General features: G+C 44.1%; 1 pseudogene; it reads right to left on the reverse strand.

Annotated features, from left to right (window-relative positions):
• Nucleotides 1-25116: 25116 nt before the first annotated feature.
• On the reverse strand, nucleotides 25117-44004 carry LOC113627796 (cyclin-dependent kinase 1-like; annotated as a pseudogene).
• Nucleotides 44005-72089: the final 28085 nt, after the last annotated feature.

Below are 72089 nucleotides of genomic sequence, written 5' to 3' on the forward strand. Positions count from 1 at the left end.
ACATTCTTATTTCCAAAATCTCCTAGAGTACTTTTATTTTTAATAGCAACTTAACTTTGCATTATAATTACTTCTGAGTGTAGATGTGTCTGCCTCCCCAATTATACTGTGCTCCTATAGGGCGGGGACTCTGTTCTGTGTCTGACTCATGGTAGGTACTTAGTAAACATTGTCTGAATCCATTGTGGGGAGTTGACACCCACTCCCATTCCCACTTCTGCCTCCATGCTTACCTGAACTCTGACCTTCTCTTGAGAATTAACTGGAAGTGCTGAGGGTAAATTCAGGTAGTAGCTGAGGGCTTGGATTCATGGCATCAACTCTATTCTTGGGATCCCTCGTTGTTGGTTGCTTGCTTAACTGCATCTAACTTGATATGGGGAGTATCTGCTCCAGCTTCTGGATAGCATCTGTTCTGGCTATCCATTGCCATGTAACAAACTACCCCAAAACCTAGTGGCATAAAATAATTGCTCACAGACTCTGTCAGGAATTTGAACAGGGCACAGTAAAGATGGTTTGTTTCTGTTCCACAGCGTTGGGAGACTCAGAAGCTGGGGGTGACTCAACATCTGGGTTTAGAATTATCTGAAGGTTTCCTCACTCTCATGTCTAACAGTTGATGCTGACTGTTGGCTGGGACCTTTGCTGGGGCTGTTGCCAGAACACCTACACATGGTTTCTCCATGTAGCTTGGGCTTCCTCACAGCATGGTGGCTGGGTTCCAACGGTGAGCTTCCCAAATGAAAACGCCAGGTAGAAGTTGTATTGCCTTAGTTCTAACTCAACTTGGAAAGTTATGCAGCATCACTTTCACCATATCTTGTTCTTTGTGGCAATCACAAAGTCCCTTCCTGTATCAAGAGGAGAAAAAATAGATTCTAGTTCTTGATAGGGTGTTGTTGTTGGTGATGGCAAGGTTCTGGGAAGAGCACATGGGATTGGAAATATAGTTGCAGCCATTCCAGAAAATGCACTCTGCCTATTGCACTCATCCAGAGGACTGAGGAGTGAGGATTCCTGGATTCACTGAGGGCTTCTGGCAGGGTAATGCTATCAGCCACATTCCCCTCATTTCACAGGAGCCCAAGAAGAGTCAGGAGCTTTGGCAAGATCCCTGGCATCATTCCCCTTATATCCTGACAAGCAGAATGGGGTGGTGAAAATCTCCCTTGACCGTGAGTTAAAAGGCCTGTGATCTGATTGTCATGTGATTTGAATAGGCGACTTGATCCATTTAAGTCACAGTTTACCCTACCTGACAGGTGAGAAGTTGTTCAGAAGTAGATCAGTTTTTTTAATCCTTTATAGTAGGAAATTCTTTTCTTCTTAAATTTGTATTATTTTCAAACAAAAGTTCAGGTGAAACCCAATATATGAACTGGATAAATGTCATTGAAAGGAGTGTGTTATACATGCCCACTTGCCCCCTTCCCCGTGGGGATTCTCCATGGAATCTCAGTGCTCCTCAGAGCACATTTGGAAAATCCTTGAGCTATGATTCTGGTCACGACGTGTGGGGTTTTTTCCCACACCAATTAATTCTTCAAAACCAGCTGGGTGTCTTACAATTTAACTCAGTTCTGACACTATCTACCTGGAGGTAGCATCAGACTCCGCAGGTTAAGGGCTCAGCCCCACAAGACTGCCCTGTACTTCAGATGCCGGTTGCCAGCCTGGGTTGTTACTTGTGCTTCTTCTGTCCAACTGGCTATAAATCAGAGGTTCTCATGAGCCCCTCCTTGCGTTCAATTAATTTGCTAGAGCTGCTCACAGAACTCAGGAAGCTAGTTTACTCACTAGATTACCAGTTTATTACAAAGAATATTAAAGAATACGAATCAACATCCAGCTGAAGAGATACATAAGATGAGGTCCTGAACAAAGGACTTTCTGTCCTCAAGAGGATTGGGGTCCAGCTCAGTGGTGCATGGAAGGGTTCTGGCACCCCAGCTTGGAAACACTCTGAACCCCATCCTTTTGGGTTTTTTAGTACAGGTTTCATTACATAGGCATGATTGATTAAATCACTGGCCATCGACAACTGACAACCTCCAGCCCCTTTCCCTGCCCTAGAATCCAGTGGGTGGGACTGAAAGTTCCAACCCTCTCTTCACATGGCTGTTCTCCTGGCAGCCAGCCCCCACCCTTAGGTGCTTTCCAGAAGTCACCTCACATTAACGTATACTCAGGTGTGGTTGAAAGGGGCTTGTTATGAACACGGAGACACCTTTACAGCTCTTATCACTTAGGACATTCCAAGGGTTTTAGGAGCTCTGTGCCAGAAACAGAATAAAGACCAGATATATACATATGTATTTATTTAGTATAAATCACAATATCACAGCCAGGATATTTCCCTAAGAGTCTCCAGGGTGTGATTGGGGTGAGAGAGAAAAACTCAGCACCCAGCTCCCAGATTTCTCTCCTGAGTACTTTCTGCTTCCTTCCTGCTTCCTACATGAGCCCTCACTCCCACCTCTCAGCCATCTGATGCTGAAAGACCGGGCAGGTGTTCTGGATGAGCCCAAATCCCACAAATACCTGGAAGAGCAATATTTACGGAGCAGGGATATCTACTGGTGTTGTTGGAATTTGGGGCTCTTCCAGCTTCCTGTCACCTGTGCCAGACCAGCCTTGTCTGGAGAGAAACTGGGGACTCTGTGGAAAGGCCTGAGAGCTATGGAGACGGTGGTCTCGCAGTCCCACCTTCCGGGCCTGGGGGTGACTCTGGCATCAAGTGCCCGCCCCTGGAATCTGAGGGAGAAGTGGGGCAGTCCTATCCAAACCACATGGGTTCTCAATGGGGAGGAGTGGTCCCTCAAAGGACAATAGAAGAACCCGGCAGAGATGCTGCACCGGTGGAAACAGCAGATGCCTCTGACTGGCTCAGAGCACCCAGGTGAGGGCCCGGTCCCTGGAAATGCCCCAAATCCTCCTACTTCTATGCTTGGCCCGTCCTCAATTCCCAACCCTTGTCCACGGCTCCATGAGCCTCCTCACCTGAGCTAGGTGCTCGTAGCGTCCTTTCCTTTCTCTGATGCGCTTATCCGCTTTGCCCACCACTCTCCCTCCATCTCCACTCCTCCCCCTCTTCTCAGCCCACTCCCACCCCCACTTTTTCCCTCCCACATTCTCTGCTCCCTATCTTTGTCTCTTTATCCCGTTCTTTCTTTCTTTCTTTCTTTTTTTTTTTCCTTTAAATCAATCCACAGAGTGATTAGATTTGCAAATGAGCCGGCAGGAAACTGGGAACAAAGGCAACCAGAGCCGAAGAGAGAGCAGGTATAATTACTGTAATTAACTCAAGCAGCAGGGACACATCCCCTCCTCAGCAGTGGCTGCTGAGAGGTGCTGCGAGGCGCCACAGGGGAGGCTGAGGGGAGCTGCACGCCCCCAGGAAACTCAGACCACTCCCCCTTCCTAGGGCTGGGGTGCCTCGAGGGGCCCCTGGTTGGGAAGCTCCTCCTGGAGAAGGTGCCTGCATGAGGATCCACCTAATCTCCTGTCCTGGGCTCAGCGGGAGCAGGGAGGAGGAATCTGGGCCCGGAGGACACGATATGCTCTCCTGCCCACAGAGTGGGGCCGGAGAACAAAACCATCTCTTTCCTCTCTTACCTGGACACTTAGCTCTTTACTGCTTTATGACATCCTGAGAGCCTGCTCTGGTTTCTCTGGAATGCAAACATTTCTAGAGACCTTGGAGGAGGAACATGTCATGAAACTGTCATATCTGCATCCGTAAGCATCCCCCAAATACACTTCCAGATGCTTGGGGCCTTCCAACGCACCTTTGCAACCTGACCTTTCAGAGTTGCCCCTCACATCTTCGTCCTCTAGCCAAACCTGACCTTGCGATACACCCTGAATATGCCCCGCATTCTTCTCTTTCTCTGCTTTCACCTGTGAGACAATCCCTTTCCTCCCATGCTGCACTTGCCTAAATGTCAGTTGGTAGAATGTCATCCAGCTTTTGAGATACCCTTGAAACTAAAGTCATTTCTGTGAAGTGTATACCGATCTCACCCTCTACAGAAGCCCATAGCCCTTGTGTCTTTCATGGACCTTACCTTACTACTATACCTCCTCTCCTATCGTCTGGAGAAGGCAGACAGACCCTAACTTTGGATTCCTGGAGTTCATCACCTTTGGGGGGTTGTGTCAATCAGACCCTTTTCACCTGCCAGTGACAGAAATCCCAATGCAAACTGGCATAAACAACAAAGGGAATTTATTAGTTGTAGTAACTGAAGAGTCCAGGGATGTTTGCAGTCAGCCGTGGCTGGATCCTAAACCTTATCATCATCAGATCGCTCTGTCTCCTGTCCCCTTTCCTCAGTGTGGGTTCATGCCCAGGCAGACCTCTACACAACATGGCCCCCAGCATCTCCAAGCTAATGTCATTCCTGCAGGCAGCTGTCTCAGGGAGAGTTTCTCCCTCCCAAAGTTCCAGCACACACATAAGATTATGTGTGAGATCAGCGGGCTGGATTGGGTTCAGAGCCAATCATTGTGTTCGGAGAAATGAAGCCCAGTGATTGACCAGACTGGCATCAAGTGCCCGCCCCTGGAATCTGAGGGAGGATTGGGGCCACCCCTATCCAAACCACATGGGTTCTCAATGGGGAGGAAAATTCAAAGGACAATAGAAGAACAGAGCAGAGATGTTGCACAGGTGGAAACAGCAGATGCCTATCACTGGCTCAGAGCATACAGGTGAGGGCCCAATTCCTGGAAATGCCCCATATCCTTTCATTTTTATACTCGGCCTGTCCTTCAATACCCAGCCCATGTCCACCAGCTCTCTGATGCCTCCTCACCTGCTCTAGGTGCCCAGAGTCTGTATCACTTAACCAGGCACACACCTATATGCTGCTTTCTTATGACTGTTATGTTTTCATTTGTTATAACCTCATCTGAGCAACAAGATTACAGACCCACTGGGAGCAGGGATGTGACCATCCTTGTATGCCCCTCCTCCCACCCTGGTACAGCCCTGGGCACCTGGACAGCAGCACTATGGTGAACCAAGCACAGAATGCCTGCGATGTCCAGGTCTGAGAAATGGCTGGGTCACGTACCAGCTGAGTGACCTTGTGAAGTCCCCTGATCTCTCTAAGCCTCGGTTTCCGCATCTAGAAATTTGGGCTATGAAAACACCTATTTCACAGAACTGTGAAAAATAAAGGAGATAATATGTGTGGAAGTGCCTCCCATCTTTTCTCAGCTAAGCTCGGCCTGTCTTCCTCCAGTTACCTGATTGGGTATTTAATTACAACTGAAGTAAGAAACTGGCATTCACCTTCCTTATTTCTGTGACACTGAGCTCTCCAGGCTTCCCTCTGTTTTCCTAGTCATTTGTTTTTATTTTCTTGGCCAGCTGCTCTTAGTTTTTTGTCTACCTTTTAAACAATGTACGTGTTCATGGTCAATAACACAGGCTTGGGTCCTAGGTTGCCCCTTTTGGGGTTGCAGTTATACCACTTACTAGACTGTAACCTCAGGCAAGTTATTTTACCTCTCAGAGACCCAGTTCCTCATCTGTAAAACGAGAAATCTCAGTAGTATCTACCTCATGGTGCTGGATTGAGTGAGTTAATTTGTGTAAAGCACTTGTAACAGGACTTGCTGGGGAGTAAGTGCTATAAAATTGTTAACTAATATTCCTATTTTTCTTTTTTTAAATTTTTTTTCGGTACGCGGGCGTCTCACTGCTGTGGCCTCTCCCGTTGCGGAGCACAGGCTCCAGACGCGCAGGCTCAGCGTCCATGGCTCACTGGCCCAGACGCTCTGTGGCATGTGGGATCTTCCCGGACCGGGGCACGAACCCGTGTCCCCTGCATCGGCAGGCGGACTCTCAACCACTGTGCCCCCAGGGAAGCCCTAATATTCCTATTTTAATGTTCCAAACTGAAATACATTATCCTTCAGCATCAAATCCAGTCAATTCTTTCTCCTTAAAACTTTTCAAATTCTTTTTTTTTTTTAATTCATTCTTTCACTCTCTCCATCCCTGCTCCTAATTTCTTAACTTAGTCTCTCATCATGTCAAGCATGGATTACTCCCACATCCTTTTAATTGGTCTTCCTTACCTGTCTTTCCTTCTAGTCTATTTTCCACACAAAAATCTGATCATACGTCTCCCCTGTTTTAAGTCTTTGAATAGCATCCCACAATGATCAGGATACAAAGTCCAAGCTCTAGGGCATGACATACAAAGTGCTTCATGATTTTTTTCTTGCTTATTTCTTTAGCCTCATCTATCTCCACTGACCCCTCATGTCTGAACCCATCTGCCTCGCTTTACCTCTTTGTTTAGAATGTGCTTACTTCCTCTTTTCTCGTGGCCACTTCTCTGGCATCCACTGAGCCTCAGTTTAGGCATCACTCCTCACAAAGTCTTCCTGGATGGCTAGCCCCTCCTCCCAGGATGGTCTAGATGTCTCACCTACAGAACCCTGAGAATATCTCTGTTCTAGCAGTTGTCACTTTGTGTGTCTGTCTCCTCCACTAGACCATAAACTTGTTAAAGGCAGGGATCTCACGTTCGAACGCCTAGCTCTTGGCACAATTTCTGGCACCTAATCTGGGCTCAGAGCTTGTTGAATGAATTGAATAATGATGATTGCTACTGAATTTGTCAGGCCTCTTCTGGTTGCAAGTGACAGAAGCTGCCATTAAGCATCACTCATCCCTGTTCTCAAATGACACCATCAAGACCATATCTCTTTCCAATTCTTGGCTTCATTTTCTTCTGTCTTGGTTTCATTCTCAAGCTGGTGCCCCGAAAATGACCACCAGCAGCTTCAGTCTGTTCGCTTTGCAGCCCTGAAAAATCCTGAAAAAAATGGCGTCTCTTTCCCAACATTTTTAGCAAACGTCTGGACACTACTCTCGTTAGACCAATTTAATTTAGTTGCTGTCCAGGGGCATGAAATGTGGTGATTGGTCAGAAACAACAGAAATTTATTTCTTATAGTTCTGGAGGCTGGGAAGTTCAAGATCAAGGTACTGGTAGATTCTGTATCTACCTGCTTCCTAGATGGTCATTTTTGCTATAACCACACTTGGCAGAAGGGATGATGAAACTCTCCAGGGTCTCTTATCTAAGGTACTCATCTCACTCCTGAGGCCTCCACCCTCATGACCTAATCACCCCCAAAGGCCCTGAGACCATAATAACATGCCCATCTCCGGAACTGGAGGGTAGTCATGGTCACCTGAAACAAATGGATGAGTGGGGCAGGGGTGTTTTCCCCAAAGGAAAAATGGGGTGCTTTTGCCAGAAACATGGGTTAGAGGGAAGCAAAACCAACATTTGTACAGGAGTGCCAGATACTGCTAGCTCTTATATAAACATTTCAATTAATCTTCACAACGATCCAAAGAAATCCATTGCACCCATGAGAAACCCGAGGCTTGAAGTGTTTCAGTGACTTGCCTGAGTCAGCTTACAAGAGATGGAGCCAGATTCTCAGACAGTCTGACTCCAAAGCCTTCCTTCTTTAAAAAATAAAGTTTAAAAAAAGGAATATATACACACAGTAAAAGTTCCAAACACTGCAAAAAGGTGTACAGTGAACAGGTAGTTATACTTCACGCCCTGACCCTGATCCCCAAGTTCCCCTTTTCTGCCCCTCAGTCATTCACCCAGGAGGCTTCACTTCTATGCTTTATTATGCAGATCCAGAATAGTCTTTTGTCTAGGTCTAGTTTGTTCCCACTTCCGAGGATTTTACCCCATGCCCAGCTTATTATGAGGTCTTTCCCTTTGGGCTGGCAGGAACGTGAACTGGTTCCAGCCCAGCGTACAGTCGGGAAATTGTTGGGCTTGCTTGCTTTGCGGTGGTTCTTTCCCAGCCTCTGGTAGCTTCTCGCACATGCACCGACTGGCACTCAGGCAATGACTAGAGGGAATCCTCTGCAAGTCCCAGGAGCTCTCTCTTCTCTGACCTTCTGCCCTGTCAGTCTAGCTGCTTTGGGCACCCTGAATGCAAGCTCTGCCCCCTTAACTCAGGGAGAGCACTGGGTTCCACCTGGAAAGGACCTCCTAGTAGTAAGCTGGGCAGTTATACGGCCACTTTCTTCCTTTTCCTTCCGTCAGCCATCAGCGACCCTTCCAGCACTGTCTGCTGCACAGTGTCTTAAACCATTGTTTCCTCGTCTTTTTTTTTTAAAGCTGTTTAAGGAAGGAGGGTAAATCTGGTTCCTGTTACTGCATCAAGGCTAGAAGTAATGCTACTTTCGCCAGTATTTATGAATCTTTCCAGAGTTATAAAGTGCATAAACAAGCATATATATCCTCTCCTCTTTATACACACGGCAGGTTTTGCTGCACAGTTTTGCACCTTACTTTAGTCGCTTATTATCATACAGATTGTTCCGTATAGATTGACCTCACTCTTTTAAAGGCAGAGCCTGCACTCCTAACCCCTACTCTAGTCTGCCGCAGTGAATGATAGCTGAGTTATTATTGGCTGTAATTGATGCTTGGTAAATAGTTGACGTGTTGAATAAATTATGTTGAAACTGCACCCAGGTGGCTGGACTCTCATGTTCTGATGACTGGAGAAAACAAGATACACCATATTCAGTTTGGGGTCCTTTGTATTCCCGACTACTCTGTCCTCTCCTTTCACTTCTCTGAAGAGTTTCTTCTTGCTTTCTGGTCTATGGGAAGCTGAGAAATAATAGTATTTAAACCTCAGCTCTTGTCTCATCTCCCATTTGATAAGAATCCAATTTACATGACAAAACCACATCCACTGCATAAAAAGAGGCACACGTGTACCCCTTCGGGGCAGCAGTGTAAGGTGATATAGAAGTGTGCCTGGACAGTGCTTAGCTTCTAGAAGCTCAGCAAATACTTTTTGGATGAACTTGGGGTTCACTTGTGTCTTGTGCAATTATTATCTAGGCCCTTCCCCACACAAAAGTTCTGGTTGTCTAGTATCTGTTTAGGAGCTGTTAAGTGATAGTGTCAAAGATGAGTATATATGAGATAATTCATTGACTCATTACTTATAAATGGAAATTGGAAATACCCTAAATATTCATAGCAACAGAATTTTGTTGTTAAATTTGTGAAACAAGGCTGTTAAATAATGGTGAAAGATTAGTATATAGCATTAGTACTATCTTAGTCTATTTGGGCTGTAACAAAAATACCACAGACTGGGTGGCTTGTAAGCAAAGTTTCTTTCTCACAGTTCCAGGGGCTGGGAAGGCCCAGACCAAAGCTCTGGAAGATTTGGTGTCTGGTGAGAATCTGCTTCCTGGTTCAGAGATGGCCATCTTCTTACTGCATTCTCACGTGCCAGCTGGGCTAGGAACCTCTCTGGGGCCTCTTTTATAAGGGTACTAACCCCATTCATGAGGTCTCCACCCTCATGACCCATCACCTCCCAAAGGCCCTGAGGCAGGAGATAGATGGGCCCCAGGCTGAGCAGCTGGAGTTTGTTTCCTGTGCAAAAATACTCCAAAATGAAGATAATAGCAGGTGCCCTGCCCAGGTAAAAGATAAAGACACCACCTATTTCTCATTCTTGAGGTCAAGGAGACCTTCCCGACTACACATGCACAGAAAGACTCCTTGGGAGTCAAAAAGGGAGGGGGCGCCGCCCCATAGTAGGTGATGTCAACCTACACATGGGCTTGTTCGCTAGAATCCATCTTGGCTAAGAGATGCATGCGCACACGGGGGAGGACCCTGGGAGAAACCAAACACAGACTCAGAGCCAGGCAAAGCCAGATGACTGGCAGAGGATACCTGGAAGAAATGCCCCATATAAGTGATTCAAACTACCACGAGGGCTCGACTCTCTCTCTGAGACTGCCATTTGAGTCTATTCACACGTACCCTTTTTCCTCCTGATAAACACTTTACTTGTTTCACTACTTTCCATCTCTTGTGGACATTCATTTCTACAAAGCCAGCAGGCCAGGCCCTTGTCACTGGCCACTGGCCTAGTGGTTAGGATTCAGCGCTCTCACTGCCGCAGCCTGACTTCAATCTCTGGCCAGGGAACTGATATCCTGCTTCAAGCCGCTGAAGGCCAAGACCACCTGAGATCAGCCCCACCTCCTAAGAGCATCACACTGGGGCATAGGATTTAATATATGAATGGGAGGGGGCACAAACATTCAGTTTATAGCAAGTATATAGCTCTCAAAAATGTGTGCTAGTGTGTGTGTGATACAGGTTAACATGGCCCTCAAATGCAAGTCAACCACTTCATCTGGGCTTTAGCTGACTTTTTTTACCACAACTTTGGAAGCTCACACTCAGCCCGAGGTACAAGTTTACTGTTTAACGTCTCTTCTAGTTCTCCCAGCAGGCCGACAAAGTAGCTTTATTTGCCTCATCTCTACAGAGCTAGTCAAGGCCATATAGGTAATGTGTGGAGGAACTAGGATTTGAGTTCAGGTCCTTCTGACCCTACAGCCTGAGCTCCAGCTCCCCATGGGGGTTAAAGCATTGTTCCCAGAGAGTGCTCTGCAGAAATCGGCTCTGACTGATGGTTACAAGCAAAAAGGTCTCCCTATTCTCAGGGATGTTTGCATTTGTTCTTGAGGTATATGCATTTCTGTTGTGATTTAAAGTGGGAGGCAGCTCACATAGTATAGGCACACCTCATTTTACTGGTATTTATTTGCAGATAATGCTTTTTTTTTTTTTAACAAATTGAAGCTTTGTGGCAACCTTGCATCAAGCAAGGCTATTGATGCCATTTTTCCAATAGCATTTGCTCACTTTATGTCTCTGTGCCACATGTTGGTAATTCTCACAATATTTCAAACTTCATTATTGTTATGTTTGTTATGGTGACCTGTGATTAGTGATATTTGGTGTTACTATCGCAAAAAGATGTCAACTTGCTGAAGGCTCAGATCATATTTAGCAATTTTTAGTAAGAGAGTATTCTTTAATTAAGTTATGTACATTTTTTTTTACACATAATGCTATTGCACACTTCATAGACTACAGTAGTAGAGTGTAAGCATAACTTTTATATCACTGGGAAATCAAAAATTTTGGTGTGTCTCACTTTATTGTGATATTAGCTATATTATGGTGTTCTGGACCCAAACCTGCAATATCTCTAAGGTGTGCCTGTATCTTCTAGCATCTGCCTGTGGTTGAGAGAGGAGTTTTTAACAGATGGTGGCTGGGTTGACACCTTGGTATATAACGTAGCCATTTCTACAAACTGCCTGGGTCGTAGAAACTGGAATATCAGGGTGAGGAGGGCTCCAGAAAGAATGACTTAGGCCCACTTCTTCATTTTACAAATGAGGAAATTGAGGCAAAGGGAGACTACTTTATCCAAGGACGCCACTTGTTTGGCTGAGAGAGAACTAGAACTTCCTGATCCCTAGTCCAGTTCTCTTTACTCCTTCTGTGAATAAGGAGTATTTTCTAACTTTTTCTAACTTTTCTAACTTGCCTGGCAATCAACGAATGGTTTTGCATATAGTTTCCCTCTGTTTCCATTTCTCTGTATTTTAGCTTGTGTTCTTACTCTTTCTGTCTCAGGCCTCCTCCTGATTGTACTGGTATTTAGTTCACAGTGAGATGACAGGTTGATCCATGGAAAAGAGGGCTAGAGAGTTGAGCAGAAGGGCCATAGGATGTAGGATTACAGCCTTGCATCAGCTCTGATAGGGATAGTTGCACATCAATACACCCCAGATTTGTGACTGAAAAGCTATGTGTACAGGTAAGATTTTACAGGTGAGTCATATTAGGGATGCCTCCTATTTAAAGACTACCATGGCCACCCCTTTGCCTTATCCATTCCATCTCTAGAGATTTAACTTACAAAGATATATGCAAAATGATGTTTTGAAAAACATTGTATACAGTAGCAAGAAACTATAAACAACCTGAATATCTACTGATGGGGGGATGGTTATAAAAACTGGTACATCCATACAGTGGAGTATATTTGAGATGCAATGTGGTAGATCGTATGGGCTAATACGGTGCAACCTACAAAATATATTGTTAAAAAAATAAGGTGTGTATATGGCTTGGTTTGTGTTCCCTTAAAAGAGAGCCTCGGACAAGGACGTGGGTGCGAGTAGTTTATTTAGGAAGAGATCCCAGGAAAAATAAATCAGGGAGTGAAGAGAGTGAGACAGAAAATGCAAATAAAGTACGTACTGAGTTGTTGCTATAGCCAAAAGAAGCCCGAATAAGCCCAGACCTTTGAAAAACACACAGAATGTCTGTCTCCCAGAATTGTCTGTCTTGTTGGTAAGAAGGAAGGCTGGGATATTTATTAACGAAGCCCATCCTTCACTGGTTAAGGTTGTTCCGTGGTGTTAACTGCCTCCTACTTCTGGCTGCCTTTCCCTGTGGACTGAGCAGGCTCCTGTGGCTTTGAAGAAAGTGCTGGTGTTCAAGGTGGGAATCTGTCACAGCAGAAATCAGAGGTGGTATGAGAAAATGAGACGCCAGGCGCCAGAAGCACCTGCTATAATACAAAAGATGTCTACTTGCCTGTAAACAAAGTATATGTGTGTGTCTGTGCATGTGTAGCTACGTAAATATCTATATACAAATACCAATATAGAGGTGTATTCACATATACACGTGGACAATTTTGACTAATGCATAAAATCACTGGGAATAGTGGTTACCTTTGGGTAGGGAGATGGGGTGTTTGGAGGTCTGGATATTTGGTGTGGGAGAGGACTAAGTTTTCAATGTCTAGCTTTTTGTACTAGTTGCTGTTTTCAACCACATGAATGTATTTATTTATTTGTGTATTTATTTTTGGCTGCGTTGGGTCTTCATTGCTATGTGCAGGCTTTCTCTAGTTGCGGCGAGTGAGGGCTACTCTTTGTTGCCGTGCGTGGTCTTCTCATTGTGGTGGCTTCTCTTGTTGTGGAGCACGGGTTCTAGGTGCTCAGGCTTCAGTAATTGTGGCGTGCGGGCTCAGTATTTGTGGCTCACGGGCTCTAGAGTGCAAGCTCAGTAGTTGTGGCTCACAGGATTAGCTGCTCCACGGCATGTGGGATCTACCCGGACCAGGCTCGAACCCGTGTCCCCTGCGTTGGCAGGTGGATTCTTAACCACTGTGCCACCGGGGAAGTCCCATGAATGTATTTTTTGAACAATGTTTTAATTAATTTTGTTGAGGTATAACTTACATACAATAAAACACATCTATTTTAAGTGTACAGTTTAATGAGTTTCAATGAATGTATACAGCCATTTAAACACCACCATAAACAAGATATAGCACATTTCTGTTGAGTTCCCAATTGGCCTTTTGCAGTCGGTCCTCTACTCTCACTCTAGGTAACCACTGATCTATTCTGGATCACCTTAAATTAAATTTGTCTTTTCTAGGGTTTCTATAAATGAAATCATACACTATACACTTTTTTGTGTCTAGCTTATTTATGTCAATAGTTTGTTCCTTGTTACTGGTGAGTAGTATTCTATTATAACACAATTTGTTTACCATTCACTTTCTTTTTTTTTTCCAATGTTTTATTTTATTTACTATTTATTTAGTTAGTTATTTTTGAGGTACACGGGCCTCTCACTGTTGTGGCCTCTCCCGTTGCGGAGCACAGGCTCCGGACGTGCAGGCTCAGCGGCCATGGCTCACAGGCCTAGCTGCTCCACGGCATATGGGATCTTCCCGGACTGGGGCACGAACCCATGTCCCCTGCATTGGCAGGCAGACTGACTCTCAACCACTGCGCCACTAGGGAAGCCCGAATGTTTTATTTATTTTTTTAACATCTTTATTGGAGTATAATTGCTTTACAATGGTGTGTTAGTTTCTGCTTTATAACAAAGTGAATCAGCCATACATATACATATATCCCCATATCTCCTCCCTCTTGCGTCTCCCTCCCACCCTCCCTATCCTACCCCTCTAGGTGGTCACAAAGCACTGAACTGTTGTCCCCGTGCTATGTGGCTGCTTCCCACTAGCTATCTGTTTTACATTTGGTAGTATATATAAGTCAACGCTAGTCTCTTACTTCGTCCCAGCTTACCCTTCCCCCTTCCCGTGTCCTCAAGTCCATTCTCTACATCTGCATCTTTATTCATGTCCTGCCCCTAGGTTCTTTATAACCATTTTTTTTTAGATTCCATATATATGTTAGCACACAGTATTTGTTTTTCTCTTTCTGACTTCACTCTGTATGACAGACTCTAAATCAATCCACCTTGCTACAAATAACTCAATTACGTTTCTCTTTATGGCTGAGTAATATCCATTGTATATATGTGCCACATCTTATTTATCAATTCATCTGTTGATGGACACTTAGGTTGCTTCCATGTCCTGGCTATTGTAAATAGAGCTGCAATGAACATTGTGGTACATGACTCTTTTTGAATTATGGTTTTCCTAGGGTATATGCCCAGTAGTGGGATTGCTGGGTCATATGGTAGTTATATTTATAGTTTTTTAAGGAACCTCCATACTGTTCTCCACAGTGGCTGTATCAATTTACATTCCCACCAACAGTTCAAGAGGGTTCCCTTTTCTCCACAGCCTCTCCAGCATTTATTGTTTCTAGATTTTTTGATGATGGCCATTCTGACTGGTGTGAGATGATATCTCATTGTAGTTTTGATTTGCATTTCTCTAATGATTAATGACGATGAGCATTCTTTCATGTGTTTGTTGGCAGTCTGTATATCTTCTTTGGAGAAATGTCTATTTAGGTCTCCTGGCCATTTTTGGATTGGGTTGTTTGTTTTTTTGTTATTGAGCTGCATGAGCTGCTTGTAAATTTTGGAGATTAATCCTTTGTCAGTTGCTTCATTTGCAAATATTTTCTCCCATTCTGAGGGTTGTCTTTTGGTCTTGTTTATGGTTTCCTTTGCTGTGCAAAAGCTTTGAAGTTTCATTAGGTCCCATTTGTTTATTTTTGTTTTTATTTCCATTTCCCTAGGAGGTGGGTCAAAAAGGATCTTGCTGTGATTTATGTCATAGAGTGTTCTGCCTATGTTTTCCTCTAAGAGTTTGATAGTTTCTGGCCTTACATTTAGGTCTTTAATCCATTTTGAGCTTATTTTTCTGTATGGTGTTAGGGAGTGATCTAATCTCATACTTTTAAATGTACCTGTCCAGTTTTCCCAGCATCACTTATTGAAGAGGCTGTCCTTTCTCCACTGTACATTCCTGCCTCCTTTATCAAAGATAAGGTGACCATATGTGCGTGGGTTTGTCTCTGGGCTTTCTATCCTGTTCCATTGATCTATCTTTCTGTTTTTGTGCCAGTACCATACTGTCTTGATGACTGTAGCTTTGTAGTATAGTCTGAAGTCAGGGAGCCTGATTCCTCCAGCTCCGTTTTTCTTTCTCAAGATTGCTTTGGCTATTCGGGGTGTTTTGTGTTTCCATACAAATTGTGAAATTTTTTGTTCTAGTTCTGTGAAAAATACCATTGGTAGTTTGATAGGGATTGCATTGAATCTGTAGATTGCTTTGGGTAGTAGAGTCATTTTCACAATGTTGATTCTTCCAATCCAAGAACATGGTATATCTCTCCATCTATTTGTATCATCTTTAATTTCTTTCATCAGTGTCTTATAATTTTCTGCATACAGGTCTTTTGTCTCCTTAGGTTGAATACACCTACCTAGATATTTTATTCTTTTTGTTACAATGGTAAATGGGAATGTTTTCTTGATTTCACTTTCAGATTTTTCATCATTAGTGTATAGGAATGCCAGATATTTCTGGGCATTAATTTTGTATCCTGCTACTTTACCAAATTCATTGATTAGCTCTAGTAGTTTTCTGGTAGCATCCTTAGGATTCTCTATGTATAGTATCATGTCATCTGCAAACAGTGACAGCTGTACTTCTTCTTTTCCAATTTGGATTCCTTTTATTTCCTTTTCTTCTCTGATTGCTGTGCTTAAAACTTCCAAAACTATGTTGAATAAGAGTGGTGAGAGTGGGCAACCTTGTCTTGTTCCTGATCTTAGTGGAAATGCTTTCAGTTTTTCACCATTGAGGACAATGTTGTCTGTGGGTTTGTCATATATGGCCTTTATTATGTTGAGGAAAGTTCCCTCTATGCCTACTTTCTGCAGGGTTTTTATCATAAATGGGTGTTGAATTTTGTTGAAAGCTTTCTCTGCATCTATTGAGATGATCATATGGTTTTTCTCCATCAATTTGTTAATATGGTGTATCACGTTGATTGATTTGCGTACATTGAAGAATCCTTGCATTCCTGGAATAAACCCCACTTGATCATGATGTATGATCCGTTTAATGTGCTATTGGATTCTGTTTGCTAGTATTTTGTTGAGGATTTTTGCATCTATGTTCATCAGTGATATTGGCCTGTAGTTTTCTTTCTTTGTGACATCCTTGTCTGGTTTTGGTATCAAGGTGATAGTGGCCTCGTAGAATGAGTTTGGGAGTGTTCCTCCCTCTGCTATATGTTGGAAGAGTTTGAGAAGGATAAGTGCTAGCTCTTCTCTAAATGTTTGATAGAATTCGCCTGTGAAGCCACCTGGTCCTGGGCTTTTCTTTGTTGGACGATTTTTAATCACAGTTTCAATTTCAGTGCTTGTGATTGGTCTGTTCATCTTTTCTATTTCTTCCTGATTCAGTCTTGGCAGGTTGTGCATTTCTAAGAATTTGTCCATTTCTTCCAGGTTGTCCATTTTATTGGCATAGAGTTGCTTGTAGTAATCTCTCATAATCTTTTGTATTTCTGCAGTGTCAGTTTTTACTTCTCCTTTTTCATTTCTAATTCTATTGATTTGAGTCTTCTCCCTTTTTTTCTTGATGAGTCTGGCTAATGGTTTATCAATTTTGTTTATCTTCTCAAAGAACCAGCTTTTACTTTATTGATCTTTGCTATCGTTTCCTTCATTTCTTTTACATTTATTTCTGACCTGATTTTTAAGATTTCTTTCCTTCTGCTAACTTTGGGGGTTTTTTTTGTTCTTCTTTCTCTAATTGCTTTAGGGGCAAGGTGAGGTTGTTTATTCGAGATGTTTCCTGTTTCTTAAGGTAGGATTGTATTGCTATAAACTTCCCTCTTAGAACTGCTTTTGCTGCATCCCATAGGTTTTGGGTCGTCGTGTCTCCATTGTCATTTGTTTCTAGGTATTTTTTTATTTCCTCTTTGATTTCTTCAGTGATCACTTCGTTATTAAGTATTGTATTTTTTAGCCTCCATGTGTTTGTATTTTTTACAGATCTTTTTCTGTAATTGATATCTAGTCTCATAGCATTGTGGTTGGAAGAGATACTTGATACAATTTCAGTTTTCTTAAATTTACCAAGCCTTGATTTGTGACCCAAGGTATGATCTATCCTGTAAAATGTTCCATGAACACTTGAGAAAAATGTGTATTCTGTTGTTTTTGAATGGAATGTCCTATAAATATCAATTAAGTCCATCTTGTTTAATGTATCATTTAAAGCTTGTGTTTCCTTATTTATTTTCATTTTGGATGATCTGTCCATTGGTGAAAGTGGGGTGTTAAAGTCCCCTACTATGAATGTGTTACTGTCGATTTTCCCTTTTATGGCTGTTAGTATTTGCCTTATGTATTGAGGTGCTCCTATGTTGGGTGCATAAATATTTACAATTGTTATATCCTCTTCTTGGATCGATCCCTTGATCATTATGTAGTGTCCTTCTTTTTCTCTTCTAATAGTCTTTATTTTAAAGTCTATTTTGTCTGATATGAGAATTGGTACTCCAGCTTTCTTTTGGTTTCCATTGCATGAAATATCTTTTTCCATCCCCTTACTTTCAGTCTGTATGTGTCTCTAGGTCTGAAGTGGGTCTCTTGTAGACAGCAAATATATGGGTCTTGTTTTTGTATCCATTCAGCCAATCTGTGTCTTTTGGTGGGAGCATTTAGTCCATTTACATTTAAGGTAATTATTGATATGTATGTTCCTATTCCCATTTTCTTAATTGTTATGGGTTCGTTATTGTAGGTCTTTTCCTTCTCTGGTGTTTCTTGCCTAGAGAAGTTCCTTTAGCAGTTGTTGTAAAGCTGGTTTTGTGGTGGTGAGCTCTCTCAGATTTTGCTTGTCTGTAAAGGTTTTAATTTCTCCATCAAATCTGAATGAGATCCTTGCTGGGTAGAGTAATCCTGGTTGCAGTTTCTTCTCCTTCATCGCTTTAAATATGTCCTGCCAGTCCCTTCCAGCTTGCAGAGTTTCTGCTGAAAGATCAGCTGTTAATCTTACGGGGATTCCCTTGAGTGTTATTTGTTGTTTTTCCCTTGCTGCTTTTAATATGTTTTCTTTGTATTTAATTTTTGACAGTTTGATTAATATGTGTCTTGGCGTGTTTCTCCTTGGATTTATCCTGTATGGAACTCTGTGTGCTTCCTGGACTTGATTAACTATTTCCTTTCCTATATTAGGGAAGTTTTCAACTATAATCTCTTCAAATATCTTTTCAGTCCCTTTCTTTTTCTCTTCTTCTTCTGGAGCCCCTATAATTCGAATGTTGGTGCGTTTAATGTTGTCCCAGAGGTCTCTGAGACTGTCCTTAGTTCTTTTCATTCTTTTTTCTTTATTCTGCTCTGCAGTAGTTATTTCCACTATTTTATCTTCCAGGTCACTTATCTGTTCTTCTGCCTCAGTTATTCTGCTATCGATCCCATCTAGAGTATTTTTAATTTCATTTATTGTGTTGTTCATCATTGTTTGTTTCATCTTTAGTTCTTCTAGGTCCTTGTTAAATGTTTCTTTCATTTTCTCTATTCTATTTCCAAGATTTTGGATCATCTTTACTATCATTATTCTGAATTCTTTTTCAGGTAGACTGCCTACTTCCTCTTCATTTGTTAGGTCTGGTGGGTTTTTATCTTGCTCCTTCATCTGCTGTGCGTTTTTCTGTCTTCTCATTTTGCTTATCTTACTGTGTTTGGGGTCTCCTTTTTGCAGGCTGTTGGTTCGTAGTTCCCATTGTTTTTGGTGTCTGTCCCCAGTGGCTAAGGTTGGTTCAGTGGGTTGTGTAGGCTTCCTGGTGGAGGGGACTAATGCCTGTGTTCTGGTGGATGAGGCTGGATCTTGTCTTTCTGGTGGGCAGGTTCACCTCTGGTGGTGTGTTTTGGGGTGTCTGTGGACTTATTATGATTTTAGGCAGCCTCTGTGCTAATGGGTGGGGTTGTGTTCCTGTCTTGCTAGTTGTTTGGCATAGGGTGTCCAGCACTGTAGCTTGCTGGTCATTGAGTGAAGCTGGGTGCTGGTGTTGAGATGGAGATCTCTGGGAGATTTTCACCATTTGATATTATGTGGAGCTGGGAGGTCTCTTGTGGACCAGTGTCCTGAAGTTGGCTCTCCCACCTCAGAGGCACAGCACTGACTCCTGGCTGCAGCACCAAGAGCCTTTCATCCACACGGCCCAGAATAAAAGGGAGAACAAGTAGAAAGAAAGAATTAGTAGAAGTAGAAAGAAAGAAAGAAAGGAGGGAGGGAGGGAGGGAGGGAGGAAGGGAGGAAGGAGGGAAGGAAGGAGAAAAAGAAAGAAGATAAAGTAAAATAAAATATAGTAAAATAAAATATAATAAAGTTATTAAAATAAAAAATAATTATTAAGAGAAAGAAAAAAAAAAAAGGACGGATAGAACCCTAGTACCAATGGTGGAAGCAAAGCCATACAGACAAAGTCTCACACAGAAGCATACACACTCACAAAAAGAGGAAAAGGGGAAAAAAATCATAAATCTTACTCTCAAAGTCCACCTCCTCAATTTGGGATGATTCGTTGTTTAAAGGAGGGAAGGAGGGGAAAGAAAGAAAGAAAGAAATAAGATAAAATAAAATAAAATAAAGTTATTAAAATAAAAAATAATTATTAAGAAAAAAAATTAAACAAAAACAAAAAACGGACGGATAGAACCCTAGGACAAATGGTGGAAGCAAAGCTATACAGACAAAATCTCACACAGAAGCATACACATACACACTCACAAAAAGAGGAAAAGGGGGAAAAAATCATAAATCTTGCTCTCAAAGTGCACCTCCTCAATTTGGGGTGATTCGCTGTCTATTCATGTATTCCACAGCTGCAGGGTACATCAAGTTGATTGTGAAGCTTTAATCCGCTGCTTCTGAGGCTGCTGGGAGAGATTTCCCTTTCTCTTCTTTGTTCTCACAGCTCACAGGGGCTCAGCTTTGAATTTGGTCCCGCCTCTGCGTGTTGGTCGCCTGAGGGCGTCTGTTCTTCGCTCAGACAGGACGTGGTTAAAGGAGCCGCTGATTCGGGGCCTCTGGCTCACTCAGGCCGGTGGGGAGGGAGGGGCACGGAGTGCGGGGCGGGCCTGCGACGGCAGAAGCCTGCGGGACGTTGCACCAGCCTGAGGCGCGCCGAGCGTTCTTCCGGGGAAGTTGTCCCTGGATCCCGGGAACCTGGCAGTGGCGGGCTGCACAGCCTCCCTGGAAGGGGGGTGTGGAGAGTGACCTGTGCTCGCACACAGGCTTCTTGGTGGCGGCAGCAGCGGCCTTAGCGTCTCATGCCCGTCTCTGAGGTCCGCGCTTTTAGCCGCGGCCACGCCCGTCTCTGGAGCTCCTTTAAGCAGCGCTCTTAATCCCCTCTCCTCGCGCACCAGGAAACAAAGAGGGAAGAAAAAGTCTCTTGCCTCTTCGGCAGGTCCAGACTTTTCCCCGGACTCCCTCCCGTCTAGCCGTGGCGCACTAACCCTCTGCAGGCTGTGTTTACGCCGCCAACCCCAGTCCTCTCCCGGCGCTCCGACCGAAGCCCGAGCCTCAACTCCAGGCCTCGCCTGCCCCAGCAGGTGAGCAGACAAGCCTCTCGGCCTGGTGAGTGCCGGTCGGCACCGATCCTCTGTGCGGGAATCTCTCCGCTTTTCCCTCCGCACCCCTGTTGCTGTGCTCTCCTCCGTGGCTCCGAAGCTCCCCCCTCCACCACCCGCAGTCTCCGCCCGCGAAGGGGCTTCCTAGTGTGTGGAGACCTTTCCTCCTTCACAGCTCGCTCCCACTGGTGCAGGTCCCGTCCCTATTCTTTTGTCTCTGTTGTTTCTTTTTTCTTTTGCTCTACCCAGGTACGTGGGGAGTTTCTTGCCTTTTGGGAGGTCTGAGGTCTTCTGCCAGCATTCAGTAGGTGTTCTGTAGGAGTTGTTGCACGTGTAGATGTATTTCTGGTGTATCTGTGGGGAGGAAGGTGATCTCCGCGTCTCACTCTTCCGCCATCTTCCTGGAACTGATGATCAATTTTTTAAATTGAAGTATAGTTGCTCTACAATATTATATGTTACAGTTGTGTAATATAGTGATACACAATTTTTACAGGTTATGCTTCATTTAGAGTTATTATAAAATATTGGCTGTGTTCCCCGTGTCTTGCAATATCACCTTGTAGCTTTTGTTTTTTTTTTTTTGCACGGTACGCGGGCCTCTCACTGCTGTGGCCTCTCCCGTTGCGGAGCACAGGCTCCGGATGCGCAGGTTCAGCGGCCATGGCTCACAGGCCTAGCCGCTCTGCGGCATGTGGGATCTTCCTGGACCGGGGCACGAACCCGTGTCCCCTGCATTGGCAGGCGGACTCTCAACCATTGAGCCACCAGGGAAGACCCATTGTAGCTTCTTTTATATCTAATTGTTTGTACGTCTTACTCCCCTACTCCTATATTGCCCCCCCCACCTGCCTTCTCCCTACTGGTAACCGCTAGGTTGTTCTCTATATCTGTGAGTGGTCTGTGAACAAACCACTAGTTTGTTCTCTATATTCTCACGGATATAGAGAATACAAATACAAATGGTATTTGTCTTTCTCTGTCTGACTTATTTCACTTAGCATAATGTCCTCCAAGTCCATCTATGTTGCTGTAAATGGCAAAATTTTGTTCTTTTTTGTGGCTGAGTAGTATTCCATTGCGTGTGTGTGTGTGTGTGTGTGTGTGTGTGTGTATCTTGCATCTTCTTTATCCATTCACCTGTTGATGGACACTTAGGTTGCTTCCATATCTTGGCCATTGTAAATAATGCTGCTATGAACATTGGGGTGCATGTATCCTTTTAAATTAGTGTTTTTGGTGGTTTTTTATTTTTGGATATATATCCAGGAGTGGAATTGCTGGGTCATATAGTAGTTCTATTTTTAGTTTCTTAAGAAACCTCCGTATTGTTTTCCCCAGTGGCTGCACCAATTTACATTCCTACCAACAATGTACAAGGGTTCCCTTTTCTCCACATCCTCACCAACATTTGTTATTTGTGTTCCTTTTTTTTAAATATTTACTTATTTATTTGGCTGTGCCGGGATCTTCGTTGCTGCATGTGGGATCCTTGTGTGGCACGTGGGATCTTTAGTTGCAGCATACAGGGTCTTTAGTTGCAGCATGCAAACTCTCAGTTGTGGCATGTGGGATCTAGTTCCCTGACCAGGGATCAAACCTGGGCCCCCTGCATTGGGAGCACGGAGTCTTAGCCACTGGACCACCAGGAAAGTCCCTGTTTGTGTTCCTTTTGATGATAGCCATTCTGACAGGTGTGAGGTAATATCTCATGTGGTTCTGATTTGCATTTCCATGATGATTAGTGATGCTGAGCATCTCTTCTCGGCCATCTGCATTTCCTCTTTGGAAAAAAATGTCTATTCAGTTTCTTTGCCCATTTTTTAATTGGATTTTTTTTATGATGTTGAGTTGTATGAGCTGTTTGTATATATTGGATATTAATCCCGTATTGGTCATATCATTTGTAAATATTTTTTCCCATTTAGTAGGTAGTTTTTTTGTTTTGTCAATGGTTTTCAAAAGCTTTTAAGTTTAATTAGGTCCCATTTGTTTATTTTTACTTTTATTTCCTTTACTTTAGGAGATGGATCCAAAAAATATTGCTGCGATTTGTGTCAGAGTATTCTGCCTATATTTTCCGCTAGGAGTTTTATAGTATCTGGTCTTACATTTAGGTCTTTAATCCATTCTGAGTTTATTTTTGTATGTGATGTTAGAGAATTTTGTAATTTCATTCTCGTACATGTAAGTGTCCAGTTTTCCCAGCACCACTTATTGAAGAGAATGTGTTTTCTTCATTATATATTCTTTAATGATCAATTTTAAGTTAACTTTTGTTTATATTGTAAGACAATGTTCAAAGTTTATTTTCTTTCTGGGATATTCAATTGTTCTAGCAACATTTGTTGAAAATCCTTTCCCCTTGTATTACTTTGGCATTTTTGTCAAAAATTAATTGACCGTATGAGTGGGTCTATATCTGGACATTTTATTCTGTTCCACTGATCTATATGTCTCTCCTATGTTAATAGCACACTGTCTGTATTATTATAGCTTTATTTTAGATCCTAAAATAGTGTAGGTCTTACACTATTTGGGGATGTAGTGTAGGAGGTAGTCTAAGTCCTCCATCTTTGTTCTTCTTTTTCAAAGTTGTTTTGGCTCTTTTAAATCCTTAACATTTACATACAAATTTTATTATCGGCTCATCAGTTTCTATTAAGAAAAACCTGTGGCATTGTGATTGAGATTACATTGAATCCCAATACATTGGGAAATATTAATATCTTAATATTGTGTCTGACAATCCATAAACATTGTATATATCTTCCTTTATTTAGGTCTTTTAAATTTTTTTCAGTGATTATTTTATCATTTTCAGTGTGGAGGTTTAGCATGTATTTTGTTAAATTTATCCACAAGGGTTTTATATCTTTTGGTGCTGTCACAAAAGTTATTTGTGGTAGCCAGGCTCCAGGTTGGCCCTCAGTGCTCCTTCCCTCCTGGTATTCATGCCGTTGTACAGTCCCCCCTGCAATGCACACACATCGTACCAGGTCTGTGTGACCAATAGGATATGGCAAAGTGATGGAATGCCACTTCTGAGAGTAGGCAGTAAAAGGCATCGTGGCTTCTTCCTTGTTCTCTGTTGGATTGCTTGCTCTGGAAAACATGAGAACAGCTCTACTGGAAGGTCAAATGTGGTGAAGAACAGATACCCTCATAAACGAGGAACGGAGGCCTCCACTAACAAGACGTGAATGAGTGATCTTGAAAGTGCATCCTCCAGACCCAGTCGAGCCTTCAGATGACAGCAGCCCTGGCTGATATCTTGACTGCAACCTCCTGAGAGATGCTGAGCCAGACCACCTGGTGAAGCTTTTCCCAGATTCCAGACTTGTAGAAACTGTGTGAGATTATAGATGTTTGTTGTTTCAAGCTGCTAACTTGGTAATTCATTATGTAGCAGTTGAGAACTAATACAGTATTTTAAAAAATTAACGGTATCTATTTTATTTCAATTTCTAACTCTTTGTTTCTACCATTTAGAAATTCTTATTTTTTTCCCCGGTAAGTGGGCCTCTCACTGTTGTGGCCTCTCCCGTTGCGGAGCACAGGCTCCGGATGCGCAGGCTCAGTGGCCGTGGCTCACGGGCCCAGCCGCTCTGTGGCATGTGGGATCCTCCCGGACCGGGTCACGAACCCGTGTCCCCTGCATCGGCAGGCGGACTCTCAACCACTGCGCCACCAGGGAAGTCCCTTCTTTTTATTTTAAATATACATAGACCTTGTACCTTTGTTCTTGCTAAAAATCAGCTCTTTTGCAGGTATTTTAGGATTTTCTACGTAAGCAATCACGTTATCTGTGACAAAGACAGTTTTGCTTCTTTTCAAAGCTGGATGCTTTTTATTTATTCTACTGCCTTATTAACCTGGTAGGACTTTTACTATAATGTTAAAAAAAATGGTGAGAGCAGATATTCTTGCCTTGTTCTTGATCTTAAGGGGAAAGCCATTCAGTCAGTGTGATGTTAGTTGTAGGTTTTTCCAAGATGCCCTTTATCAGGCTGAAGAAGTTTTCTTCTGTTCTTAATTTACTAAAAGGTTTAAATTTTTTTTCTCATTTTTTTGTCATCAATACTAGATTTATAGTTTTATTATAGTAAAAAATAGTTGTTACAGTGAGATCTACACACATATACAGAGTTACATTTAAATTCATATAGAACAGTATTTACATTTTAAGTTATACCTGAAATTAGAAGATGAAGTATGGCTTAAACTTTACAACAAAGAAAAGAAAAATACATGGGATAAAAATAGAGTTCACAGTAAAAATAGAACAATCTGTTCTTGATACATGTGGAAACTTTTTGTCAGAACGCTACATCTTCTTAATATGATTGTCTAAACCATTAAAATATGGGTAGCTCAGTTTTATTTTGTCAGCAATTTCTTTGACAGGATTATAAACTAATGTTTTTGAAAGCAAATCCAAGCCATTTCAACCAAGCTTTTGACATGGGATGCTAGCTTCCTGGTTTTCACTTGGGAAATGTATTCTTATAGTCCTGTAAAGATGCCACTTCTGGCCATGCTTCATTACTGGGGGGTCCCAAAGTTCTGAATATTTTAAAGAGTTGATCAACTTCTGAATTCCCACAGAAAAGTGGCTTCTTGGTTGTTAATTCTGCAAATATGGTGTCTATATGCCAAATGTCAACTGGAGTCGAGTAGTGAGCTGACCCCAGCAGTACTTCTGGAGATCTCTACCAGAGTGTTACTAACTCATGTATGTATACTCTAATAGGTATTCCAGAAGCTCTGGCAAAGCCAAAGTCAACTAGTTTAATTGTTCCTTTGTTATCAATAGATTTTGAGGTTTTAAATCTCTGTGAAGAGATCTTCTAGGCTGACAAAACACAATCCCTTGTAGGGTTTATTACAAATAACTCTTAACAAGTGAAGAATCCATGAACAGACCTGGAGGGATAGAATCCAAGTACTTTTGAGATCCAAGGAATTCAAAGATGAGATGTAACCTGGATTCTTGCGTAACCACATTTGAAGATTGACTATGTTTGCATGACAGAGTTCTAAAAGAGAAATTTCCTGAGTTGAGGCACTGGGAACACTTCCTCTTTACTTTCTAGTCTGATTTTTTCATGGCTACCACTTGACCTGTAGTTTTGTGTTTACCCTTATACATAATTCCATAGATGCTTCTCCAACTTTCTCTATTTTGGAATAATCATCCACAATTACTAAATAGGAATGGTAGATCCTGGATTATCATTCTGTGATGGTAGAGGATGTGGTTGGAGGTGTCAGAGGGGTGGTGGAGGCAGTGATGCAGCCACCATATCTGTGTCGCTCTTCCTCAACTTCCAAGAGCCCTGAGAGCTTTTATTATCAATACTTTTCTAATAATCTTTCTGAGTCTATTGAGATAATTGTTTTCTTCTTTTTTGTTCTGTTAGTATGTTGAATTACATTGATTGATACTTGAATGTTAAACCAGCCTTGCATTCCTGAGATAAAACCCACTGGATCATCATGTATGAATTGTTTTTGAAAACATTTGATGAATACTTTTCTATTATTTGAGGCACATTTGCATTTCATCTGAGAGAAGCCAGGAGACTCTGCTCCCATTGGCTGCTTTTGGGAGCACAGTGCTTCCTTGGTGCTTGAAACTTGGATAAGTGGGTTTTTGTACCCCTTTGAGATCCTTGGGGGAAGTGTCCAGACTGAGACATGTGGGAATCTTGGTAGAGTGTTGATAATTTATTGCCCCCCCCGAATCAATATATTTGTTCAATCAAAATGTTTGTTCAGGGCTTCCCTGGTGGCGCAGTGGTTGAGGGTCCACCTGCCGATGCAGGGGACACGGGTTCGTGCCCCGGTCTGGGAAGATCCCACATGCCGTGGAGCGGCTGGGCCTGTGAGCCATGGCCGCTGAGCCTGCGTGTCTGGAGCCTATGCTCCGCAACGGGAGAGGCCACAACAGTGAGAGGCCCGCGTACCGCAAAAAAAAAAAAAAAGTTTGTTTAGCTTTAATTTGGAGGAGGAGTTGAAAACTGGGAAAGTGAAAAGAGAATGGAGAAGGAGGACTGCTGGTAGAAACCTCAAAATAGGGAGAATATTAAGATATTAGCTACCTTAAACGACAAATATTCACTATTGAAATCATGGCCCTTAGAGGTCTTAGCTACAACTTCAGGATCATTTTGCAGTATTCCTTTAACCACACATTCTACTTTCCTGAGAAGAGTTTCGAACTTGCATTTTTCCTCTATCTATCGCCTTAATTTCCAGCGACACACCGGCATCCAGTGATGTTTGAACGTATCTTTCCTTGTGTAGTAGTGCTCCATGCAGCTGCCCGGCAGACCCACTCCTTAATTTGACTCTGGCCTGTTTCCTCTTAATGCTTTGATCCGTATTTGTCGAGAGCTCAGTGTCCCCTTCTTCGAGACTCCAGGGAGATGGGTATGAAATATTATAATAATTTTTTTTCACTCAAGGGCATTAAGACCAGGAGAAACCTCTCTTGGCCTGCCTCTGGGGCTGGGGTTAGTGTCAGTGTGTTAGGAATTGGGAGACTGAGACATGGGATTATGAAAAGGAAACTTTCAGTGGATGAAATGATAGGAAAGAGTCTGGGTGGCTCCATCGAGTCCCAGATAGCTGCCACCTTCTCAAGGTTAACACACTGAGAAGGGCTAGACCCTCTTGGCTTTCTCCTGTGTTCAGGCCGCTAGGGATCTATGAGTCTGTGAAAATAGCTGCTGCGCAGAGTAGAGCATTGCAGTCTCTCTTTCTCTATTCTCTGTCTCATTTTCCATTCTCTCCTCCATTCCCCTCTAACCTAGACTGGGACAATCAGATGACAAAAGAGATCTACTTTAAAACGAGTGCACTCAGGTATTTATAGTAAGGAAATGGACTGAATGAGCCAGCTGCTAAAAATAGATGGTATGACTTAATCCATGCAGGAAGATTGTGGCCCAATGCATTTAGGGATAACATAAATCATTTCAGATCTAATATTTAGAAAACTTATCCCAGATTGGAATGGTTGGCCTCCTGTGAGAAATGCTATAGATTTTTCTAAACTGGTAGCAGGGGTCGGGATGGGCTTTGCAGGGAAAAGACTTGACATCAGCCTAGGCATCAGAAGATCTTCTCAAGTCTGTTTTAGTTTTCCTCCAGAGAAATTGGTCTAAGTCCTCTAAGCTCTGTACAAAACAAATGTCAGTAAACCTTGCTGAGTCCATAAGGTGGGTTTGGGGCTCTGACTTATGTTTGGGGGATACTAACTCTGTCAATTGTAGATGCTCATTCAATTTTCCCACATGGGTAAGTTCTTTTAATGAATAAACACATGCGTAGCATTTGTTGAACACTTCCTGAGTGGCGTGCACCATGCTAGGCCCTTCGCATTCTATTTTACTTAGACCTCACCCTAACCTTGGCACATGCTCTCCTTTTTGCTGATACACAAACTGAGGCTCAGCTAGGATTTTCCGAAGCCATGTTGGTTGAGAATAGCAGATTGAGATCTGAACTCATATCTAGCATGGGGGATAGATATGGAGTCTTGCAGTATTTTTGCAATCCTCTTGGCATTTTATTCTGGGCTGTGCACTTACAGGCCCTCAATCAGTGTTTATAATGAAGGCTTTCTTGATTCTCATTATCTCTTCCTCCTTTGAGTTCAATCGCCACTTGTACTGTTCAACTTCGCATCCACTTTATGTTATCTTATATCATCCATTGTATCAGTTAGGAATGTGTTAATTTGCAAGGAAAAATACCTCAACCGATGTGGTGTTTTAAAGAAAAATGGTTGCAAGTTCTTTTTACGCCTCTAATTGAGAGCTGGCATCTGTGTCTCGTCTCCTTGAGTCTGGTGACTGCTTCGACCAACTGAGTACTGTAGAAATGACACTGATTCCTGCATGAGCCTGGATCATACAAATCCATGCAGCTTCCTTCTAGGTCTCTTGGAATGCTTGCTCTCAGAACCCAGCCATTGTGCTGTGAAAAGCCTAAGCCACATGGAGAGGCCACACGTGTTGGCACTTGGTCAACAGTCCCATCTGAGCCCAGTCTTTTATCATTCTAGCCTGGGTACCAGACACAGGAGTGAAGAAGTTTTCATGGAAATGGATTCTCCAGGGCCAGCTATTCTAGTTCCTGGGTGTTTGAGTCACTCACCCGGTTGAGTCTTCTCAACAGAGGCTCCGGATATCATGCAGTAAAGACAGACCATTCCAGATGGACCCTGTCTGAATTCCTGACCTGTAAAATCTGTGAGCTTAATAAAATGACTCATTTTAATGGCACTTTTAGAGTAGCTTGTTACACAGTACAAGTAACTGGGATATCCAGCTAGCACTGGTTTACAGCAATTGAAATATGTGTATACATGTATTTAATGTAGTAGAAGATCTAGAGGTAAGCCCTTGCTGGCATTAGTTCACTGCTCAGCTATGCCATCAGGGACCCAGGATCTTTCCATGTGTCCATATTGCCATCCTTAGTGTGTTGCCTTTGTTCTCATGCTTGTTGCCTCATAGTTTTGGCATAAGTGCTGTAGCTCCAGGCATTGCATCTGCATTCAAGTTAGGAAGAAGAAAGGACAGGCAGAGCTAGTCTCATCTATATGGTTTTATTAGGAAAGCAAAAGCTTTCCCAGAAGCCCTCAGGTCTTTACTTATGTTTCACCAGCTAGAATTTTGTCACGTGTTCACCCCTCAGGGGAAGGGAGGCTGAAAAAATGAGTATTTACCTGGCATATTGCTGTCCTAGTCTGGATTTGCTTAGCAAGGATACCGGAGTGCGTGAGCACCAGGTGGGCAAGACCAGTGTCTGCCACATACCTCAGTTGCTTTGCATCACTTTTTTCTGGTTGGTTCAACTAGGTGGTGAGTTTTTGAAAACAGAGACAGCGATGGTTCCTCCTCTGGAATGCTTCTTAGCATGCCATATAGCGCTGAGAATGTCACTTCTGTTTAATATATTCACCTACTGAAGAAAGAGAAGAACAATAAGGGGGAGATTTTCTAGAGCAGAGGTATTCGCATGTTTTCCTTGCATATCCCCTGAAAAAAATTTGAGAGGCAGTGTACCCCCTTGTACATTTTTAACTTGGTATCTACAGTTACTATAACTTTACATAAAAATTACAAAGAATGTAATTTTGGGCAAATAATAAATACTGAAATTTAAATAAACCTTTACATTGCCCTTTTTAAAGTTTCCAGTCTAAATACCATAATGATTTGATACTACTGTCTTCTGTTTAAAAATATACAAAAGAGCTTTTCTTTAGTAGTCAGAAAATTTTACATCATTGCTTTTTCTCCTTGAACTCACATTTTCATTCCACTTTCCCCGCAGAATTTTATCCTCATGTAATATATTTTTATGCTTGAAATTTTTTATCGATTTCTGTATTACGCCTCTCTGCAACAAAAACATACATATAGATTGAAACAGCATTTTAAAACATTTCATGTGCCTAAAAGGCTTTAAATATTAAAACATTCCTTCTGGATTGAATTATCATTAAAATTATTATACTATGTAATTGAGAAAAGCAACATAGATATATTATAATTTTGATATGGAATTGTTAAACACAGAAGTGAAATTCATTGGAAATGCATCTGCTGTGAGATGGATGGCATTTTAAAAACTTGTATCATGTATCTGTGGGTGAATATTACTTATTGCTTGATTGAGACAGTTCGACATCAGTTGCAAGCCAAGTTTTTGTTTATTAAGACATAAGTGCTGACGGATGTTAACTAGACTTATTGTCATCATTTTGCAATCTGTACTAGTATTGAATCATTACATTGTACACCTGAAACTAGCGTAACATATTTCAATTAAAATAAAAGGTTAAAGTGCTGAAAACGTTCACATAAGTAAGTGGAAATGTAAGGAAAATTGTTACATTTGAATTATTTGAACTGCTTCCAAGTCATATATTGAAAATCACATAGTGGTCTATCATCAAAAATTTGTTTTAATGACCTATCAGCTGACAGCGCAAATTAGGTCCCCATTTGATTATGTGGAAAACGCCTGACTTGGAAAAGAAATTGTAACCAGTCATTTGAGTTGCTCATTTGCAAATGGATTTTCCCCTCTCATTAGAGACATTCACAACCTCAATATTTCTATTTATTCCCTGTTTGGAGCCCTGGAAGTTTGTCCTCCAGGACACAGAGTAAGATTTGGGATGTGTGAGCACTATGTCTTGCTTTTGGTAAGTGGGAGGAGGGCTACTGTGAAAGAGAAGATAGGGAAGATGTGGAAGGAGAACTTGCCTGGTGCCCCAGCTGCAGGCAGATCAGTTTTAGGGGAGTCTGTAGGGAAAATGAAGATTTGGAAATTGATCTTTATCAGTCTATCCATGTCCCCAAACCAAGTCCTCTTATACCCCCAACAGCATGTGTACCCCAACTTGAAGGCTGCTGTTCCAAAAGCTGTTAGAACTCGTGGAGACGTTATCACTCTTGGAGAGGATGAATTTGCTTGAGTTCCCCTTTAGGCATACTGGCTCGCACTTAATGAGCTGCTCTGTGCAGTGCCTTATAGGTACCATCTTACCAAGTCCTGAGAACAATCTTAAGAGGGAGGAATCATTATCTCTATTTTGCAGATGAGAATGCAGTGGTTAAGGGAAGTAGCAGGCATCAGGCACCAAAACTGGGGTTCAAACCCAGGTCAATGGGTTTACAGAGCCTGAGCTATTTAGCCACTGTGTAAATTGTGCCTGGCTCTGGTTACAGGGAGCATAGCTCTTCACAGGAGCTGTTGCCTGGACTGCTGTTGCTTTTATCTTTGTTTCCTTCTTGGCAAATTTCTCTAAACCCAGATGGCTGGGCCCTACCTCTAGAATTTCTGATTCAGTAGGTCTGGGGGAGGCCGAGAATCTGCATTTCTAACAAGTTCCTAGGTCTGGGAGCCCACTTCTCTAAAGCACGTCCAGCTTCATGGGAGAGATTCCCGTTTCTAATGTATTTAGGGACTGATGCTTTTTCCCTTAAGTTTCTTTTAGGGCTGAGGTTTTCATTTGCCTTGAAGTGAGTATATGTAAAATGCACATTGCATGTATATTTCAATGCCTGAAACAACTTTGGAAAAACTTGTGCTGCAGGAATTTTTGCTGGAGATTATTTTGGTGGTTTTGCACACGAAGGTCCTCTGTGTCTCTGCCAAGTTGTTCACTCTGTCTGACTGGATGGAATGTCCTTTCCTTCATTCTTCACCTGTTGGTTCAGTCCTCAAGACTCATCTCAAAATAATGTCTTCTCTCTGAAATTTGCTGGTTAACTTAAGTACCTCTTCCCTGAACTCCTCTAGCCCGGCATAGAATTCTGTAGGCACAATATTGCTTACACATTCTCTCTTGCATTGGTTGATAAATTTGATACTAGCAAAGTGCCCAATAAATAATAATAGCTAGCAAACATTTAATGAGCACTTACTAAATACCAGGCATTTGCTTACATTTCCTATTTCATTAAATTCTTACAACAATATTATGAGGTAGATACTGTTATTATCCCCATCGCATAGTTGAGGAAACTGAGGCACAGAAAGGTAACTTAGACAAGGGCATACAGCTATTCAGGGCCATTTCCTTTGTTGAAGTCTCTGTGGCCTAGACTGACCCTTGGGCTTGCAGCCCCAAATACTGATCTGTCAGCTCATGAAGCTCATTGACATGAATGCACATAATTTGTGTCGAGAGAATGCCAGGCCATTGATTTGTGTGGCTAGAAATGCCCAGGGGAAAGGGTACTCTGGGCAGTGTATTCTGTCTCTTACGGCAGACTTCTCGGGAAGCCTAAGTATAAGCCTTCATTGGACTTGCTAGCACAACAGTTCAGACCGGGGGAGTTAGAGACACAGGTGCAACCTGTAGTGGCCTCGGGTTAATACAATTCATTACTGCAACAAAGATACTGTTGGGAGCAATAGGACAAGTCCTTGGGTACTATTGCTTGGTGGATAACAGAAGAGATTCTGCAGCTAGACTGAACGGTTCAAATTCCAGCTCTGCCACTTACTAGCTATGAGGAGTTGAGCAAGTTACTCATCTGAACAAGATGTTGATAATCATGGAAACTATCTCATAGGCTTGTTTCGAGGGCTAATACATTTGCATATATAAGGAACTTAGAGGTGTGCCAAATATATAACAAGAGCTGTACTATTGTGACTATTAGTGTTGTATTCTCAGTGCCCTGTGGAGGCCTGGCACATAATAGGAGTGCTGTGCATGAATGAATAAATGAATGACTAGTTTGACTAAAACTTTGTTAGACTCTACCAATATTTACTTGAAAGCAGTCACTGTCAAAAAAAAACTAACAGTAAAGAGATACATTTTAAATTGAGACCAGTACACATGTACACACACACACTTCATGAAAACAATAAACAATACTTACTATTATTACATGTGATGCAATCATATTTTCTATTCTATGTTATTTCATTTTTTAAAAAATGCTGGTAACTCACTAGTTGATTTTACCGCCTATAAAGGAGTCAGGACAATTTGATAAACTACCGCCTTAAGAGATTTCCCCTTTAATGAACACATTCCATGTATAGATATGTTAATATCACCAGGCAGGCTTTGCATATCTTTGCTCAATCTTTAGAAGACAGACTCATTACCCTCATTCCTCTCATTTTCGAGTTCTTGGGCCCTGTATATAGGTCAGTAGAGATCATCTCCTCTATTCTGTGGCTGGCCTTGAGGTCTGTGGGTCTTTCCAGGGCCCGTGGATGGAACTCTTCCATGAAGCCCCAATTTCCTCAGGGCTGGGTGGACCAGAGCTGTGACCTAAAATTAACTACATCAAAGGCCTTGAGCCTCTTTGGCAAAGTTCAAACTTGGCTAAGGAAATGCTGTCTTTACAGACTCTAGTCTCGGTTTTAACACTTTCGCCGAAGGTTGACCAGCACCAGCTGTGGAGATGGTCTTGGTCTTTCCCGGCTTCTTGGCTCACCAGATGTAAGTTGCTACCACCCTACCTCCCAAAATGGGCTGTTGGCTCCTGGGCCCCCTTCCACACTGGGGAAGCCTTATGCTTGTATTTAGCCCAGATTCCTCAGGTTTTTGTTTTTTTGTTTTTTTTAAATAAATTTATGTATTTATATATTTTTGGCTGAGTTGGGTCTTTGTTCCTGCACGCGGGCTTTCTCTAGTTGCGGCCAGCGGGGGCTACTCTTCATTGTGGTGCGCGGGCTTCTCATTGCGGTGGCGGGCGGGCTTCAGTAGTTGTGGCTCACGGGCTCTAGAGCACAGACTCAGTAGTTGTGGTGCACGGGCTTTGTTGCTCCGCAGCATGTGGGATCTTCCCGGACCAGGGCTGGAAGCCGTGTCCCCTGCATTGGCAGACGGATTCTTAACCACTTCGCCACCAGGGAAGCCCTCCTCAGTTTTTTGGTGGCTGGCAAGGGTGAGTAGCAAAGTGTGCTGCTGGAGAATTATGTTCGATGGGGTGGGCTGGGCCGCAGGGTGCTGGAAGGAGAGGCTGGGTGGAGCGTGTCCTGATGTGGGTTTGGAACTGTATAGACTCTAGACCGAGGTGCCCTTTTGAAATGCACTGGCCTGACCTCCTTTTGCTGCCCTGGATTGTGCTCCCCCGTCTTTGGTCACTCTTCTTATGTGAATGGTCAGGACAGGATCCTTGGGAAACTTTCCTAGCCATCAGCTTGGTTCTTTTCAAGGCTTGTGTATAAATGCCACATGTAATACTAGTTCAAGTCAAAGGAGAGGAAAGAAAAAGACTGTATGGTCAGGGGAACTCGATGTGTCAGTAATGATACTAACAACCACTGCTACTATTTACTGAGCATTTCTGAGTGATGATACAGTGGGTTCTGCCTCCTGATTCAAACTGGCAACTGCGTCTCTGCTCTGTTATCTTGTGGTCGAGGGGACCTCTATTCATCTTTGTTGTTTAAACATTTTAAACTCTCTTCCATTGTTTCTTTGAAATGCTAAAGCTAGCCTTCTTAAACCACGCCCATTTAGGGCTCTTGTTTTCTTCTGGCTTAGGAGGGTGTAAACCTCCACCTGTCTTCCCACACTCCTGTCCCTCTGTTCTTCATTACTTTTCAAGAATGTTAGCGCCTTAGTATGTTCCCACCCAAAGACTCAGTAATGCAGACTTTTAAGATTTAGTGATTTTGTATGTATTACACATTTTCCAAGTATTCCCTAGCCTGTTTGTTGTTGATAATTATTTTTGCAAAGTCTTCGTTACTTCCTAATAGTTTAAATGTGTTTCTTGGACCCCTCCCTCTTTCCTTTCCTGTACTTTCACTCTTCAAGCAGTGGGTTGTGGATTTTTGGATTTTATGGAGCAATAGTTAAAAAAAAAGGTAGGGTAACTTATGTAGGGTTGCCATCTTTTAATGTTTTTCAAATAAAAACAAATAACATTTACTTTTTTTTTATTTTTGCAGTACACGGGCCTCACACAGTTGTAGCCTCTCCCGTTGCAGAGCACAGGCTCTGGACACGCAGGCTCAGCGGCCATGGCTCACGGGCCCAGCTGCTCCACGGCATGTGGGATCTTCCCGGACCGGGGCACGAACCCGTGTCCTCTGCCTCAGCAGGCGGACTCTCAACCACTGCGCCACCAGGGAAGCCCCCACCATTTACTTTTAATTAATATAACCTTATTTATTTTAAAATAGTTTTAGAATTACAGAAACATCGTGAAAACAGTACAGAGAATTCCCATAGACGTCACACCCAGTTTCTCCTATTATTAACATCTTACATTCGTGTGGCACATTTATCTCAGTTAATGAACTAATATTGGTACATTATTATTGAATGAAGTCCATATTTTATTCACGTTTTCTTAGTCGTCCCCTAATGCCCTTTTCCGTTTCAGGGGCCCATCCTGGACACCACATTCCATGTAGACTCCTCTTGGCTGTGACAGTTTCTCAGACTTTCCTTGTTTTTGGTGACTTTGACACTTTTGGCGAATACTGGTCAGATATTCTGTAAAAGGCCCCTTAATTGGCATTTGCCTGATGATTTTCTCATGATTAGGCTACGGTTGTATGTGTTTGGAGGAAGACCACAGAAGCCAAGTGTCATTCTAATCACCTATCAAGGGTGCCTACGGTCAACATGACATCACTGCTGTTGCTGACTTTGATCACCTGGCTGAGGTGGGGTCTGTCAGGTTTCTCCACTGTCAAGCTATTTATTTTATTTACTTAAGGAATGATTATATTTATTCTTTAAACACTCTTTCAAAAAACCTTAAGGATATCTCACTTTACAATGGCTGGACACTGTCAAATTATTCTTTTATCGCCCTTTCTGTACCGTTCTTTTTGGAAGGAAGTCAGTATGTGCAGCCCATGCTTAAGGAGTGGGGATTTATGTTGCTTCTTTTTGAGGATGGAGTATCTACATAAATTATTTGGGATTCTTCTGTATGGGAGATTTCTCTTCTCCCCCATATGTGTATTCAATCATTTATTTATACAGGTATGGGATAGAATCCAATGCTACTTTATTTATTTTGTTGCTCAGACTATTCCAGCTTTGAGCACTGCTGGGGGGCGGGGGTTGTCTTTCAGTTGGCTTCCATCATTGTGGTCACCTGGGCTCTTCAGTGACACGAGCTATCAATTTCTTTTTACTCTAAGTCTTTTTAGTCTTTTTATACTTTTTAAGTCAGTTTAAGTGAAGGTTTCTGTCACTTGTAACCATAAGATACTTTTTTTTCCCACTCAGAACCTAGATATGTTTATTTTATTTTATTTATTTATTTTTTTATTGGAGTATAGTTGCTTTACACTGCTGTGTCAGTTTCTGCTGTACAGCAAAGTGAATCAGCCATACGTATACATGTATGCCCTCTTTTTTGGATTTCCTTCCCATTTAGGTCACCACAGAGCACCGAGTAGAGTTCCCTGTGCTCTACAGTAGGTTCTCATTAGTTATCTATAACAAATACCATTTACTTTTACCATCACTTCATAAAAGAAGTTGCCCAGTGGAGTCCTAGAAGCATGGCAGTTGCCTTTGTGGAGATGAGTTCTCAGAGAAGCTCTCCTTCCTTACTGATTCAAGTTCAGTGTAATCTCTTGGGCACCCACTGTGTGCTCAGCTCTGTGGTGGACATAAAAGAAGGATTGGAGTTTTACCTTTACCTTCAGGGATCCCACAGAGGAGACGAGACAAGCAGCTATGTAGGACTATAACTCTGGGTCTGCCTTCTCCATGAGACTGTACTCTACTTAAAGGTAAACATCATACCCTTATGTCTCCTACGTCCCACTGCACCAGCACAGGTCTGACACTTCATACGTGCTATATCAATGTTTGCTCACTCATAATGAATTACAGGACAGTACAAGATCAAATATGTGTAGACCTTCGATTGAAGTCAATCATGTACCACTACTGTATCATGGGTGGCAGAATAGAGCAGGAAGGGGTAGGTCACAGCTGACTCAAGTTGGCAGGAAGACTCCATAGCAGGAGATGGTGAGATTGAGATGGGCCCTCAGGAATGATTAGAAGTCAGACAGCCTGGCAGTAAGCAGTGGGGCTCTGTTGGAAAGCAGCTTGAGGCCCAGGGAGTAATATTCGAAGAGGTTATGTCTTTGTTTTGCAGGGTAATTGCTTATTTGGATTTTACAGTAGCATGTGTTGGTGATGGATACCAAAGAACCTTTAGGGCAGTTGTTCAAAACTGGGAGTGATTTTGCCCCCTAGGAGACATTTGGCAACACCTGGAGACATTTTTTTGCTTAAAACTGGGGGAAGGGTGCTACTGGCATGTAGTTCTGGCATATGGTAGAGGCTAGGGATGCTACTAAATACCTTACAATGCACAGGGCAGTCCTCTTCCCCCACCAAAGACTTGGCTGGCCCCAAATGTCAATGGCACTATAAGTTAGAAACTCTGGGGAATTCCCTGGCGGTCCCATGGTTAGGACTCTGAGCTTTCACTGCTGAGGGCCCGGGCTTCCATCCTTGGTCAGGGAACTAAGATATCACAAGCTGTGTAGCACAGACAAAAAAAAAAAAAAGAAAAAGAAAAAGGAAAAAAGAAACTCTGATGTAGGGGAATTAATATGAAAAAGGAAATAGATATGATGCTATCAATAGCATTTCATGATCATGAGAAGTGCCTGGAAGCCAAAGCTACAATTACAGAGTAGCATTTACTTCTCTCCTTCTCTCCAAGGAACTTCCTTTTCCCTCCCTTTATGGGTCTCTCTCCTGACTTGTGTTGCTGGTGTCTTTCTCTTCTCTCATTACCTCCCCTTTGGTTTCATATCTTCAGAGCTTCTACTGCCCTCCTGCAAGTCAAGAACCTCAGAGCTACCTGGGGAAGTCTGGAAGGCTGTTTGGGCAATGAATAGAATTTGGAGATGAATGCAGTGGTCTTGGCCCAACATATATCTTTACTTTCATGTCATCTAGGCTAAAAGTCATTCTATTAAGCCTCATGGGTTATGTATTTATTCAAAGGGACTTTTTTGGCTTTGTCACATTTCTAATCTGTCAAGATTTCCCCCCCCCCCAGGGGTGTGATAGCTGCATTTGTTTACCTTAGGGATGACAGCAGGATATAGAGGTGAGTTTTCCAAAGTATAGTCCCTGTAACATTAATTCTCTATATTAATAAGTATTCTCTGAAAAAAAAGAGTTAAGAAAAAAATATTTCAGTGGTCACACTACAGGGTTAAACAGATATTTTAGTGTAAGACTTCTTAGAGTCTTTATTATTCATATGGGCGTTTTGAGTTTCCAAGGGAAGGAAGTGGCATTCTATAGTCTCAAACCTAATTGACCATGGGACACATTTTGTACAACATGTATCAACAACTTAGTTTGGGAAAGTATGGACTTTGGAGCTTTGTACCCAGAATTCATATCTCTGCCTCCATCACTAACTCATTTCTTGGGATAAGTGCTTGACTTTTTGAAGCCTCAGCTTCCTCATCTGGAAAATATAGTTATATGTAGGCAAATAATCCTTCCTCACAAGGTATTGGGTGTTACCTCCCAATCTCATGCTTTCACGGTTGTCACGTTTCTACATTTTGTTGTTGACATGAATGTCTTTCGTACTAAACTGAAATCATTGAGCGCCTAGATGGTATCTTATGATCTTTATATTCTCAGTTCTTCCCCCAGTTCCTGGCCTATCATGGCCTCGGTAAATGCTAAATGAATGAATGGGTAATGTATATAATAGGCACAGTGCCCCTTGTGCAGTCTCAGCGAATGCTAGTTCTCACCTGGCTCCTTCCCTTAGCCCTCCTCAGGGTGTAACAGCTTTTTGGAAGAGATAGGAAGGAAGGGGATTGGAGCCGTATGGTGATGGTAACTTCGATATTTTGGTTGGCTGAAGGCTTCAGGAGGTTTCATGCTTTATCTGTATGACAGTTAGCTAGTGTATATCAGAGGCTTGCTTAAGGAAGGTGTGCTCATCTATTTATAATTTTGTGCCACAGTAACATTGGTTAGCTCTCATCTGGAGCATTCTGCTCAATTTGGGACATCAACTCTCAGGAGGGGGGGATATTGGTTTCTTTAACATCCTTAGCCACGACTGCTTCTGGAAAGGATTGTGGAGAGGGCAAGGGAAACATTCACAAGCTGATGAGGGTCTTCCTGGGAGGGTTCTGGTGCAGATGGACATCTCAGATTATGATGGATGGTGAAGGAAATGACAATGTGTACAGGGATACATGTTAATCTTCTTCGTAAGAGCAGCACACTATAAAGAAAAGGGCTTTGGACTTGTATGAGCAAACCTGGATTTCAGTGTGTGTGTGACTGGGTGGGGGCTTTCCTGCCTCCTGGGCCTGAGTTTGTCTTAAAAATGAAGGTCTGGGGCTTCCCTGGTGGTGCAGTGGTTGAGAGTCCGCCTGCCGACGCAGGGGACATTGGTTCGTGCCCCGGTCCGGGAAGATCCCACATGCCGCGGAGCGGCTCGGCCCGTGAGCCATGGCCGCTGAGCCTGCGTGTCCGGAGCCTGTGCTCCGCAACGGGAGAGGCCCGCGTACCGCAAAAAAAAAAAAAAAAAAAAAGAAGGTCTGGGGGACTTCCCTGGCGGTCCAGTGGTTAAGACTCAGCGCTTCTACTGCCGGGGGTGTGAGTTCATCCCTGGTTGGGGAACTAAGATGCCACATGCCATGTGGTGTGGCCAAAAATTAAAAGAAAAAAAAAGAAGATTTGGGGCTGGAAGATGTTTGCAGGTCTCTTTTTGTTTGATAAAGCGTAACTCTGAGACATTTGAGGGCTGTGTTGGAGAAGAGAGTCTAGACTGCAGACTTTTTCTGTGGGTTTCAGAGGGCAGAACTCAGACCAGTAGGGTGGGAAGAGAAGAGGCCAGCTGGCTGCTCAATAAGAAAAAGTCATTTCAGAGGGAGGGAGAATGTGGATGAATCCTATTGCCAGAAGTGCTACCAGAGTCACCTGCCTGGGCTCTTCTAGAGATGACCCTTAAGACCCCTGCTGTCAATGAAGAAAAGTTTTATTTTAGAGTAATTTTAGATGTATGGAAAATTGTGAAGATAATGCAGAGAATTCCCACATACCCTCCATCCAGTTTCCCCTAGTATTAACATTTTATATTAGTAGGGCACATTTATTATAATTGATGAACCAACATTGATACATCATTATTAACTGAAGTCCACACTTTATTCAGATTTCCTGAGTTTTTACCTTATGTTCTTTTTCTGTTCCAGGATCCCACCCAGAATATCACATTACATTTAGGTTCCTCTTGGCTGTGATAATTTCTCAGACTTTCCTTGCTTTTGATGACCCTGACAGTTTTGAGGTGCACTGGTCAGGCATTTTGTAGACTGTCTCTCAGTTGGGGTTTCTCATGACGTGTTTCTCATGATTAGACTGGGGTCGTGTGTTTTGGGGAGGAAGACCATAGAGGTGAAGTGCCCTTCTCATCACATTGTATCAATGTGACTTTTCACTGACGATGCTGACCTTGACCACCTGGCTAAGACAGCATTTGTCAGGTTTCTCCAGTATAAAGTTGTTATTATTGTTTTTGCCCCTTTTATATCATACTCTTTAGAAGGAAGTCTCAATGTACAGCCCACACTTATGGGGTGGGAAGTTAGGCTCCCCTTCCTTGGGAGGAGTCTTTAGTTTTAAAAGAAAAAAATGTATTTGGACTCGTTTGTCTCCCAAGGCTCTTGCAGAGCCCCAGCTGCAGTGAGTGAGCCCATTCTCATTTTTTCCTCAACATCAGACAGCTAATCAAGGCGTGAGGATTTACTTAAACTAACAAATGATTATCCTTCCCTGTAGAAGAGTTACCAGAATGCTGAATTTGCTAATTACTCTTCTCTCTGCTTCTTCCAAGCAGTGATCTTGAGAGAGATGAGACCAATCTATCTTAAGTGAGGGCTGCAACTCGGGAAACTGGGAGGCTGAGGAACAGGGAGGGGTGCCCACTTACCAAAAATGAAGTGGGGGGAGGTGGATGCAGAACTGAAGTGACCTAAAGGGAAATGATGTGGTTAAGAGGGAATTAACCACACTGGGCCTAATTGAAATTTCTCAGTCTGTTCTATCCATCAGCATTTCTTCTGGATTTCTGCTTGTATTGATACCTCTGCTAATGGGGGTTGAGCAGAAATGTTTATCTTGGGACAGGGGCTGCTTGGAGTCTCTCTGGCCTTCTGTTCCCAACTTGCTGCCATTTCCTCCACATCAGGCCTTTGCTGCTCGCATCCAAAGCTGAACATTTGTGTTCAATTCTGCCGTTAACTGTCTGTGTGATCTTTGAGCTCCCATTTCCTCATCTGTAAAATGATGCGTTAGTTTGAACCAGAAAGGGTAAGATAGGCATTAGTGATGCTTGATCCCTTTTCATACTTTTGGTAGATATTGCTAACTGATCGCACCATTCTCTCCTGCTGAGACAGATGGGGCCTCAGAATCTTTCTCAACACAGTGCTGTAGGTATTAACTATTTTTAAAAAAATTAATTTATTTATTTGGCTGCATTGGGTCTTAGCTGTTGCCCAAGGGATCTTCATTGTGGCAGGCGTGCTTCTCTCTAGTTGTGGCATGCTGGCTCTAGAGCGCGGGCTCAGTAGTTGCAGCGCACAGGGTTTCTAGTTGGGGCGTGCAGGCTCTAGAATGCACAGGCTTAGTTGCCCTGCAGCATGTGGAATCTTAGTTCTCTGACCAGGGAATCGAACCTGCATCCCCTGCATTGGAAGGCGGAATCTTAACCACTGGACCACTAGGAAAGTCCCGAGTAGGTATTAACTATTGATACATATCAGTTGGGGTGGGCAACAAGTAAATGATTTGCCATCCCTGGACTAGAGGCTTTTTTAGGGTCTTACGATATTAAGATTCAGGTTTATACAATTCATTATTCAGTCAGCAAATATTTCTGAGTGTCCACATGTGCTAGGCGTTGTGCTAGAGGCTGGGTATATGTTAGTGAATAAAATAGACATTGTCCCTGCCTTTGTGGGGCATAAAGATTGTAAATTCTTTGATAAATGTCATGTGTTGTATCTCAGTAGCTCTTAGTATAGTTGAGGGCAATCAAAATCAGCTGTGGTGGGAGGGGTAGGAAGTAGATTTCATTAAGCACCTTGGGCAAGGTTCAAATATATTATCTCATTTAATCCTCACAGCCACCTTATAAGTTAGGAAGCAACAGTCACAGTTTACAAATGAGAAAAGCAAGGCATACAGAAGAAGTTGCCCAAGAGCCAGGAGTGGTAAGTGGTAGAGCAGAGACTGAACCTTTGTCAGTCTGATGCCAAGGGCAGTGGTTTTTATACCACACCGCACTCATCCAAACTTTCTGTTCTTTCATAAAGAGAGAACATCTTCAGTAAGGAAGGAGGGCAGATCAGAGTCCACGCCACGGAGAAGGGGAGAGGATGGGCCCGTGTAGATGCTGACCTGTGGCTGCTGGCGGCCCTGGCTGGGGCTGCTGTGTGTGGCTGGTGCAGCCAGTCGGCCCAGTGGAGCAGGGGTCTGGCTAGAATGGTGATATGAATGAGGGCAGCCGAGAGAACGCGCCTCCTCCTGCCCCTGGATCATTATCATACCACGTCAGCCTGATTTCCTCCTAGGCCTACCTCGGACTTGCAATGTAACCAGTCCTCTTCCAGTTTCTACCAGCTGCTTAAAGCTGTAAGATTTCTCCCTACGCTCCTGGGCTGCCTCAAGTTGGGTTGCACCCTGGAAAGATGTGTTGAAGGAAGAGGAGGAAGGAGGCAAATATTGGGCATAGTGGGTTGAACTTGCCCTCCTGCATGTGGCTCTACTCCAGGCCTAGACCTCTGTCAGGTCCTGGACACCCAGCCTGGCCTTGCTCTGTTCTCACATTTAATACAAAGCTCTCCACCAGACTTTGGCAGTTCAGCTCCTGAATGCCCAGAGTTTCATTCATGGAGACTGATGATGTTCAGAGTTCAGAGGCCCATTAGTCCTCCTTGAATAGTAGGTACAATATGGGGAAATAAAGGACTTTCCTGGAAAAGGAATAGGGAAGAACATCTCTGAGGCTTCACTTAAGTTACTTCCAGAGACTAGGAAGACCCCTTCTCTCTTAGGCAAGCACTCCCTTTTTTCTTCTCCTAAATAACAGTTTAATGGGCTATGAGAATCTCTCCTTCCTTATAAGTGAACTAAACATCACAGTTGGTCCCTGTTGTTTTCATTCCAGTTTCCCTGAGAGCAAAGCCTGAAGCCAGGACTTGGATGCAGGTAGTTTATTTGGGAGGGGTGGTGGACACTGGGTGCACCATCAGATCTTCCTTTAGGAACGAAGGGCTGATTGCTTACCTGCTGCGAGTGCTGTGGCTGAGCCCTCCGCTGTCAGCCCTCCCAGGGTGGCCTGTTACAAACAGCCACCCAGTTCAAGGTCACACCCACTTCCGGGGGTGCTTACATCCAATGACTGACGGAAGTCAGGGTAGAAAGCTCTTGTCGCCTCCCCCCCAACTCAGGATAACCTGGAGGTGTCATCTCAGCTTCAGAACTCCTCTGAGGGTCAGTGGAGGCTCACCTGGTGCTTCTGTCCCTTCCCCTCCACAGGTGTTGTTGATTCCTAGAACCCTCCATAATGAACCTGACCTGTGACTGTAGCTGCCAAATGTAGTCTGGGAAAGTGGATACTAGGATGGGGTTTGGGAGCTGGATCACCATTGCCTGGCTGGCAGCGAGGACCATGTTACTCACGGTAGGTGGGGTAGTACAAACTATAATTTGTGGTGATCTGGGATGTATACCAGTGGAAAAGAATGGATTAGCTGGTGCAATGTATCAGCATTTGAGAAATATGGGATAAAGAGTAGCCATGAGGACAGTGAAATTGGGTAGATGTTGCTAAGCTCAAATAATGCTTTGAAAGAAGACATTGCAGAGTTGAGAGCGATCGGTTGCAACTATAAGGCTAAGTGTGAAGGCCAGAGGACTTCCTTCTGGCATGTAAAGAGGTTCTCATCACCAGCAGAAGGAGAGCAGGGAAATCTGAGGCCCAGGCTCAGGACTTAATCATTAGAAAGAAGAGATGACTTCAAAGAAAGTTAAATTAGCAACATAAGCAAGTGCTTAGGTCGAGTCTAACCAAGGTCGGGGCCCTGGTTAGGAAAGAATGGGATCGTAACACATGGAATGGGGACTTCTGGTTGATGTAGCTGAAAATGTTGAATCATCAGATTCTTCCATACTCTCTGAGCCTGCAGGAATGACCTTTTCCTCCCTATTAAGGGCTGGTGTTCCCCTTTCCTTGAAGACAATGCAAAGATCTCTGCAAGACAGCATGTGCCTCCCAAGCATGCTGCACCTCCCCTCCTGGCCACTGGGCCACAAATTAGGGTACAGTCATGACACCTGGCTAGGGACAAACTGATAAGCTCTCTCCTTGGAGAGCTGCAGAACCCAAGCAACATATTCCAGCAGGAGCCAAGAGAGTATGCTTGGGGCTGGTTTTTGAGATGCTTGTTCAAGGTGGGATGGAATGTAGAGTTGGTTGAGGGAGAGTTTTTCAATTTGGGAGGGAGTCCTCTGCCGGGGGCACACTGCTGCAATAGGTCCTAGAAGCTTGGGAAAAGTGTTGGCCCACACTAAAAGATGCCCAGATTTCTCTGGGGCTTGGTAGGAGGAGGGGACAAAAGGTTGAGAGAAATGAGCATGGTAGAGTGGATATACTCTTAAAGCCAGAAAACCCACAACGGATGATGTTCCATTGGAAGACCCTGAGGATTTATAGAAGCAGTAAGGAATTTGTGGGTAAGAGGGACGCCCTCATCAGTGAGGTGGCTCTCCTCCAAAGACCAAGGGCCGGTGGCAGGAGATAGATACCTGTACAGAATAGTGCTCCATGAGAGCAATGGGGAAGGTAGGAGCCTGAGGCAATAGAACCCTGCAGAAGCTAGGTGGATAAATTTGTTGTAGTCAGCAGAAAGGTCATGGGCAGTCAGAGGGGTCCTCAGCTGTGGAGTTAAGGGATGGCTAATTGAACATGGCATCTCTAGGGGCAGCTGAAGAGGATGGCACTCAATCTGCATAAAGGCCCAGCAGGATGGTCACCCATGGCTATTTACTCATGTAACTGTTCGCGGGGCGCGGGAAAGGAGAGAATGACCTAAACTCGTGAAGGACGGTTGACACAGGGTCAGAATTGACACTGCTACTTGGAGACCTGAAGTGTCATTTTGGACGCTGGCTGGCTGGAACATGAACTCTTCCCAGACCTTTGGGGATTACTTTGCCTACTCCTTTTCAGAGGATCTTTCCGCGTGTCTCGGGTAGTTCCCTCTCACAGATGTGCACATTGTTGCTCAGCGAATTACTCGGGAAGAGCTTTCTGCAGTATCTCCTCTCTGGTACTCTGCCCCACAAATTATAGCGACCGTGGGGTCCTCGAGCTTTGATTTCTGGCTCCCGAACTCAGAGAGACTGCCAGGCTCTGTTTGTACACCCCCTGCTTTTGTCGTAGTCAGAAACTATCTTTATGTAAGCTGGTGTAATAGGAGGGCTCATCTGATCACAGTCCTGTGTTGCCTGTTATCTAATCTCTGAGAACTTATATCCCTTTCTTTTGTGGTTTTTCCAAGTTGTTTAAGGTGTGAGAGTAAATCTAGGCCCTGTTATTCCTTCTTGATCAGGAGTAAAATCCTCTGATTTTGTTCCTTTGTTTGTTTAAATGTACCACTCAACCCTAATGACACAAAGGACTGTAAATGACAAGTAAAGTACACGCTTGGTAGTTGTGGTGAATGATTCCTTGGACAATAAAGCAGTCAGAGTTCTATAGCTTAGCTACTAACTTGACCAAGACTTGCCAGGATTTTGCAGCTGAAATTGATGCTTTTTCTGCCTAGCGGAAGTACAGCTCCCTTTTGCTAACGGACCTTACTGGAGGCTGGTTGGTGTCTCCGTAATTGATGTTGAGTATCCCATTGGTAGGCTTGAGTACCCACTACCCCCCTCCAACAGGGAGCAGCTGTTATGTGCTGACATCAGAGTGTTTCAAGGTTAGGGCTGTTTGGCCTGGGTAGTGGCTACCAAGGATGTCTGATGGAAGCAGGAGCAAGGGGGTGTATAAAATTGGGGAAGCCACAGAGGTGAGTGTGGGATGTATAAGGCGAAGCAAAATTCAGTGGCCGGGGAGCCAAGTAAGCACACAAGGGAAGGAAGGGGCCAAAGTGGAGGTGGGAAGAAGGGACTGAGGCCCCATGACTGTTGCCTTGCCCAGGCCTGGAACACCAGAGGTTCTTTGTAAATGTGAGGGTGAGTAAGCCCAGTTAAAGATGGAGAGTCAGGGGGGAGCTGGAAGGATGGGCTGAGGAGCTAGGTTTATTGAGGACATCCTTTATTCCTTTCCTTCTAAGTCTGACCCCTCCCAGAGAGCATCAGAGTTTGGTTCAGAAGCTCATGAGCAGCTTGGCCTTCTGCAGGAGGGCCAGGAAGGATGTAATACCAGTGTCTAGTGCAGCTCTTCCAGAAGTGATTTCCTTAGATCACAGTTCTGTGAGGGGCTTTTCCTCCCTTGTCAAATAAGTTTGGGAAACACTGCCTCTATATCTCTATCTTGAAGAGCCATTAGCACGTTAAAAGTTCTTAGAAACCCTGCAATGAAGAAAGCTTTTAATTTTATCTGCCTTTTCCTCAGTTTGCACTGCCACAGGAAATGGGGAGCCCCACTGCGGTAACCAGCTGGGGAGCGGTGGAGGGCACAGACGTTCAGCAGATAACAGGAATGGTGAGTAGGGGATTGTGGGTCATTCTTTATGTCGTGCTCACTACTAGTTCAGCCATTTTGGTCTTCGTGTTTCTGGAGTCCATCTAGCTGTTCTAGCTAGGTAGTGCCTCTGCATGAGCAGCTTAGCTTGTTCCTTGTCCTAGAGCCCCCCACGCCCCATCCTCCCGTTCACCCACATCCCCACCTGGTTCTTCAATGACTGCATCATTCTTGCCTCCACTCTCCCCTCACCGGCTCATAGAGGCTTTCCTGATCACCCTGCTTAAAGCTGGCCTCTGCAGTCATTTTATTTATAGGGCTTTTCCTCTTCTGAAATTAATTTATTTACTTGTCCTTCTGCTAGAATGAGATTTCCAGGAGAGCTGGGATCTTTTCTCCTCTACCGTGGCATGCCCATAGCTGTCAGCTGCTTCATACAAGTTAATAGCTAATGGTTCTCAGGGCTGATTGAGCCCTCCCTTGGGACAGGCACTGCTCTTGAAGCTTTCTCTGTGTTTTTGTGGTTTTAAGACTTGTTGACTAAATTAATGAGGGGAACCTTCCCCCCCCACCCATACAACGCTGGCCCGCAGCTGGTCCTACCTTGACCATTCTGGTCGGCACTAGCCCTCTTCCTCCATCACGCCATCTACTGCTTGGGAACCGCATTTCATGTGCAGATCATAATTTACCTGTTGAGTCCCTTCTTTTTTTAAAAATTTTATTGGAGTATAGTTGATTTACAATGTCATATTAGTTTCAGGTGTTGATTCCCTTCTTACCAATGGTTAAAATTAATTGGGTGTTTTTTTTTTTAATAACAACTTTACAACTTGCTTTGTAATGATTATTGTAGCTTTGCTGCAAAAAAAGAAGTTTCTGAACTGTGCTGCAGTATTGCTGAAAAGCCCTCCTCTGGGCTGGTAATACCTAAATAGAGGCTTCTTGGCAGCAGGAACTCTCACTCACTCACCTCCATTACCAGGTGTTCACCGAGCATGTAACATGGGCTAGGCAATGGGCAAGTGCTGAGGACAGTGTTGAACAGACAGGCACCACCCTGGACCGCCCCCGCCCCGCCCCGTGCTTACATGCTAGAGGAGTTTTGTGGTGGTTCTGCACATCTCATGGTGTTAACCCATGACCGGACATTCATTTATTCATTCATTCAATCACCTGTTCACTCATTCACCAGTATTTGTACCAACCAGGTTCTAGGCACTGTGCTTGGTATAGGCATACAACAGTGAATATCAACAGATACATAACTCACCGGACAGGGTTTAGGGGAAGGGACAGGTAGCTATAAGGCCTATCAAGCCGTATGAGGGCTTTGCTGTAGTTTGGGGCACCTGGGAGGGCTTCCTCGATCTGAAAGAGGAGGAGGTGTTCACTGGACACTGTGGCCTGCTTTTGCTGACACTGGGAACAGAAGTGCCCTGAGGTAGGAGGAAGCTGTGTTGTTCTGGAAACCCAGAGAAGAGCAGTGAGCTGGGAACCAGGGAGAAGGGGCATCTTGTGGGTCCCTGTGGACAGATAGGAACTCTAACCGTGGCTTTTATTTAAACAAAGACTCTTTTTCAGTGTAACTCAATCCTAGGCCTGCACCAAGTTGTTCCCCTTCCTAGGGAGAGTGAGGCTGGAGACAGACATGCCCTTTGAAAGAGGCCTCCAGAGAGGCCCTGTGCTGGGTGTCTGCAAGGAGCAGAGGGTTGGTGTGAGGGTTGACACCGAGCGCTGCAGGCTTGTAGAATAAATACCACCAGGAACAGGTTGTTATCCACTGCCTCCTCTGAATCCCTTCCCGCTTGCAGTGAGGCGACTGTTTGTACAAGTCAAACATTGATTCAGCAGCTGGTGGGAAAGTGTTCTGGGCTGGAGGGGGAGGGGCTGATCGCAGGGAGTGGGGAGGAAGGGGGAGGGGAAACTGACAGGGGGAGAGGGTTGGGGGAGGCCCGCACGCAGGGGTTAATTCCTCCTGCCTGTGTCTCTGTCCCTCTTTGCTGGCAGGCTGTATTTATAGATGGGATAATTGCAGAGGCTTTGAAAGCAGGGCACTGGAAGAGAGGGGCTGGTGGGTGCTGGTGGAGAGGCCTGGGCCCCACCTGCTTCTGGGAGCTGCCCCTCCCCCGTCCTCGGTTCCTTCTTCTCAGGTCTCCTTGGGAGACCTCAATCAGACAAAGGGGCGGGTGCTGACTAGCAGCGTCCTCGCAAGGTGTCAAGTGCCTCACTTTTAATCCCCCAAACTGCCCTAGGTGGTGAATACAGTTATTTCCCTAGCTCTTTGGTAAGACCTTTCCTGACCACCTTAGCTAAAGGTGCGCCTACACCCGAACCCACCGGCCACTCTCTAGAACCTCACCATGTTTTTACTTCTTTCATAGCACTGATCATAATCGGACAGTTGTCTTATTTTTTACGTGTTTTTAGTGTCTGCTTTGTCTATCTTGTTTGCTGAATGCCTGGCCTAGAATAGGTGCTCGAGAAATATTTGTTGAATAAATGAATGCTTATTTAATAGAATAGGAAACAGAGGCTCAGAGTGGTGAAGTAATTCTCGGGGTCACACGGGGTAGAAAGTAGCTGAGCTGAAATTAGTGTCCAGGTCTGATTGACATCAAGGCTTAAGGTCCTCAGTGGACCGGGAGTCTCAAACACAGAGCCCAGGCCACTAAGGTGAGTGAGTGAGTGAACAGGGGTGTGTGTGTGTGTGTGTGTGTGTTCGAGGAGAGGTCTCTGTGTGTTTGGAGTGCTGCCTCTGGCGCATGGAGCTCCCTCCTGACCCTGGCTGAAGGGGCAGATGCTGTTCAGCTGTGGCTAATTGTTGCTAAATCTTCCGATTTTTAGGACAAGCCAGAAATCTGGATTTTTATGTGAAATGTCCTGGATTTTAAATGCTGGCAACAAATCCACATTTAAAAAACACACCACACAGAGCACAGCCAAACCCATCACAGCTGCGGGCTGGATGGGGCCATGGTTTGCAACCTCTGTTCTCAACTCGCCTGCCTTGTATTGAAAAGCAACACAAATAAGGCTCATCCCTTCCACGGACACTGCACATTGGGTATCTCATAGCCTTTCTTTACCTAGTGTTTCATTTAACATTCACAATGTTTCAGGAGGGAGGTAGGGGAGATTGCTGTACCCGTTTTAGGGATTAGCAAACAGAGACTCAGAAGGACTCTTATGAAGCCACAGGGAAGTGGCAGTGAGCTCTCACTCTTGGGCCCTTTGCCTTCTAGCCCAGTGTTGTCTGTCCTGCCCAGGACCACCTCTCGCCATGGGTTTCATTTCTCCTTCTCTACTTGAGATATAGGAGAGAGGTTCTGTGTGATGATTCCCATGTTGTGCCACCCACAGGTTTGGGTACCCCCAGCAGGGTTTATTATTGCCAGCTCTGTGGAGAGCGGCCTGTGCTAGTTCTTGTTTGGAGATGCAGTTATCAAAATACTGTCACGCTGAGTAATGATATAGCTCCATCAACACACTTTGTGATTAGGTCTTAACAATCGTCAGTCAGCCCAACAGGAGAAGGGAAGCCCTTGGCTAGACTGCAAACTCTGGTACACTGCAGTGCCTCCCTTACTCAGCCCTGGGCCACCCCTAGAGTGGAAGGGCAGCAGTCGACTGTTGAATGAATGAATGAGTTCCCAAGTGCCCATGGGATGAGGGGAAGAAGACCTCTAATTATACTGTCATAACCGTAGCTAGCATTTATTGTGCACCTACACATTCCAAATACTGCTTTAAGCCTTTTCCATGTCTGTTGGGGTAATCTGTAAATCTAAAACAGTGACTGGCCCTCTGTAAGTATTTGGAACACGTTACCCATGAATGTTTCATGTGATCCTCACAGCAACCCTGGGAGGGAGGCATTATCATCCCAATTTGTAGATAAGGAAGCCAAGTCACGGGGAGGTCAAGCAGCTTGTCCAGGAAACCCAACCAGCAGTGGTGGGCTCAGGGCTTGAACCCCCCAACTGTCGGACCCCAGAGCTCAGGCTCTCACCCACTTGGGAATCGCAGAGGGAGGTTGCCTAGAGAGACCAGAGGAGACAAGAGAAGTGAGGAAGAGCATTCAAAGAGTCAAGAAAGGAAGGGTGTGTGTGGGAACCAGGCTGATAAAGGGCAGCGAGTGGGGGGCCTCAGGCAGAGAAAGGGCAAGAGTGAATTGAATTGGAACCTGGTTCTAGGTGCCCCCCTCCCTGCTGCCATGTTTCCCACGTGAACATGATAGAAGCTGACAGATCTGGGATTAATCTAAAGGCTTCGGTTCCCTGAGTACCAGATGAAAATTTGCCTCAAGCCTGGCCAGAGCGTGATTTGTGAGCGGGGCTTAACCTCGGCCGCCAGCCAGGCTTCGTACCCTCCACACTTCTCCATGGAGGCTGGAAGGGCCAGGGGCCATCTGCTGAGCCAAGTCAGAAGTGTTTAAAAACAGGCAAGAAACAAGAGAACTGATCAGCTTTTCTCAGTGAACTTAATGCTCTCTGAAGGAAGTGTGTAATTACATGAACTCACATGTGTGGGGAGAGACCCATAGCTGTCCGTCTGTGTTTCTCTCTCACCGTGTACTACCTGTGGGTGGTCTGCAACCTTTTACAGTACGTGTCTCCACAGCTCATGCATTTGGGTGAGGAAGGTGAAGAGGTACAGGTGCTTCAAGCTTTTTTTTTTTGCCCACAGCCCATAGTAAGAGAAACCTTTGATATCATCACACAGTACACAAATACAAAACAGTGGCACCAGTCTCTGTGGTCCCATCGCGGCCAGGCCTGGGAGCCAGGGCTGCTGGTGGGTGTGGTGAGGTCCACATCAAAGCTCAGCCCTCACCTTCAGGGAGGCTGAGCCGGTGTGGTCATGTCAGGAGGTGAGTTGAAGATAGTGGTGGTTAGAGCCTTTTCCTTGAGCAAGCCAGGCCAGGTAAATCTGGGAAGGTGCTTAAAATGGGATCAGGGTAGGTTAACTCCAGTTCTCCTTCTCTGTTTGACAGTCTATGGTGACTGAGTGTTGGCCAATGAGCTGCAACAATAAGACCTGTTGGGGGCTTCTGGAAAAGATGTTTCCTTCCTGATAAGTAAGAAGTATAAAAGGAAAAAGCCATTTTGCTGCTCTCTCATTTTAAAACTTTATTTTCTATACATTTTTAAAGATTACTGTCCATTTATAGTTATTTCAAAATATTGGCTCTATTCCCCATGTTATGCAATATATCCTTGTAGTTTGTTTTATAGCTAATGGTTTGTACCTCTTAATCCCTTATCCCTATATTGCCCTTCCCCCTTTTCCTCTCCCCACTGGTTACCACTAGTTTGTTCTCTATATCTGTGAGTCTGCTTCTTTTTTGTAATATTCACAAGTTTGTTGTGTTTTTAAGAGTCCACGTATAAGTGATACCATACAGTATTTGTCTTTCTCTGACTTATTTCACTTAGCATAATGCCCTCCAAGTCCATCCATGTTGCTGCAAATGGCAAAATTTCATTCTTTTTTATGGCTGAGTAGTATTCCATTGTGTGTGTGTGTATAATGTGTATTACATATAATGTGTATTATATATAATGTGTATTTTATATATAATGTGTATTTTATATACATATATAGATATATATAATCACATCTTCTTTATCCATTCCTCTGTTGATGGACACTTAGGTTGCTTCCATATTATGGGAGCTGTAAATAATGCTACTATGAACATTGGGGTGTATGTATCTTTTCAAATCAGTGTTCCGTTTTTTTTTAAAATATATACCCAGGAGTGGAATTGCTGGGTCATGTGGTAGTTCTATTTTCAGTTTTTTGAGAAACCTCCATAATGTTTTCCATAGTGACTGCACCAATTTACCTTCCCACCAGCAATGTACAAGGGTCCCCTTTTTTCCTCATCCTTGCTAACATTTGTTATTTGTGTTCTTTTTGATGATAGCCATTCTGACAGGTGTGAGGTGATACCTCATTTTGGTTTTGATTGCATTTCCCTGATGATTAGCGATGTTGAGCATCTTTTCATGTGCCTGTTGGCCATCTGCATTTCCTCTTTGGAAAAATGTCTATTCAGTTCTTCTGCCCATTTTTTAATTGGGCTGTTTCTTTTTTTGATGTTGAGTTGTGTGAGCTGTTTATTTATGCTGCTGCTCTCTTTTTTGAATAGTGTTTTGGATACTGTTGTGTGATTATATGATGGTTGGAATATTGCAGCCATGGTGATGGTTGGAATATTGCAGCCATGATGTGACTGTGAGGGGAATGTAATATAAGGAGGATGGCAGAGGATTGATGGAACTAGGCCAAGCTGGGGTACTTACCCTGGGACCACCTACCTCTACTTGTCTAGTAAGTAATAACTGTCTCTATAGTTGAAGCCACTGTTGGTCATATTTCTACTCCTTGCAACTGAAATAATCCTAACTGATTTAGAAGCATAAACTTGGAGGCTGTATTCTGGGCTTTAGGAGGTCCAGACTTTTCGAACTGAGTCCTAGAAACAACGTTGGGTGATTCAGACCAATGGGTTGGCTTGCACCTTACTTTTTTTTGTGTGAGTGAAGTTAGTGTGGCACCTCATGGCATTGGCTCAGGATGCCTATTCCTTGTCTGTTTTGCTCTATTTGATTTCCTTGCTACTTTTCTCTTTTATAAGAAGAAAAAAAATCACTTTGAATTGACGGGGGAGTTTCAGTTTCATTTTCAATCAAAAAAATGTCCTGGTCAAGTACATTGGAATAGTCACACATAAGGAGCTAAGTACCCAAGGGTGATGGTGAGAAGAGAATGGGGAAGAGGACCTCTAAATAGCTAACATTAATTGCACACCTATATATATGAGACATAAAAAATTGAATTCTGGGGGCTTCCCAGGTGGCGCAGTGGTTGAGAGTCCACCTGCTGGTGCAGGGGACGTGGGTTCGTGCCCCGGTCCGGGAAGATCCCACATGCCGCGGGGCAGCTGGGCCCGTGAGCCGTGACCGCTGAGCCTGTGCATCGGGAGCCTGTGCTCTGCAACGGGAGAGGCAACAAAAGGGAGGGGCCGGTTTCCCGAAAAAAAAAAAAAAAAAAAAATTGAATTCTGGGACTCTTAAGTTTTATTTCATTGATCTATATATTTATCCTTAGGCCAGTGCCACCCTGTGTTGATTACAGTAGCTTCGAAGTAACTTTTGAAATTGGGAAGTGTAAGTCCTGCAAATTTGTTCTTTTTCAAGATTATTTTGACTATTCTGGATCTCTTGAATTTCCATATGAGTTTTAGGATCAGCATGTCAATTTCTGCACAAAAGCAGTAGGGATTTTGATATATTGAATCTGTACGTACATTTGGGGTGTACTGCCATCTTAACAATATTAATTAAGTCTTCTGATCAATGAACATGGGATGGCTTTCTATTTTTTAAGTCTTAATTGATATCAGCAATGTTTTGTAGTTTTCAGAGTACAAGCTTACACTTCTTAAGTTTATTCCTAAGTATTTAATTCTCTTTGCTATTGTAAATGGAGTTGTTTCTTAATTTCATTTTTAGATTGTTCATTGCAAGTGTATAGAAATACAATTGATTTTTTTTTTTTTTTGCAGTATGCGGGCCTCTCACTGTGTGGCCTCTCCCGTCGCGGAGCACAGGCTCCAGACGCGCAGGCTCAGCGGCCATAGCTCACGGGCCCAGCCGCTCCGCGGCATGTGGGATCCTCCCGGACCGGGACACAAACCTGTGTCCCCTGCATCGGCAGGTGGACTCTCAACCACTGCGCCACCAGGGAAGCCCTACAATTGATTTTTGTATATTGATTTTGTATCCTGCAGTCTTGCTGAACTCATTTCTTCTGGGTAATTCTTCATGGGATAAGTATTTTTTTTTCTCTCTGTAATTCTACTTGTTGCTGATCTCCAAGCTTGGCTCCATAAGTGTTTTTAACATTTTTAATATAAGTAGACAGAACATCTGAAAAGCATGTACCTGGTGAGGCTAGACGTTTCCTCCCCACCCCCAAACTTTTTTTTTTTTTTTTTGCGGTACGTGGACCTCTCACTTTTGTGGCCTCTCCCGTTGCAGAGCACAGGCTCTGGACGCGCAGGCTCAGCGGCCATGGCTCACGGGCCTAGCCGCTCCGCGGCATGTGGGATCTTCCCGGACCGGGGCACGAACCCGTGTCCCCTGTATCGGCAGGTGGACTCTCAACCACTGTGCCACCAGGGAAGCCCTCCCACCTTCCCTTTTTTTTAAATTAGTTTCACTTTTGCTTTGAGTCTGAGATATGGAGCAAGATGGGGAATAATTTCAGGTATCTGGGGAAGAAAGGAAAAGGAGATCCATTTACTTAGGGAATTAGAAGAGCCGGTTTGAACAGAAACAGGAGTAAAGGAGAGAGAGCAAGAAAGGGGAAATACCCAGCACCATGAAGTAAGTTCCCTGAGGGAGTGTAAACAAAAGCCCAAGGAGGTGAGAGAAGGAGAGTAAGGGGGAGAACATGAAGGCAGTGTTCAGAAAAAGGCACGTAGGGTATCTGTCACTGAGCCTGGTTGCCTGGGTGAGGGGGTGCCAGTGATGTGCCCAGGAAAGGCTCTTTAGTGTTGGTGTGGCTGGGAGTAAACAACACTGTTGCCACCCAGTTCTCAATATTTGCATCAGCTACTATTGCATGTCTGCTATGCGTTTGGCACTTTCATTCATGACTCCTTAAAATGACTCTGGATGGTAGATGATGTTATCTCTATTTTACAGGCAAGGGAATTGAGCCTCAGGGAAGTTCAGGAACTTTCCCAGTTAGTGAAGGACAAAGTCAAAAGCCGAGAACTATGTATTTGTTGGCAATCTGTATATCTTCTTTGGAGAAATGTCTATTTAGGTCTTCTGCCCATTTTTGGATTGGGCTGTTTGTTTTTTTGTTATTGAGCTGCATGAGCTGCTTGTAAATTTTGGAGATTAATCCTTTGTCAGTTGCTTCATTTGCAAATATTTTCTCCCATTCTGAGGGTTGTCTTTTGGTCTTGTTTATGGTTTCCTTTGCTGTGCAAAAGCTTTGAAATTTCATTAGGTCCCGTTTGTTTATTTTTATTTCCATTTCTCTAGGAGGTGGGTCAAAAGGGATCTTGCTGTGATTTATGTCATAGAGTGTTCTGCCTATGTTTTCCTCTAAGAGTTTGATAGTGTCTGGCCTTACATTTAGATCTTTAATCCATTTTGAGTTTATTTTTGTGTATGGTGTTAGGGAGTGTTCTAATTTCATACTTTTACATGTAGCTATCCAGTTTTCCCAGCACCACTTATTGAAGAGGCTGTCTTTTCTCCACTGTATATTCTTGCTTCCTTTATCAAAGATAAGGTGACCATATGTGTGTGCGTTTATCTCTGGGCTTTCTATCCTGTTCCATTGATCTATCTTTCTGTTTTTGTGCCAGTACCATACTGTCTTGATTACTGTAGCTTTGTAGTATAGTCTGAAGTCAGGGAGCCTGATTCCTCCAGCTCCATTTTTCGTTCTCAAGATTGCTTTGGCTATTCGGGGTCTTTTGTGTTTCCATACAAATTGTGAAAATTTTTGTTCTAGTTCTGTGAAAAATGCCAGTGGTAGTTTGATAGGGATTACATTGAATCTGTAGATTGCTTTGGGTAGTAGAGTCATTTTCACAATGTTGATTCTTCCAATCCAAGAACATGGTATATCTCTCCATCTATTTGTATCATCTTTAATTTCTTTCATCAGTGTCTTATAATTCTCTGCATACAGGTCTTTCATCTCCTTAGGTAGGTTTATTCCTAGATATTTTATTCTTTTTGTTGCAGTGGTAAATGCGAGTGTTTTCTTAATTTCACTTTCAGATTTTTCATCATTAGTGTATAAGAATGCCAGAGATTTCTGTGCATTAATTTTGTATCCTGCTACTTTACCAAATTCATTAATTAGCCATAGTAGTTTTCTGGTAGCATGTTTAGGATTCTCTATGTATAGTATCATGTCATCTGCAAACAGTGACAGCTTTACTTCTTCTTTTCCGATTTGGATTCCTTTTATTTCTTTTTCTTCTCTGATTGCTGTGGCTAGAACTTCCAAAACTATGTTGAATAAAAGTGGTGAGAGTGGGCAACCTTGTCTTGTTCCTGATCTTAGTGGAAATGCTTTCAGTTTTTCACCATTGAGGATGATGTTGGCTGTGTGTTTGTCATATATGGCCTTTATTATGTTGAGGAAAGTTCCCTCTATGCCTACTTTCTGCAGGGTTTTTATCATAAATGGGTGTTGAATTTTGTCAAAACAAACACATGAAAGAATGCTCAAGATCATTAATCATTAGAGAAATGCAAATCAAAACTACAGTGAGATATCATCTCACACCAGTCAGAATGGCCATCATCAAAAAAGCTAGAAACAATAAATGCTGGAGAGGCTGTGGAGAAAAGGAACACTCTTGCACTGTTGGTAGGAATGTAAATTGATACAGCCACTATGGAGAACAGTATGGAGGTTCCTTAAAAAACTAAGAATAGAACTACCATATGACCCAGCAATCCCACTACTGGGCATATACCCTGAGAAAACCATAATTCAAAAAGAGCCATGTACCAAAATGTTCATTGCAGCTCTATTTACAATAGCTAGGACACAGAAGCAACCTAAGTGCCCATCAACAGATGAATGGATAAAGATGTGGCACATATATACAATGGAATATTACTCAGCCATAGAAAGAAATGAAATTGAGTTATTTGTAGTGAGGTGGTTAGACCTAGAGTCTGTCATACAGAGTGAAGTAAGTCAGAAAGAGAAAAACAAATACCATATGCTAACACATATATATGGAATTCAAGAAAAAAATGTCATGAAGAACCTAGGGGTAAGATGGGAATAAAGACACAGACCTACTAGAGCATGGACTTGAGGATATGGGGAGGGGTAAAGGCAAGCTGTGACAAAGTGAGAGAGTGGCATGGACATATATACACTACCAAATGTAAAATAGATAGCTAGTGGGAAGCAGCCGCATAGCATAGGGAGATCAGCTAGGTGGTTTGTGACCCCCTAGAAGGGTGGGATAGGGAGGGTGGGAGGGAGGGAGACTCAAGAGGGAAGAGATATGGGAACATATGTATATGTGTAAGTGATTCACTTTGTTATAAAGCAGAAACTAACGTACAATTGTAAAGCAATTATACTCCAATAAAGATGTTAAAAAAAAAAGAAAAAGAAAAAGCTGAGAACTAGCTTCTTTGACTTCCATGTCTGCCTTCTTCCTGCCGAGCTCCATAGCTTCCTGAGCCCTGGGTTGGGGAGGTGTGCTCTGCAGGCCTGCTCTGTTCTCCCTCCTGCAGCTGGTGCCTCCCAAGTCTCCTCTGAAAATTCTCTTAGGGCAGGGTGGGTTGTGTGCATGGTGCTCCTAGATCTGCCTTGTATCACCTTTTTGCAAAGTATCTTCAACTCAGCTCTAGCCCTGATAGCCAGCGTTTTCTGCCTTATTCAGCATTTTCCTTGGTACAGCTGGGAGAACTGGGAATGGGTAAGGTGAAACACATACTCTCCCTTGCCCTGAAAGTTCTACAACCAATTCTTTAAGTAGGTTGGGAGATGAGTATTCTCCTTTGTGTTTGGGCAAACTGACCTGTTGGATTCAGTTTTGTGAATATAGGAGAAGCCCTTGGTCATCTTGCCAAGACCTGGGCGTAGCTAGTAATACTTGGCCACCTAGAAACGCAACTGGGACATAGTTGGGTCTCAGAAATATTTTTTGAATGAATGGATTCTAGTCCTTGCCCAGTACCAGTGTTATTGGGGGCTGAAATCTGTTAGTGATTTTCAAAATGGGAGGCAGTCCAGTTTAGAATATGTGGTAGGTTTTTTTGCTTTTTTTTTTTTAAATTTATTTACTTATTTATTTGGCTGCGCTGGGTCTTAGTTGCGGCATGCAGGATCTTCTTTGCGATGTGCAAGATCTTCATTGCTGCAGGTAGGAATTTTTTGGTTTTGTTTTTTTTAGTTGCAGCATGCGGATCTTTTAGCTGTGGCATGCGGGATCTAGTTCCCTGATCAGGGATCGAACCCGGACCCGCTGCCTTGGGAGCACAGAGTCTTAACCACTGGACCACCAGGGAAGTCCTGGAATATGTGGTAGGACTCGCTGTTATAATACATCTCACCTTCCTAAACTCATCTATGTGTTGAGTGAACAAATATTTATTGCTTTCTGAAGAGGTGACCGGGACAGACCAGCCAGTGAGTCTGGTACTCATGGAATTCAGAATTTAGAGGGGAAAACAGACATAAAGCAAGCATTTCGTTGCAAGTACCTATATCCTGGGCACTGCTGTCTGTCTTCTGTTACCATGTAGCTTTTCTTGACTAAACAACACTGTCATCTTTCCTGCTTCTTTATCCTCTCCTCAGCTTTCTATGTTACTTCCCCACATCTGGCTACACTCTCCAGCCTCTTTCCCCAGCGCTGGAGTGTGAGTTTACCCTTCTTCCTGCAACAGAGGCTTCCTATTCCTCTTTCTGAGAAGCTCCAGGCAAGCATTCCACACACTGCTCTTGTTAATCTCCTGTGAGTCACTCCCCTGCCCGTCTCCACCCATAAATTCTGGGGGAACTTCCCTTGGTCAGGATGGACTCTGCAGAGCACTTTTACCACCTGAAGGACAGTTCCGGGAAGAGATGCCATAGAAAAGTATCATTTTAGGCTTAATTTTTCCTGGGTGAATTGCTTGTGCCGAGTTCCTACCCTTGGAGGGAAACGTTTTTAATGCTCATTTCCCTAACTGTCCCCTTCACTGAATGTATCTTTAAGGACATTCAGTGGGTCAGATAGAGGGCCAGGGGCTAGAGATGTCTGTGGTGATCAGTCCCCACCCCCGTTCTTGTCCTTTTGGGACAAGGAAGTACCTATCAAATGGTAGTTAATAAGGTATGGAGTCATAGAATCTCAATGTTAGGAGGGACCTTATCATTTATTGCAATACTTTTCAAACTTCTTTGATCATGACTAACAATAAAAAATTTTACATGTGTTTTTACATGACACAGTATGCATGCATATACATTATTTGTACATATGCACATATGTATTAAATAAACAAATGTATAACAAATGTTTCACAAAGCCAAATTTACCCATAATATGCCTATGTTTTCTATTTTATTTCATTTAAAAATGCTGACCCTGCAACTCACTAAATTGATTTTTGTGACTTAGTATCTCAATATGAAGTTTCAAACTGCAGTTTGGAAAGTACTAATCTAACAGTAACCTGGAGCTTACACTCTGTCCTGTTGTCAAGTAGTTGTCTAGTCTTTGCTGGGATTTCTCTGGTGATCGGGACCTCAGTGTCTACCTAGGAAGTCAAATCTATCTTTGGACAGTTTTGTCTGTTAAAAGGTTCCTTATGATGACCTTAAATCTGGTCTTCCACAAATGACTCATTCTTATTCCATGTAAGATCCCCTCAGAATAGCAATTGTGCCATCTTCCATTCCTCAGTCTTGTGTAATGTTGTAACTCTGGATCAGTAGTGTGCTTGAGCCAGTGTGCACCAGCTTGTGAGAGCCAATTTCCCAAATTTAGGAGTTTTGTGAATCAATTATTAAAAGTCATTATTAAAAATTAAATTCTATGACTTACAAATTAAAACCAAAGGTAATAAGTACTCAATACTCATCACTTTATTTTACTACATTTGACTATTTTCTACGCTCTTGAAGTTACGTCTATTGAACTTGTATGGTAGAAATACCATACAATGGTGCGCTACTGCCCATCTCTTCCCAGCTCTGTGCTCAATGGCATCACATTAGTAGCTCGAAATTGGCCATGGTGGGGGTATTTACACCATGAAAATCAGCAAATACAACAGGGCTCCACCCCCAGGAAAGCCAGTTGTTAAGTACTTACCAGCACACCACTGCTCTGCAGTAGCACCACTTGGGTTTAGTCTCAACTGCAGCACTTGGCTAGCTGTGTGACTTGGGCAAGTCACTTACCATCTCTGTGGTTCAGTGTCTTTGCACAATGCCCATCTTTCTACAGTTGCTTTGAGGATTAAATGAATTAACCCATATGAAGTGCTTAGAACAATGCCTGGCACATGGCATCTTTGTAGGTGTTAGCTGTCATCTAGGCTAACTGTTACTAAATTATTCCATTCTCCCTGGAAAGGTATGGTTTTCAGGAGTCACTCAGCCTGGTCACGCTCTCTTATCTTGCCTTCATCATCAGCATATGGGTTTGTCTTCTCTTCCCAGCCGGATCACAGGGCCCCTGAGAATAGGGGTGGTTGGCTTTTTCTTTGCAACCTCTAGGTTCTGGCACTGAGCTGGGTGCAGCCTGGATGCTCAATCTCACTGACAAATGGGAACCTCGAGGGGGCCCTTGCTGTTCCAATGTGGTGCTCTTCTCCTGGTGGAGGGCTCTGGGCTTGGCTGGATGGTTTGAGGATGAATAAGTATTTGGGCTGAGGCAGTCCTGAGCTGGCGAGCAGTCTCAGACAGCCCAGCTGCCACCAGGCGGTTGGCCTATAAACTGCTAGGCCTTACCCTCCCTGCAACTCGATAAAGCTGGAGCATAAACAGCATCTTGTGTCAGTGTTGAAGCATCTGGCTTCTCCCTCAGCTCTGGACAAGGCTTCATGGAACTTATTTAGGTCCTGATTATTTCTTGCATACAGCTGCTGTGCTATTTGAAGAAGTCGAGAGACTCTCCTGCCTCAAAACAGCTCCACTGGTGTCTGTATTTTACCATTAGGGATTTATTTTTTGAGGGTAAACAGTGCTTTCTCTGTAAGGTTTTATTTTACAATGGTGGTACCTTGGGAGAGTGGCATCTTATTAAGCCTCTAAAATCTTAGTGTGAATGTACTTGTCAGCTACCTTGCCCCCTGCTCCACTGCCATGTCTTATCAAAGTGGGCAGCAATTCCAAAGAAATGCTGGAGGCGGCACTGTGTGGTGTCGATTCCCAAAGCTGGCTGCACTTTCAGAATCACCAGGAGATGCTTTTGCTTAATTAGAAAAACTTTAATTTAATAACTATTGACCCCCCAAAGTAAATGTCACTCAGACAATCTCATTATTTAGATATATGTTTCTGTATATTAATAAGAAACAAAAATTTCCCCCGCAACTTATCCACTTCCAACCTGGGGAGTCTTTAAAAAGCAATGATTTCCTGGGTCCCTCCCTAAACCGACAGAAATGGAATTTTCTGGAATGGGGGCCAGGAGTCCTTATTTTAAAATATTCTTGGGACTTCTGTGGTGGCGCAGTGGTTAAGAATCCTCCTGCCGATGCAGGGGACACGGGTTTGAGCTCTGGTCCAGGAAGATCCCACGTGCCACGGAGCAACTAAGCCCGTGCGCCACAACTACTGAGCCCACGTGCCACAACTGCTGAAGCCCGCACACCTAGAGCCCGTGCTCTGCAACAAGAGAAGCCACTGCAATGAGAAGCCCACGCACCGCAACGAAGAGTAGTACCTGCGCGCGGCTACGAAGACCCAACACAGCCAAAAATAAAAATAAATAAAATGAAATAAATAAAAATTTAAAAAAGTCTGCCCTGTTTAAAGAAAAAAAAATCTCTCCCAGTGATTCCTATTGTGCAGACAGGCGTGGGAACTAGTGGAGTAGTGGATTGATGTTTCTTAGTGATAGGTACCATATTTGATCCGTTTCTGTGTTCCCGCGTCTCCTCACCCAGGGCTTGGTGCATAGCAGCACAAAGTCGGTGCTTAATAAGTGATATTTAAACTAAACTGGAAGAGGCTAGGTGTTGGGCAGACCTGGATTTGAGTCCAAGCTCTGCCGCTTCCTGTGTACCCTGAGCGGGTGACTGCCTCCTTATCTGGGAAATCAGGACAATAATGTGCACAAAAATAGGGTCAAGGGCCAGTGGGATTGCCCCACCCCTTGTCATGCCTCCCTTCCTGGAGCCGTCAGGGGAAAGGAGGCAGTCAATTAGAAGACAGGGTAAGTTTCAGTTACTCAGGGGGCATCTATAAGCCTCCTTGGGGCACTGGCCTTACCCTGCTGCCACAGGTCTTATGGCACTGCCTGTGGGCTGCAGAAAGAAAAAGCTAGTGATGTTGGCCGGCTGGAATTGATTCCGTCTCTGCCTGCCTGTGGCTGGATTGATCCGATTGCTGCTTGATATCTGCAATTAGGAGACCAACTGAAGCTAATTTCCAGCTCGACCTGCCCTAGCTCCTGAGGATTGTCGGGGTGGTGTCCTTAGAGGAAGGCAGGAGTCTAGAGGGAGCTTGCAGAGAAGGGGGAGTGCACTCCTCTGGGGGTGGGATTGTGTGTGTGTGTGTGTGTATGTCCCCTCCATCTTCACACGTAGGGAAGGAGCTGTGACCGCCTTCCCCACCGTCTTACTGTGACTTTTTGACACCTGCGTCTCCCAATCCTTTTCCATTCTAGTTTCAATAATCATCATACGAGTGCATTTTTGAAAATGTTTTCTTGAACTGGGGACTTTGGAGTACTTAGGGGGAGGGACAGCAGAGGCATCAGCAAGTATCTGTAGCTGCGCTCTGTGGCCTCTTTTGGAGGAAGGGAGTGGGCTTGTGTCACTTCAGGGATTTGGTTTCTGGCTGAGGTCTCTGGTGGAACCCTGGAGCCAATTCTTGGAGTGGGGAGAGGTAAAAAAGTGTGCTGCTCCGGATTTGGTTATTTGGGGGCTCAGCTGTTCTAGGAATTGAGGCTCCATAAGTTTGTTTCTTTTTCTGTAAAACAGGATAACAATATCTATTTTACAAAGGGGTAGGGACTCGATGAGAAAACCCAGGAAAAGAACCTGGCATGGTCCTTGGAACATAGTAGCTGCTCAATAATTGGTAACTGTTGTGGCTATTGTAATTCTTCTTAGTTTCTCCTCTAAGACCCCTTCCCCATTTAAATATATCTGAAGTCATGTCGTGTCTTGCAGTCTTGTACACTCTATAGTGTTTTGCTCCTCTCCTCCACCAAGAGCTATTGTTAAATCAGTGATGACTTTTATAACTAAGAGTTTCTCAGACCTGAAAAAATGTGCTATCAGAGTTCTGTTTCCCAACCCTCAGCTGGGACTGCAATGATACGCAGATTTGTTTGGCCAATAACCCTTTTTAAAAAGGTAATTGAGCAGGAGTTAAAGGTGTATTAGCAGCTAAGTGAACAAAATTAAGGTGGCATTGAAGAAAGGGGAAAGTTTGCAGAAAAGTAGATAACTGTGTAAAGCTTCACATGGAAAAAAATATTTAGGGACTTCTCTGATCTGGGCATCCCCAGAACCTGATCACCTGCCTGCCTCTGGAAGAACCCCTCTCCTCCTGTGGGGTTATCTGCCTTAGGGCCCTAGTAGAGTCTTCAGGATGAGGCGTTTGCTCATTTGTGACAGGGTATCTTGGCTCCCCGCACACAGACCAGTCTACAGATGCACTCAATTAAAATTAAAAAATCAATTTAGCCTAATTCCTAAGACATTAGGAAATAGCAAAATGTGGTATAATTCTGGCCCCTCCATTCATAACTGCCGCATAAAGAATTTGAAGATGTCCTAAGCCTTTCTCGTTTTGTATGCCTGTGTGCACGTGTGTGTGCTGTGCAATTAGGGGACCTGATGTTCCTGAGAGAACCTCCTATTGGAATCGTTCCAGAGAATTTACACCTTTCTGCAGGCACCAGCAGCCAAAGGAAACTTCCAAGCCCTCTGTGGGTTCCAGGTGCTGGGCCGTGAGCAAAATCCTTCTGGGGTCTTGCCTTTCATTCCCACATTTTTGGCAGGGTAGGAAGTGGACAGTGCTTTCACTAGAGTGAAACTGTGTAGGCTGATGATAAAACTATTACTGATTCTACCACCACTGCCTTAGGTAGGAGCTGACACTTGTTGAAGTCTTGCTATGTGGAAGGTACTATGCTAAACATGTAACTTGCAATTCCTAATTTGATTCTCACAATGTTCCTATTAGAGAAATTCTATGAACACCATTTTGCAGATGAGGAAATATAATCCCAGAAGACTGGCTTTATGATTCCCAAGTCAGCCTGACTCCACACTCCCGAGTTTTAAGTTCTCTGCCAAGGTCACTGCCTTCTGGTAGCCCTGGATAAGGGTGCTGAGCATGTGGGTAGATGTGCTGGGAGGGGTTTTGGGGGTCCTGAGCTGTGTGTGCTCCATCTGAGCCCTGCTCTGTCCTGGGTGGCCCCTGCCCAGATCTCCCTTAGGGTTGCTCATCACATGACTCCAGGAAGCACCATCCACATCTTGGCAAAAGAGGACAAACTTGTAAAAGGCCCGAGACTATTTTTGGCTTTGCACGCATTATAATCTCTGTTGCAAATACCCACCTCTGCTGCTGTAGTGTGAAATCTGCCACTCATAAATGAATGGACGTGGCTGTGTTCCAGTAACAAAACCAGGTGGCACATTGTAGATTGCTGACCTCAGGTCTGTGGCAGTCAAAGGGGTGACATTCACAGACATCCAGGTGGAGGGTGCCCCCCGGAGGGGTGCAATGAGTGAACTCTGCTTTTTGATGACTGACGAGTACTTCTGAGGGGGAGAGAATCGTCATCTGTGTTGAACGAAGCCCATGTGTGTGTGTGTGTGTGGGTTTGGGGGTAGGGGTGGGGTTGGAGTATGTACATGTGTACTTGTATAAATGAATCACATTCCTTATTAAAACCATCCTAGTTTCATAATCCTTATTTAAACAAAAGCAAAAATGCCAGCATTGTCAGGAGAGCCTTGCAGGTAGGGAAGGATGGTGTGACTCAAGGGCTCCCTGAGTTTCAGTTGTCTTTGGTGGGGGCAGGGTTCCCTATGGTCACTGAAACAGGGATTCCAGGGATGTGCTATTCCCCCCTTTAAAGGTCAGGCCCCAGCGCAGGCAAACATCTTCCTAAGTCCTTTTTAATGGAGCCAAAAGATGCAGAGATTCAAGATTTTTCAGAGCGTTCAGAGGAAACCAAAGGGATAAATGCATATGACACAAAAATACATCCAGTTTACCACATACAGATTTCTGACCCTACCCCAGCCAGCTTGTCTCCGTGGGTCTCAGAGTCTCTCCTGTTTTATACTCTCTTCTGGTACTTTCTAATTAAGTCTTGCTTCAGGCCCGAGGATACCCCCATCCCTAGGTAATCAGTGGCACGTGGGGTTTGTCATTACCAGTGACCTACCTGGAGGACCTCATTCTCAACATACAAAGGAGGGCCCACAGCCATGACACGCCATAGCTTTTTATTATTATTTTTGGCTGCGTTGGGTCTTCGTTGCTGCGCGCAGGCTTTCTCTAGTTGCTTTAAGCGGGGGCTACTCTTCGTCGCGGTGTGCGGGCTTCTCATTGTGGTGGCTCCTCTTGTTGTGGAGCACGGGCTCTAGGTGCGCGGGCTCAGTAGTTGTGGTTCGCGGGCTCTAGAGCGCAGGCTCAGTAGTTGTGGCGCACGGGCTTAGTTGCTCCGCGACATGTGGGATCTTCCCGGTCCAGGGCTCGAAGCTGTGTCCCCTGCGTTGGCAGGCGGATTCTTAACCACTGCGCCGCTAGGGAAGTCCCGCCAATTAGCTTTAAATGAATAAAAAAACATATAAGTGGTAGAAGGAAAATAAGGTACATTTAGAAAGAAAGAAAATAAAAATCAGGTGTAGTCCTTCCATTCAGGGAAGACCACCGCACATTCTGTTACGTCGTTCTCCATGCCCTTTTGGTAACACACTCGGTGTCTTTCTTGAACCACAAGTATAAATCCACACAACAGTAATGACAGTGCAGTAATAGAAGGGTCATTCCGTCACAGCAGAATAAGCACTGAGAGATGTTTGATGAGGGGGAAGGGAGGGGAGAGAAACAACAGCACTATGCAAGGTGCTGGGCGGGCAGCTGTGCCTCTGTTGCCTTCTGGGTGCTCAGAATGGGAGCAGTGGCAGGGAGGGAGCAGGGTGGGTGTGCACAGCTGTCTGAGATGTCCTTGCCCTCTCTTGCCTTGGAAGGGAGGTGGCAACTGTTCTGCAAATGGAGATGGGATAGGGGTGGGAGCTGGTGCCTCCTTCTCATTCTCTCCAGCTGCCCATCCATCCTGGTCAATGATGCTTGTCCATCACTGCTGAGATCCAAGTCCAGCCATGGCCGAGGGGAACATCTGTTCCCATGGTTGCAGGGCCCTGCAGTCCTGAAGCTAGAGTGAATGCAGAAGCCAAACTTAGGGTCACTGGTAGTGTGTGTGCTGTGGGTGTAGAGAGGGGGTGCAGAATGGAGTGCAGGGTGTCTGGTGTCATTGGGGGCACTGCCTGTTACTCTCTGGGCAGTTGGCACAACCAACCCACTGGTCGTTGGGGCTCTGAGTCCCCTGGGGCAGCGTCTGGCAGAAGGATGTAGGCGGTGGTTCTTTGGGAGCTCAATAGGCTGTGGGAAGAAAGCGGAGCACAGAATGTGCTTGTCTCCTGGTCTCTGTGCCACTCAGCATCAGCAGTGTAATAGAGGATGGGTTTCTCCTGTTACCATATTATGAGGGCTTTATGGACACTGTTCCTTATAGCCTCAGAGACCAGGTGTTCACAGCAGGACCTGCTTCCATCTTTTCATTAGTTCTGCCACCAGTTCTGCACAGATAGCACAGGGGTTAAGAACCTGTGCTCTGGAGTTTAACAAAAGTGTGTTCAAATACAAGCTCCTGTGTGTGCTGGCTATGTGACCTTGAGCAAGAGATAAAATTTCTCGGTGCCTGTTTCCATCCCTGAGGATGAGGATAACAATGCCTGTTTTCGGAGGTCAGGGAAGGATTAGTTCAATTAATCACCCAGCTACAGCACTGTAGCTGCCAGTAGGGTAAGTGTTGATTGCTTCCTTTCTCTCTTGGTTTTGTTCACATCTGTAGACTCTGTGACTGCACTCTTCGAGGTACCCAGGGCATCTGCCATTCAGGAAAGGATCAAGGTCAGTGCCTTTAAGCTCCCCGTTTGATCCTGTGATGGCCATCTGGTCACTACCACTCACTGTTAACCCCGGCGGCCTATTTCCCAGGCCTTACGGGTATGAGAGGGCTAGCAGGTCACATGGATGGCCATGACCCATTTCCCTTCCTGCTTCTGGAATTTACCTGCTTACCCAGGACCTCAGCCCTGCAAAGTTGCTCCATCCCTGACACATGTGGGAGTGCCTGGGGGCAGGGGTCTTGAACTATCATGTCAGAGCTGGTCTGCAGCCTCAGGGCCCTGCAGCTGTTGCTCTGGCTCCCCTGAGTCCACAGGCTCTTTCCCCCGCCAGGGTCCCCAACTGTTTGCCAGTGGAGAACACACCCTTCCCAAGATCTCTCTGCAGGACTGTCCATCCTTTCTCTGAAGCTTTTGAGATGCCAAGGCTGTCCCTGATTCTGCACTGAAGAATGCCTTGGTGGGGGTAGGGTGAGGACAAAGAATGTCTTTGAATGTACTCTTGGGGTCACACTGAGCTGGGAGGTAGTGTCCTAAAGCCATTCTGCATCTGCTCTGATCTCAGCCCTTCTCTTGAGATGTCTCTCTTCACTTTTTATTTCCAGCATCCACCACCGCTGGACTTGAGACCTGGTCCCGTTGAGGACTGGCTGGGACTAGGTCTGAGAGCCTGTCTAGATTCATCCCTCCTTTCTGACCCTGGGCTTCTATGGATTACAAGATCTCCCAGAAAGATCCTCAGACCTCACAAAGAGGCTGTGGCAGGTCTGCCCCTCTGGGCTCCATGCCAAGCCCAGATGCTCGGGCTCAGGGAGGGAGGCCTCATGCCCACATGATCGTTCACCATTTGCTTGGAGACTATCATGGATCATCTGGTCTTTTCTTTTCCAACTAAATAATCCTGTTTCCCAGAACTGTCCACTTATACACTTTGTTATACTCTTCTGATCCTTTCAAGTTCAGCTGGATTTTCTTGTTGTAGGGGCTTAGCTATGGTCCTGGGGACAGTCTGAGCAATGCTGAATAGCATGGGTGGTTGCAGCGTTTCCTGTATGCCATGTGCTTTGTATTCGGTGATCTGTATGGGGATATGCCCTGGTCGGGGAGCTTCTCTGGAGTCATGGGGTGTTCCCGCTGGTCAGCAGAACTCTCGCCATCCCTCCTCCCTGCCAGCCCAGGTGGCTTTTCCTTCCCAGCTAGTTGTAATGAAGGTTCGCCCTGGAGATGTCCCTCATTCCTCTGAAGGCCAGCGGTCAAGGTGTGGTCTGAGGACACCTCTAGGGTCACCTTGGGGTTCTTGTTAAAATGCGGAGTCCTGAGCCCTTCCCAAACACACCATCACTGTATCCATTCAGTGCTTCAGGCACAGTACATGGTGGAAAAGCTTATAAGCTCTTCAGCGGCCTTTGTAAACATTTGAACCCTGAGGAGGAAAAAATACTGGCCATAATATATAAAAAGAAAATTGAAAAATCAAAATTAATAAATGTTTAATTAAATGTCTAGAAAATGTAGCTATGTCAACTCATCAACCACAAGTCAATCCACTCTCTCATAGTTACATATCATTTACATTTATACTGGGAAGAAAATGGCTTTTAATATGTCCCTTATGAGGCGGGCTGGAGCCGCCATGGTAACAGTACCTGGGACCTCCTACAGTCTTATGATGGCTCTGTCCAGACTCTTTGAAATCTGAATCTCTGGGGTGGGACTGGGGATCTGCATGTTGGTCAGGTTTGCCAGGTGATTCCCAAGAATGTTGTTCTCCTGGCCTTCCTGCTGATTGAGAGGATGGTTATTGAGGGACCACAGCTGTATCCTGGAGGGTGGCAGTTCCCAAACCTAGGTGATCATGAAAACCTCCCAGGAAATTAAAACTAAAAAACACAGTGACCTGGGCCCACTCCAGGCCTGTTCGATAGGCTCATCTGGGGTGGAGCCTGGGAATCTACATTTTAAAAAGTTCTGGTGGGGGGTGCCTCATGATTAGCCAGATTTGGGAACCACTGGAATTAAGGAAAGGGACCAGACCAGTGCATCTCAAACTTTGATGTGCACAGAGATCGGCTGGGGGATCCCGTTAAGCCCTGGATGTTGAATCAGCCACTCTTGGTTGACGTCCCAGATTCTGCATTTCTAACAAGCTTAGCAGTGCTTCCCCTGCCTGTTCACAAACCACATGAGGGTTTGAGCATCGAGGACCTGGACCCTGGCCTGCAATCCTGGTTTAGCTACTTAACAGATAGGAAAGCTTGAACATTTTAGTAACATGGAAAGCCCTGGAAAAGAGATTGCAATCAGCTGACCCTGAGGGCCCCCAGGGTGGTGAGGTGTGGATGGTTCATTTCCCTCTTCTTGGCTCACCTCTGGATTAGAGTGCTCTCCCCAAGGCCAAGGCCACCCTGTGGATTTCCCAGATTTTCCAGAATACAGCCAGGGACTGGTTTGCTCAGCCAGCAGAATCTGATTTGTGGCTGTTATTTTTCTCGTGGCTTTTTATTCCCCAGAGAAACACTTATGATATGATTAATACTGTTCTTCACAGAGTGGTCCTCTTGGAAATTCTATGAGCTCTCTAGTGTCCTTTACCAAAGCTCTCTTCTTAAATTAATCAGAGTGGATTCTGTTGTTTGCAATTAAGAACCCTGACTAATATGTGTGTGGAGGTGCCAGAGATCAAAGCCATAGAAAATGTTAGAAATGGCTGCTCTACCCACCACCTGGGCTCAGTCAGGCAGCTGGGAATTTCAAGTTCTTCTTTGTCCTCCCAATGCCTCTACAATTTATTTCTTCATATATTGTGTGTGTGTGTGTGTGTGTGTGTGTGTGTGTGTGTGTGTGTTTTGTTTTGATAATTTAATTGAAAGCCTCTTGAGGACAGGATTGGTGTTCATTTATATCTTCATTCATTTATTCAGTCAGTCAGTACACATTTATTGAATGTCAACCATGTGCCTGCCAGGTACTAGCTGTCTTAACCTGGGTTTCCCAGAAAGCAGAACTTGAGACAAATAGCGTATGTAGGAGTCCTTTATTAAAGGGTGATCCCAGGGGGCAGGAGTGAGCAACAGGAAAGACAAAACAAGGAAGGAGGGAGAGCCCCAACAAGGGTGTACTACTGGGGTGGCCACGACTATGGGTGTTTGGGTGACAGACACCATGGGACATCTGAGAGGCCATATGAAACATATCCCAGGGCCACCTGTCCAGGGCGGGTAAGGAAGAAGCATCTACCCATTCACTTCTATACCCCATGTGTATTCGTTTTCTTGGGCTGCCATGACAAATACCACAAAAACAGAAATTTATTCTCTCACAGTTTTGAAGCTGAAAGTCTGAAATCAAGTTGTTGGCAAGGGCAATTCTCCATCTGAAGGCTCTAGGCAAGCATCTTTTCTTGTTTCTTCTTAGCTTCCAGCGGTTGCTGGCATCCTTAGCTTTCCTGGGTTTGTAGCTGCATCATTCTAACTTCTGCTTCTATTTCACATGGCCTTCTTCCGTCTCTCTTTGTCTGTGTATCTCCAGATCCTTCTTTCCTTATAAGGAAACTAGCCATTGAATATGGGAACCACTCTATTTAAGTATGTCCTTAACCTAACTTGATTACATCTGCAAAGACCCTATTTCAAATCAGATCACATTTATAGGTACTGGGGTGAAAGGGAAAAATTTGTTTCTCCCTGGACTCACAGTACTACTCTCAGTACTTCACTTCTGACACCAAATATGTGGGTGTTTTTTCTCACACCAAGCAATTCTACAAAAGTAGCTAGGTGTCCTATAATTTAACTCAACTCTCATACTATCTACCTGGAGATAGCATTGGATCCCACGTAAGAGTTCAGTCCCACAAGACTGCGCCCTCTTCAGATGCCAATCACAAGTCCAGGTTGTCACCTGTACTTCTGATTGGCCAGCTATAAATTGGAGGTTCCTACAATTCCTTCCTTGGGCTCAGTAATGAGCTAGAATGGCTCAAAGAACTCAGGAAAACAGATTACTTACTAGATTACCAGTTCACTATAAAAGGATACTACTCAGGAACAGCCAGATGGAAGAGATGCACAAGGTAAGGTATGGGGAAGGGGGTGCAGTGTTTCCATGCCCTCTCCAGGCACGCCACCCTCCAGGAAACTCCAGGAGTTCACCAGTACTTTTGGGATTTTTATGGAGGC

The sequence above is a fragment of the Aethalodelphis obliquidens genome, unplaced genomic scaffold (assembly GCF_003676395.1).
Source record: "Aethalodelphis obliquidens isolate GAN/ISIS:26980383/991018 unplaced genomic scaffold, ASM367639v1 scaffold21, whole genome shotgun sequence".
Taxonomy (NCBI): Eukaryota; Metazoa; Chordata; class Mammalia; order Artiodactyla; family Delphinidae; genus Aethalodelphis; species Aethalodelphis obliquidens.